The following is a 72,089-nucleotide window of genomic DNA, read 5'->3' as shown; positions in this document are numbered from 1 at the left end:
ATGTCTCTCAGACTGTTTTTGTCTGATGTTTATTCATGACTAGATTTGAGTAACTTTTTTCAAGGATACCATAGAAATGATTCTGTATTCTAAGTTCATCATATCAGAAGGCATAAGGTATTGATTTACTCCTCAAAGATTCATCCAGTATACTTAGCATTTACTCATGTTTCTTACCCAGCCCAATTGTTCAGTCTGATATCTGCAAAATGATAACTTTCTAATTCCTTTTTTCTTATATAAATTCCTATTTTTATTCATATTTTTTCCAGCTTTATCATGATGTAATTGACATGTAGCATTGTGTAAATTTAAGGTGTGCAATGATGATTTGATGCACATACATTGCTAAATGATTACTACTGTAAGGTTAGTTAATATATCAATTATCTCACATAGCTTTTTCGTGTGGTAAGAACATTTAAGATCTAGTCTGTTAGCCACTTTCAAGTATGTAATGCAGTATTCACTATAGTCACCATGCTCTACATTACATTGCCAGAAATTATTCATCCCCATTTCCCCCGCACCCCAGCCGTTAGGAATCATCCTCTCTTGTTTCTATGAGTTTGACTTTATTAGATTCCACATATAAGTGAAATCATACATTATTTGTCTTTCTCTGTCTGGTTTATTTCACTTAAGATAATGCCCTAAATTTCCATCCATGTTGCAAATGGAAGGATTTCCTTTTTTATATGATTAGTATTTCACTGTGTGTTTGTGTGTGTGTATAACATTTTCTTTATCATTGATCTGTTAATGGACACTTAGTTTGTTTCCATGCCCTAGCTATTGTGAATAATGGTGCAGTATATGGGAGTGTAGATATCGCTTCGATATACTGGTTTTATTTCCTTTGGATATATACCCAGAAGTGGAATTGCTCCGTCATATCCTAGTTATATTTTTAATTTTTTGAGGAAACTCCATTCTGTTTTTTAATAGTGGCGCACCAATTTACATTCCCACCAACTGTGCATAAGCATTTCCTTTTCTCCACATCCTTACTGACACTTGTTATCTCCCTTAAAAAAATAGTCATTAAAACAGATATGAGGTGGTATCTCATTGTGGTTTTGATTTGCATTTCCCTGATGATAAGTGATGTTGAGGATCTTTTCCTGTACCTATTGGACATTTGGACATCTTTGGAAAAAATGTCTTTTCAGATCCCCTCCCCATTTTTAAATCAGATCGTTTGCTTTTCTGCTACTGAGTTGTATATTTTGTCTGTAGGTTTCCATTTTGTTTTGCAACTGTTTCACTTGCTGTGCATAAGCTTTTGAGTTTAATGTAGTCCCACTTGATTATTGCTTTTGGTGTCATGTGTATATAAATTATAAATAGTTTCCAAGATCTATGTCAGGGAGTTTTTCCTCTTTTTTGGGAATTTTATGGTAGTACATGTTATGTTTAGTCTTTAGTCCCTTTCAAGTTAATTTTTGTGAGGGGTAGCAGGGAGTGGTCCAGTTTCACTTTTCTGCATGTAGTTCTCCAGTTTTCCCAGCTCTATTTGATGAAGACCGTCCTTTCCCTATTGAGTATTCTTGGCTCCATGGCAAATATTTTTTTTTAATTTTTTTTTTCAACGTTTATTTATTTTTGGGACAGAGAGAGACAGAGCATGAACGGGGGAGGGGCAGAGAGAGAGGGAGACACAGAATCGGAAACAGGCTCCAGGCTCTGAGCCATCAGCCCAGAGCCCAACGCGGGGCTCGAACTCACGGACTGTGAGATCGTGACCTGGCTGAAGTCGGACGCTTAACCGACTGCGCCACCCAGGCGCCCCATGGCAAATATTTTTAACTTAATATGCATGAGTTTGTTTCTGGGATTTTGATTCTGTTCCATTGATTTATGGTATTATGCCAATACCATAGTGTTTGATTACTATAGCTTTGTAATATAGTTTGAAATTAGGGTGTGTGATGCCTCCAGCTTTGTTTTTTTCCCTCAAGACTAATCTGGACATTTGGAGGTCTTTTGAGGTTCCATTCAAATTTTGGGATCATTTTATCCAATTCTGTAAAAAATGCCATTGGAATTTTGATAGGGGTTGCATTGAATCTTTAGATGGTTTGGGGCAATATGGGTATCTTAACAATATTAATTATTCTGATCCTTGAACACAGGATATCTTTCCATTTATTTGTGTCCTCAGTTTCTTTCATCAATGTCTTAATAGTTTTCAGTGTACAGATATTTCACTTCCTTGGTTAAGTATATTCCTAAGTATTATATTGTTTTTGACACTATTGTAAGTGACATTCATTTCTCTATTTCTTTTGCAGATATATTGTTGTTAGTGTACAGAAATGCTACTCATTTCCATATGTTGCTTTTATTTTTTTAATTTAACCATTGCAGTTGTTTATTGTAGAAATATTGAATAGTATAATAATCTCCATATATCCATCACCAATACCATTGTTAAAGTTTTTATTTACATTAAAGTTATTTAACATACAGTGTTATATTAGTTTCAGGTGTACAGTATAGTGATTCAACAATTCCTTACAACACCTGGTACTCATCAAAACATGTGCACTCCTTAATCCCCATCACCCGTTTCACCCATTCCGCCCACCCACCTCCCTTCTGGCAACCTAACTATCAATGTGTTCTCTATAGTTAAGAATCTGTTTCTTGGTTTGCCTCTCTTTCTCTTTTTTGTCCCTTTGCTTATTTGTTTTATTTCTTAGATTCCACATATGAGTGAAATCACATTGTATTTGTCTTGCTCTGAGTGACTTTCTCTAGCTCCATCCATACCATTGCAAATGTGAAGATTTCCTTTTTTTTAATGTTTATTGTGTATACATACCACCTCTTCTTTATCCATTCATCAACTGATGGACACTTGAGTTGTTTCCATAATTTGGCTATTGTAGATAATGCTGCTATAAACACTGGCATGCATAAATCCCTTTGAATTAGTATTTTTGTACTCTTTGAGTAACCACCTAGTGATGCTGGATTGTATGGTACTTATATTTTTGTCTTTTTGAGGAACTTCCATACTATTTTCCACAGTTGCTGCACCAGTTTGCAGTATCATCCTTGCCCACACCTGTTGTTTCTTGTGTTGTTGATTTTAGTCATTTGGATAGGTGTGATGTGACATCACATTATGGTTTTGATTTGTATTTCCCTGATGATGAGTGATGTTGAGCATTTTTTTCATGTGTCTGTTAGCCATCTTGATGTCTTCTTTGGAAAAATGTCTATTCGTGTCTTCTTCCCATTTTTTTAAAATAAAATAAAATTTATTGTCAAGTTGGCTAACATACAGTTATATAGTGTGCTCTTGATTTTGCGGGTAGATTCCTGTGATTCATCACTTACATACAACACCCAGTGCCCATCCCAACAAGTGCCCTCCTCAGTGCCCATCACCCATACTCCCCTCTCCCTTGACCCCACCCCCCTGCCATCAACCCTCAGATTATTCTCTGTATTTAAGAGTCTCTTATGGTTTGCTTCCTTCCTTCTGTATTTGTAACTACTTTTTCCCCTTCTCTTCCCCCATGGTCTTCTGTTAAATTTCTCAAGTTCCACATATGAGTGAAACATATGATATCTGTCTTTCTCTGCCTGACTTATTTCACTTAGCATAATACCCTCCAGTTCCATCCATGTTGCTGCAAATGGCAGGATTTCATTCTTTCTCATTGCCAAGTAGTATTCCATTGTATATATAAACCACATCTTCTTTATCCATTCACCAGTTGGTGGACATTTAGGCTCTTTCCATAATTTGGCTATTGTTGAAAGCGCTGCTATACACATTGTGGTACATATGCCCCTATGAATCAACACTCCTGTCTCCTTTGGATGAATTCCTAGTAGTGCTATTGCTGGGTTGAAGGGTAGTTTATTTTTAATTTTTTGAGGAGCCTCCACACTGTTTTCCAGAGTGGCTGCACCAGTTTGTATTCCCACCAACAGTGCAGGAGGGTTCCCATTTCTCCACATCCTTGCCAGAATCTGTTGTTTCCTGAGTTGTTAATTTAGCCACTCTGACTGGTGTGAGGTGTATCTCAGTGTGGCTTTGATTTGTATTTCCCTGATGATGAGTGATGTTGAGCATCTTTTCATGGTTCTGCTGGCCATCTGGATGTCTTCTTTGGAAAAAAATGTCTATTCATATCTTCTGCCCATTTCTTCACTGGATTATTTGTTTTGCAGGTGTTGAGTTTGGTAAGTTCTTTATAGATTTTTGATACTAACCCTTTATATGTCATTTGCAAATATCTTCTTCTATTCTGTCAGTTGTCTTTTAGTTTTGTTGATTGTTTCCTTTGCTGTGCAGAAGCTTTTTATCTTGATGAGGTCCCAATAGTTCATTTTTGCTTTTAATTCCCTTGCCTTTGGAGATGGGTCAAGCAAGAAATTGCTGCCACTGAGGTCAAAGAGGTTGTTGCCTGTTTTCTCCTCTAGGGTTTTGACGGTTTCCTGTCTCACATTTAGGTCTTTCATCCATTTTGAGTTTGTTTTTGTGTATGTGTAAGAAAGTGGCCTAGTTTCATTCTTCTACATGTTGCTGTCCAGTTCTCCACAGCACCATTTGCTAAAGAGCCTGTATTTTTTTTTCCATTGGATACTCTTTCCTGCTTTGTCAAAGATTAGTCAGCCACACATTTGTGGGTCCATTTCTGGGTTCTCTATACTATTCTAGTGATCTATGTGTCTGTTTTTGTGCCAATACCATGCTGTCTTGATGATTACAGCTTTGTAGTAGAGGCTAAAGTCCGGGATTGTGATGCTTCCCGCTTTGGTTTTCTTTTTCAACATAACTTTGTCTATTCAGGGTCTTTTGTGTTTCCATACAAATTTTAGGATTGTTTGTTCTAGCTTTGAGAAGAATGCTGGTGTCATTTTGGTTGGGATTGCATTGAATGTGTAGATTGCTTTGGGTAGTATTGACATTTTAACAATATTTTTTCTTCCAATCCATGAGCATGGAATGTTTTTCCATTTCTTTGTGGAATTTCCTTCATAAGTCTTCTATAGTTTTCAGCATACAGGTCTTTTACATCTTTGGTTAAGTTTATTCCTAGGTATTTTATGATTCTTGGTGCAATTGTGAATGGGATCCATTTCTTGATTTCTTTTCCTGTTGCTTCATCATTGGTGTATAGAAATGCAACCAATTTCTGTACATTGAGTTTGTATCCTGCGACTTTGCTGAATTCATGTATCAACTATAGCAGATTTTTGGTGGAATCTATTGGGTTTTCCATGTAGAGTATCATGTCATCTGTGAAAAGTGAAAGTATGACTTCTTCTTTGCCACTTTTGATGCTTTTATTTCATTTTGTTGTCTGATTGCTGAGGCTAGGACTTCCAACACTATGTTAAACAACAGTGGTGAGAGTGGACATCCCTGTCGTGTTCCTGATCTCAGGGGGGAAAGCGCTCAATTTTTCCCCATTGAGGATGATATTAGCTGTGGGCTTTTCATACATGACTTTTATGATGTTTAGATATGTTCCTTCTATCCTGACTTTCTTGAGGTTTTTATTAAGAAAGGATGCTATATTTTGTCAAATGCTTTTTCTCCATCTATTGACAGGATCTTATCCTTTCTTTTATTAATGTGATGTATCACATGGGTTGGTTTGCGAATACTGAAACAACCCTGCAGCCCAGGAATGACTCTGATCATGGCGAATGACTTGATCATGGTGGATAATTCTTTTAATATATGTTGAATGTGATTTGCTAGTATCTTGTTGAGATTTTTTGCATCCATGTTCCTCAGAGGTATTGGCCTGTAATTCTCCTTTTTTGTGGGGTCCCTGTCTGGTTTGGGAATCAAAGTAATGCTGGCTTCTTTGAGTGAATCCAGAAGCTTTCCTTCAGTTTCTATTTTTTGGAACAGCTTAAGAAGGATAGGTATTAACTCTGTTTTAAATGTCTGGTAGAATTCCCCTGGGAAGCCATCTGGCCCAGGACTCTTATTTGTTGGGAGATTTAGGATGACTGATTCAATTTCTTCACTAGGTATGGGTCTGTTCAAATTTTCCATTTCTTCCTTTTTGAGTTTTGGTAGTGTGTGGATGTTTAGGAATTTGTCCATTTCTTCCAGGTTGTCCAGTTTGTTGGCATATAATTTTTCATAGTATTCTCTGATAATTGTTTGTTATTCTGTGGTGCTGGTTGTGATCTCTCCTGTTTCATTCGTGATTCTATCTATTTGGGTCCTTTCTCTTTTCTTTTTGAGAAGTCTGGCTAGGGGATTATCCAATTTTGTTTAGTTTTTCAAAAAACCAGCTCTTAGTTTCATTGATCTGTTCTACTGTTTTTTGTTTTTTTGTGTTTTTTTTGGATTCTATATTGTTTATTTCTGTTCTAATATTTGTTATTTATATTCCTCTGCTGGCCTTGGGGTTAATTTGCTGTTCCGCTTCTAGTTCCTTTAGGTGTGCTGTCAGATTTTGTATTTGGGACTCTTCTTGTTTCTTGAGATAGGCCTGGATTGCAATGTGTTTTTCTCTTAGGACTGCCTTTTCTGCATCCCAAAGGATTTGGACTGTCATTTTTTCATTTTCATTTGCTTCTATATATATTGAAATTTCTTCTTTAATTGTCTGGTTGACCCATTCTTTCTTTAGCAGGATGTTCTTTAACTTCAATGCATTTGGAGGTTTTCCAAACTTTTTCTTGTGGCTAATTTCAAGTTTCATAGCATTGTGATCTGAGAATATGCATGTTATGATCTCAATTCTTTTACATTTATTGAGGGCTATTTTGTGACCCAGTATGTGATCTGTCACGGAGAATGTTCCACAGGCACTCAAGAAGAATGTGTATTCGGCCGCTCTTGGATGAAAAGTTCTGAATATACCTGTCAAATCCCTCTGGTCCAGTGTATTATTCAGGGCCACTGTTTTTTATTGATTTTATGCCTAGATGATCTGTCCGTTGCTGTAAATGGAGGATTAAAGTCACCTTATTAAATCTTATCAATAAGATTGCTTATGTTTGTGATTAATTGATTTATATATTTGGGTGCTTTCAAATTGGGTGCATAAACATTTATAATTGTTAGTTCTTCTTGGTGGATAGACCCTGTAATTACGATATAATGCCCTTCTTCATCTCTTGTTACAGACTTTATTTTAAAATCTAGTTTGTCTGATATAAGTATTGCTACTCCAGATTTCTTTTGACTTCCAGTAGCATGATAGATAGTTCTCCATCTCCTCATTTTCAATCTGAAGGTGTCCTCAGGGCTAAAATGAGACTTTTGTAGACAGCACATAGATGGATCTTGTTTTTTTAACCATTCTGATATCCTATGTCTTTTAATTGGAGCATTTAGTCCATTTACATTCAGCATTATTATTGAAAGATATGAATTTAATGTCATTGTGTTATCTGTAGGTTTCGTGCTTGTGGTGATGTCTCTGGTCCTTTGTAGTCTTTGCAGCATTCCACTCACAGAGTCCCCCTTGGGATCTCTTGCAGGGTTGGTTTAGTGGTCATGAACTCCTTCAGTTTTTGTTTGGGAAAGACTTTATCTCTCCTTCTATTCTGAATGCCAACCTTGCTGAATAAAGGATTCTTGGCTGCATATTTTTCCTATTCATCACATTAAATATTTCCTGCCACTCCCTATATCCTGCCAAGTTTCAGTGGACAGGTCTGCCATTACCCTTATGTATCTATGCTTGTAGGTTAAGTCCCGTTTGTCCCTAGCTGCTTTCAGAACTCTCTCTTATCTTTGTATTTTGCCAGTTTCACTATAATATGTCGTGGAGAAGACCTATTCCTGTTCCATCTGAAGGGAGTTCTCTGTGCCTCCTGGATTTGGATGTATGCTTCCTTCCCCAGATTGTGGAAGTTCTCAGCTATGATTTGTCCCCTTTCTCTCTTCTTCTTCTGGAACTCCTATGATACAGATATTATTATGTTTCATTGAATCACTAGTTCTCTAGTTCTCCCCTGTTGGTCTAGTATTTTTTTTATCTCTTTTTCTCAGCTTCATCATTTTCCATAATTTTATCTTCTATTTCACTTAATCTCCCTTCTGCCTCTTCCATCATCACTGTCACCGCATCTAGTTTATTTTGCACCTCATTTACAACATTTCTTAATTCGTCATGACTATTTTTTAGTTCCTTGATCTCTGTAGCAATAGATTCTCTGCTGTCTTCTATGCTTTTTTCAAGCCCAGTGATTAATCTTATGACTATTATTCTAAATTTTTGATCAGATATATTGTTTATATCTGTTTTGAACAATTCTTTACCTGTCATTTCTTCCTGGAATTTCTTTTGAGGAGAATTCTTCTGTTTCATCATTTTAGATAGTTTTCTGCCCCTTATGTGTTTTAAGACCTTGTTATGTGTCCTACACCTGCGAGCACTACTATATTAAAGAGGGGTCATCCACTGTCCAGGGCCTGGCCCTTCAGGAGGTGTTTTTGGAGTGTGTTAACTGGTCTCTGTTGCTGTGACTCTGGTTGCTTTATCTCCCTACTTGTAGTGGTGGTTTGGATCCTCCACCAGGTGTGTTTTGATTTGCTCATTGTAGTAACCCTGGGGGGAAAATTTCTTTTAAAGGGGGTGGTGGTGGTGGAAGTTTATTTTTACTTTTGTTCTCTGCGCCTCAGGAGACATTTCTAGAAACACACTGCTACTATCGATATCAAAGGGGGTACTGCTTGTGTTCTCGTCTAGGATTTTTATGGTTTCAGGTCTCACATTTAGGTCTTTCATCCATTTTGAATTTATTTTTGTGAATGGTGTAAGGAAGTGGTTCAGTTTCATTCTTCTGCATGTTGCTGTCCAGTTTTCCCAGCATCATTTGTTGAAGAGATTTTTTTCTCATTGCATATTCTTTCCTCCATTGTCAAAGATGAATTGACCATATACCTGTGGGTTCATTTCTGAGTTTTCTATTCTGTTCCATTGATCTATGTGTCTATTTTTATTCCAGTACCATACTGTTTTACTACAGACTTGTAATATATCTTGAAATCTGGGGTTGTGATACCTCCAGTTTTGTTCTTCTTTTTCAAGATTGCTTTGGCTATTTGGGGTCTTTTGTGGTTCCATACAAATGATAGGATTGTTTGTTCTAGCTCTGTGAAAAATGCTGTTGTATTTTGATAGGGATGGCATTAAACATGTAGATTGCTTTGGGTAGTATAGACATTTTAACAATATTTGTTTTTCTAGTCAATGAACATGGAATGTCTTTCCATTTCTTTGTGTCATCTTTCTTTCATAGTGTTTTGTAGTTTTCAGAGTATAGGTCTTTCACTTCTTTGGTTAAGTTTATTCCTAGATTATCTTACGGGTTTAGGTGCAGTTGTAAATGGGATTGATTCCTTGATTTCTCTTTCTGCTGCTTCATTATTGGTGTATTGATTTTGTATCCTGTAACTTAATTGAATTTGTTTATCAGTTCTAGAAGGTTTTTGTGGAGTCTTTTGGATTCTCTCTCTATAGTATTATGTCATTTTCAAATAGCGAAGGTTTTACTTTTTCCTTGCTAATTTATATCCCTTTTATCTCTTCTTGTTGTCTGATTGCTGTGGCTAGGACTTCCAGTTAATAAAAGTTGTGAGAGTGGATGCCCTTGTTTTGTTACTGACCATAGAGGAAAAGCTGTTTTTCCCCATTTAGGATGATATTATCTGTGGGTTTTTCACATATGGGCTTTATTATGTTGAGGTATGTTTCCTCTAAACCTACTTTGTTGAGGGTTTTTATCAGTAAAGGACATACTTTGTCAAATGCATCTATTGAAAGGATCATATGGTTCTTTTCCTTTCTTTCATTAATGTGGTGTATCATGTTGATTGATTTGTGCATATTGAATCACCCTTGCAACCCAGTAATAAATACCACTTGATTGTGGTGAATGATTTTTTTAACATAGTGTTGGATTTGGTTTCCTAGTATTTTATTGAACTTTTTTTGCATCAATCTTCATCAGACAGATTGACCTGTAGTTCTTTTTTTGTGATGTTTTTATTATCTGGTTTTGGTATCAGAGAAATGCTGGCCTCATAGAATGAATTTGAAAGTTTTCCTTCCTTTTCTATTTTGTGGAATAGTTTGAAAAGAATAGGGATTAACTATTAGTTAAATGTTTGGTAGAATGCCCTTGTGAAGCCATCTGGCCCTGAACGTTTGTTTGTTGTGAGGTTTTTTGATTGCTGACTCAGTTTCTTTGCTGGCTATTGGTCTGGTCTATTTCTTCCTGTTTCAGTTTTGGTAGTTTATATGTTTCTAGGAATTTATCCAATTTTTTCTAGTTGTCCAGGTTGTTGACATGCAATTTTTTTATAATATTCTCTGATAATAGTTTGTATTTCTGTGGTGTTGGTTGTTATTTCTCCTCTGTCACTTGTAGTTTTATTTAGGTTTCTATTTTCTTTTGGATAAATCTGGCTAGAGGTTTATTAATTTTATTAGTTTTTTTTCAAAGAACTGGCATGTGATTTCATTAATCGGTTCTATTGTTTACTTATTTTGTTTTGTTTCTATATCCTGTATTTCTGCTCTAATCTTTATTATTTCCTTCCTTCTGCTGGCTTTAGGCTTCCCTTATTGTTCTTTTCCTAGATGCTTTAGGCATGAGGTTAGTTTGTTTACTTGATATTTTTCTTGCTTCTTGAGGTAGGCCTGTATTGCTATATAATTCTTTCAGAAAAAAGCATCCCAAAAAGCATCCTGTTGTGTTTTTATTTTAATTTGCTTGCATTTTTAAATTTCTTCCTTGACTTCCTGGTTGACCCATTCATTTTTGGTAGCATGTTATTGAACCTCCGTGTATTTGTGCTCTTTTCATGTTTTTCTTGTGGTTGATTTCTAGTTTCATAGTATTGTAGTCCAAAAAGATATATGGCATGACTTCAGTTTTTTTTTTAATTTGTTGAGACTTGTTTTGTGGCTTAATGTGTGATTTATTCTGGAGAATGTCCCATGTGTACTTGAAAGGAATGTGTATTCTGCTGTTTTAGGATGGAATTTTCTCAATATACCTGTTGAGTCCATCTGGTCCAATGTGTCATTCAAAGCCATTGTTTCCTTGTTTATTTTCTGTTTTGATGTTTTGTCCATTGATGTATATGGGCTGTTATAGTTCTCTGCTATTATTGTATTATTATCAATTAGTTCCTTTATGTTTGTTATTGTTTTATGTTTTTGGATGTTCTCGCTTACCATTGTTATACCTTTTTGTTATAATGTCCCCTTTATTATTATATAGTGTTATTCTTTGTCTCTTGTTAGTCTTTGGCTTAAAATATAGTTTGTCTGGGGCGCCTGAGTGGCGCAGTCGGTTAAGCGTCCGACTTCAGCCAGGTCACGATCTCGCGGTCCGTGAGTTCGAGCCCCGCGTCAGGCTCTGGGCTGATGGCTCAGAGCCTGGAGCCTGTTTCCCATTCTGTGTCTCCCTCTCTCTCTGCCCCTCCCCGTTCATGCTCTGTCTCTCTCTGTCCCAAAAATAAATAAACGTTGAAAAAAAATTAAAAAAAATATATATAGTTTGTCTGATATAAGTATTGTTACTCTGGCTTTCTCTTGACAACCATTTGCATGGTAAATATTTCTCCATCCTCTCACTTTCAATTTGCAGGTGTCTTTAGGTCTAAAATGAGTCTCTTGTAGGCAGCATATAGGTGGGTCTTTTTTTTTTTTTTTAAATCCATTCTGACATTCTTTGTCTTTTGATTGGAGCATTTAGTGCATTTACATTCAGAGTGATTATTGTTAGATATGGATTTAGTGCCATTGTACTACTTGTTGTTTATAGAGATTTTCTCTGTTTCTTTCTAGTCTTTGTTTTATGTTTGGTGATTTTCTTTAGTGATATAATTGGATTTCTTTATTTATTGATTTGCATACACTGAACCACCCTTGCACCCCAGGATAAGTCCCATTTGATCATGGTATATAACCCTCTGAAGTGAGTCTCTTCTAGGCAACACATGCTTGCATCTTATTTTTTATCCATTCAGTCACCCTCTGCCTTTTGATTGGAGAATTTAATCCATTTACATTTAAAGTAATTATTAATAGGGAAGCACTTACTAATGCCATCTTATTGTTTCCAACTGTTTTATAGTTTACTTATTCTTTTATTCTTTTCTTGTTTTCTTTATGGATTGGCGATTTTCCATAGTGGTATATTTTGATTCCCTTCTCTTTACCTTTGGTGTATCTAGGTTTTTGTTTGGTAGTTATCATGAGGCTTACATAAAACATAGCTTGGATGTAACAGTCTATTTTATGCTGATAACAACTTCAATCACATACAAAAGCTCTGACCTTTTACTCCCCCTCACATTTTTTGTTTTGATGTTTTACAATTTACCTCTTTTATATTGTGTATCCATTACCAAATTATTGTAGCTGTATGTTAGTTTTAATGCTTTGTGCCTTTAATCTTTATACTAAAGTGGTTTACACACCACCATATTAAAGTATTAGAATATTCTGATTTTGACTATATGCTTATCTTTGCTAGCGTGTGTTTTATTTTCATGTGGTTTCATGTTACTAACTAGAGTACTTTATTTCGGCTTGAAGAAATCTTTTCAGCATTTCTTATAAGGCAGGTCTAATGGTAATAAACTTTCTTAGCTTTTGCCTGTTTGATTAGATTTTTGTTTTATTTCTTAAGGGCAACTTTGTCAGGAAAAGTAGGATTGGTTGGTATATATATATATTTTTCAAATCTTTTAATGTGTCATCCTACTCTCCTCTGGCCTGCAAGGTTTCTCCTAAGAAATCAATTGATAGCCTAATAAGAGTTTCATTTTATGTGAAGAGGGTTTTTTTTCCCTCTTGCTACTTTTAAAATTCTTTCTTTGTCTTTGACTTTAGATAGTTTTATTATAATGTTTCTTGGAGAAGATCATCTTGGATTGAAAATTTGGTAAGATTTATGAATTTTATAAACTTGGATGTTTAAATCTCTCCCCAGACTTGAGTAGTTCTCAGCTATTATTTTTTTAAATAAGTTTTCTGCCCCCTTCTCCCTCTCTCCTCTTTCTGGGACTCTGAGTGCATACACTGCTTCTCTTAATTGTATCTTATAGTTCACATAGGATTTGTTTGCTATTTTTCATTATTTTTTTCTTTGTTCTCCTCTGACTAGAAAAATTCAAATGGCCTGTCTTCCACTCTACAGATTCTTTCTTCTGGTTGATCTAATTTGCCATTTAAATTCTTATTGCATTTTTCATTTTATGCATTGTATTTTTCAGCTCCAGAAGTTCTTTTTGGTTCTTTATAATTTCCATTTCTCTTTTAAACTTATCATTTTGTTCATACATTGTTTTCCTGATTTTGTTAAATTGTCTTTCTGTGTTTTCTTGTAGTTCATCAAGTTTTCTTATAACAACTATTTTGAATTCTTTGTCAAGAAAATTTCATATTTCCATTTTTTTGTCTAGTTACTAGGAAATTATTGTGTTCCTTTGGTGGTCTCATGTTTCTTTCATTTTTCATGTTCTTTGAAATCTTTTCTTAAGTAAATTCTACTTGAACTCATGACACTGAGATCAAGAGTCACATGTTGTAGTGACTGAGCCATACAGGCACCCCTCATATTCCTTGAAATCTTGCATTGCTGTTTTCACATTAAAGAAATACTCATATCTCAAGTATTTACTGGTTAGATTTACATAAGAAATACTTTCCTTTTGCCCTGTTAGGGATTCTGAGCTTTGCTCAGACCTTTTCTGTGGATATGTCTACTCCACACTTCTTGTTCCCTTTTGTGGAGGAAATCTTAAAATTATATGCCTTCTATTGATCCTGCACTGTCAGGTTTGGTACTGACAGACTCCCTTTTGCTGTCCCTGCGTTGCTGCTGAGTGCCTAAGTCTGTGGTTTCTCCTAATTCTGCAGAATCAAGCTGGTTTTCTACGCATACTCAGTAGCCCTCTTCAGAGTCTCTCTCACCACTTTTTGGGGCATGCTCAAGGAACGGACCACAATGTACTGGTGTGTGTAGGTGAGGCACTTGAATCACTGGGAGGTGCCCATGAACCAGTTGAGATCCACAGGCAAGCATCTACCACAGTCACAGGTGGGATTCCTGATGGAGCCTGCATTGCAGTTAATAGGATCCACATCCCTTTGTGCCCCTGGTTGCTATTCTACCAGCCACTCCCTGTCTCCCAGCCACACTGCATACCTCAATATTCTGGATGGGATGAGAAAAAAATGTGGGTCTGGTTTTCAGCATTCTACATAGGTGGTGAAACTGGGTACTCACATGTTCCCTCATGGGAGAAATCAGGACAGACAAAATCCATCTTGGCATTGAGCTGTGCTGCTTTGGTGGAAAGGTAATGCAGGTAAAGTGAAACTGTCCCTTTTATTCTCTTCTATGATTCCAGTCTTGGCTTTTTTGTTGTTGGTGTTCCAATGGTATGCTAGTTTTTATGCTGGATTCCTGGACTTCCACAAATTGAATGCTGTCTTGTCCATTGGTAATTGGCTAAATTGTGTTATTTGGGAGCAAGATAGAAAAGAAAACTCTTACCATGTTAATGACATCACTACCTCTCGATGACTTTCTTGATTTTTTAAATGTTTGTTTATTTATTTTGAGAGAGAGAGAGAGAGAGAGAATATCCCAATCAGACTGCATGCTGTCAGTGCAGAGCTTATTCAGAAGTTACTTGGGAACTCAGCCAGGTGATCAAGGTTAACATCAACAGTGATAAGTCATGTTGATGGTATGTAAAGAGTGGCACTTTACCTTGCGGTCTTCCTCCCCAAAACATAGAACACCAGTATAATCATAAGAAGAACATCAGAAAATCCTAGTTACAGGACATTCTACAAAATTCATCCCCAGTGTTCCTTCAAACTGTCACTGAGTACAAAGTCTAAGAAACTCATACCCAAGAGGAGACATAATAACTAAAAGTATTGTGGTATCCTGGAACACACAAAAAAAGAACGTTATATTAAAAAGTTAAAAAAATGAATATATAAACTTCAGTTACTAATAACACATCAGTATTAATTCATCAGTTGTGACAAGCACACCATACTAATGTAAGATGTAAGTCATAGAGGAGACTAAGTGTGGTACACCTATAGAAAATATCTCTACTATTTTTTTAAAGTTTATTTATTTATTTTGAGAGAGAAAGAGAGAGAGCACTTGTGCGCAAGCAGGGGACCAGCAAAGAGAGGGAGAGAAAGAATCTCAAGCGGGCTCTGCACTGTCAGCGAGGAGCCTGATGTGTGGCTCAAACTCATGAACTGTGAGATTATGACCTGAGCTGATTCTGATGCTTAACTAACTGAGCCACCCAGGAGCCCTTCTCTCCTATTTTAAAATAAACTTTTGCTAAATCTAAAACTATTCTAAAATAAAGTTTATTTTTAAAAATTTTCTGAGAAAATTAACTACAAGTCTGGGGAGGTCAAAATGGCTAGATTTCCAGGGCACAGAACCAGACAGGAGGGAGCTGTGCATGTGCACACACACACACACACACACGCACTGCACAAGTAGTCCCTGTTCAGGCCAACCAGAGTGGAAAGCCTCATAATTTGTGGGGTATTGGGTAAAGTACTTAGGCAAGTTTTGCCTCACTAGAGAGGCAAATTTAGCTCTATACCAAATGATGTTTTGGCCCTAATAAACTTTATTAGAAATGTCATTTGAAAATATCCTCTTCCATTCAGTAGGTTGTCTTTTAGTTTTGTTGATTGTTTTCTTTGCTGTGCAGAAGCTCTTTATTAAAAAGATGTTTTAAAATATATTTTAGTTAGTTAACATGTAGTGCAATATTGGTTTCAGAAGTAGAATTCAGTGATTCATCACTCACATACAACACCCAGTGCTTTATTTTTTATTGTTTCCCTTGCCTTGGGAGAATGTATGTATAAAGAAGTTGCAGTGGCTAATGTCAGAGAAGTTACTGCCAGTTCTTTCTTCTAGGGTTTTTATGGTTTCTGGCCTCACATTGTGGTCTTTAATCCATTTTGAGTTTATTTTTGTGTATGGTGTAAGAAAGTGGCCCAGTTTCATTGATTTGCATGTTGCTGTCCAGTTCTCCCAGCACCATTTGTTGAAGAGACTATCTTTCCCATTGGAAAATCTTTCCTGCTTTGTCGAAGATTAATTGACCATATAGCTGTGGGTTCATTTCTGGATTTTCTTTTCTTTTCTATTGATATATTTGTCTATTTTATACTGTTTTGATTACTAAAGCTTTGTAGTATAACTTGAAACCTGGTATTGTGATGTCTCCAGCTTTTTCTTTTTCAAGATTTCTTTGGCTATTCAGGGTCTTTTGTGGTTCCATACCAATTTTAGGATGGTTTGTTTTTGACTCCAAGATTTCTGCTGAAAAGCCTGCTCATAACCGTATTGGGAATCCCTTATATGTAAAGTTTCTTTTGAGATTTTCTTTGATTTGACTTTTGACTATTTATCACGTGTCTCTGTGTGGTTCTCTTCATTTTATCCTACTTGGAATTTATTGAGCTTCTTGGATTTGTGGATCCATGTTGTTCCTCAAATTTGGGAAGTGTTTTATATTATTTTTTAAAATAATCTCTCTGCCCCATTCTTTCTTTCTTCTTCTGGGACTCCAATAGTAGAACATAAATTGGTCTACTTGATAGAGTCCCAAAAGTTCCTTAGGGTCTATTCATTTTTCCTTAATATTTTTCTTTTCCTCCTGAGATTCAATAATTTCAAATGTCTTCAAGTTTCCTAGTTCTTCTGCCTGTTTCAGTCTGCTATTGAATTTCTCAATTCAGCTATCTGTATTTTTCAGCAATAGATATTCTTTTTGGTTCTTCCTGTTATTTTATTTATTTATGTTATTTTATTTATTTTATTAATTTATTTTTTAACTAGGCTCTGTGCCCAACATGGGGCTTGAACTCATGACCCTGAGATCAAGAGTCACAGGCTTTACCACCTAAGCCAGCAGTACCCACCCCCCATGTAATTTAAAATGTCAACTTCCCAATAAAGCTCACCCCAACTTCTCTTTGGAGTGTTAGATATTCTATCATATTCCTCCACCCATAATCTCTTGCCACAGGTATCTGTGTGTCTGCAACTTTCACAAGCAATACTTGCTGTTTTCCAAAGCTTTTTCCAGGCTGAGATTCATGCTATTCCACTTTTGCCCCACCTGAGCTCCTAATCCAAAGAAACAGACCAATCCCTCAGCCAGCCCCCAGACTGGTTAGAATGTCACAAGTAAAATCTGGTTTGCTTCCTTCATTTTGATGGAGGAAATTGGGAACTGGGATTTTGTTTCCTTTAGACCACCCTACACTGCATCACACCGTAGAGGTGTTGAGACAAAAGTGAGCAAGGATGCCATGAAATTTCCTATTTTGAATGTGGCTTTTTGTTGATTGGGCATTTGCTTGATTGCTGTAGTCCATTGTTTTCCAGGGCTTCTATAAAATTATTTCAGGGGCACCTGGGTGGCTGCCTGTTGAGTATCTGACTCTTGGTTTAGGCTCAGATCATGATCTCCCAATTCGTGGGTTCAAGCTCCATGTCCAGCTCCGAGCTGACAGCATGGAGCCTGCTTGGTATTCTTTCCCTCTCTCTCTATGCCCCTTCCCCACTCGCTTACTCTCTCTCAAAAAAAAAGTTGTTTTTTTCAAAAAGTTTTTATTTATTTATTTTTAATTAAAAATGTTTTATTTATTTTTGAGAGAGAGAGAGAGAGAGAGAGAGAGAGCAAGTGGGGGAGAGGCACAGAGAGAGGAACATACAGAATCTGAATAAGGTTCCAGGCTCTGAACTGTCAGCAAAAAGCTTGATGTGGGGCTTGAACTTGTGAACTGTGAGATCATGGCCTGAGTGGAAGTCAGACGCTTAACCAACTGAGCCACCCAGGATCCCCTCAAAAATTTTTTTAAATGTTTATTCCTTTTTGAGAGAGAGAGAGAGACAGAGAGAGAATGAGCGGGGGAGGGGCAGAGAAAGAGGGAAACAGAGGATCTGAAACAGGCTCTGTGCAGACAGCAGACAGTCCATTGTGGGGCTGGAACTCATGAACTGTGAGATCATGACCTGAGTTGAAGTCAGATGCTCAACCAACTGAGCCACTCAAGCACCCCTCTCTCAAAATTAATAAACTAAAAAAAAATTATTTTAGCCAATGTACAGTTTTAAAAAATGTTTTCATGGGCAAAGAAGGCCTGGGGCTTCCTAGTCTGCCATCTTGCAAATCTCACTTCACTGTGGCCAGTATTATAGTCCCATTTATTTCAATGCTCACTAGTAGTTTGGATATGTGAACAAATTGGATATGTGAACACAGGCTTCAGGCCTTCCTCATGGTTTCTCAGCAGGAATCAAAATGAGGTGTGTTTTAATAGCACAAAATTACATTCAACCTATGTGTACTTGTACTACATCAAGATGGAAGCATTTACCTGCTATATTAATGCAATTAAAAGAAATGTAAAGCGATAGATTTTGTTTTGCAAAGCCATGGGTTAGCAATTCTGAAACTACTTTCTGTACATTCTGTCTCCCCACAAGATGCTTATTAGTAATTGTATAGTGGAGAAATCTGAAAGGCACTACCTTAACCAAATGATCAAAGTTGACAGTGCCTTAATGGGACAATGTGCCTCCTGATATAGGTGCATTAGAATTTTTTGTAGTATTCCTGCTAAAAATAATCTAAATTTAACACCAAGAAAACATTAGTGAAATCCAATTTGTCAATATTATGAAAATATAAAGAAATCATCAGGAAAACACTAACAATTTGTTGCCTCTCATTTAAAGTAAGGCCTGTCAGTGTGGTTTCTTTTCTCTTTTTTTTCCAGCCACATTGAGCTGTCCTGCAAGGGTACAGATGCACCGTGGGCAAAGGCCGTTATACAACCAGAACTGTATTTAACCAAAGCAAGAGAGCAGCCAGCAAGTTACAGGTGTACACAAGCGAGTATACAGGCTGATCATGTTAAGAAGGGAGAAGAGGGATGGCAGGTATAGAGCTATGATCAGTGCATCCGGCGTGGGACTGGGGAGACTTTCAACGTTTATTTATTTTTGGGACAGAGAGAGACAGAGCGTGAACGGGGAAGGGGCAGAGAGAGAGGGAGACACAGAATCGGAAACAGGCTCCAGGCTCCGAGCCATCAGCCCAGAGCCCGACGCGGGGCTCGAACTCACGGACCGCGAGATCGTGACCTGGCTGAAGTCGGACGCTTAACCGACTGCGCCACCCAGGCGCCCCTGGGGAGACTTTCAAAATCTGGGTAGGCGCTTATGAAACTACACAACTTCCCTGGTCCCGCAGACAGGTGCCTCTCTGGAGACTGCGGCCGCCCGGGGTCAGCCAGGCTCCAAGCCCCACGCACCTCCTGCCGCCCAGGACTACGCCTCCCGGCGGCCTCTGCGCCCGGCGCCCAGGACTACACTTCCCGGCGGCCCCCACTTCGGAAGCGGTTTCGTCCAGACCTGCCTTCCCGCCGCTGATTGGCTGCTACCGTCCACCGCCCGCGCGGCTGCTCTCGGAGGTGGTGTCGGTCCGCTTGTCCTGACGCCAGGTGTGGGGTGCAGGTTCCGGTTACAGTGGGTGTTGGCGGGCGGCTGACGGTGACTGTGCGCGTGTCTGGGAGCGGGAGGGGACGTACGAGGGGGCGATACGCAGAGGGGCGGGGCGTCCGGAGGTCAAGTGGGCACCGGCGGGCGTGCCTTGCTGGTGTGCCCGCCCTCCCGCTCCGTGAGCTGTGCCCGCTCTTTCCTTGCGCGGTGCTAAGGGCGGGGGCGGGGGAGGTCGGAACGTGCGGGAACCTGCGCGTATCTGAGCGTCTGCTGTATTAGGGGCTCTTAGTGTTCCTCGGAGTGCTTCTTCCAACTCATGGTGTTGATTTGTTACTATTGGTGATTTCCTCTACTTGCATTTTTATTGCATTCTTAGTCTTCCTCATTCGAATATACTGGACATACGATTGCACGAGTTGATGAATTTTTGCAACCCTAATACGCCTTGGCAATCAGCACTGAGACAGGGTGAAAAAAATAAAAGGATATTGCCAGCATTCCAGTTATCATACCCCCCTGCCCCGTTACTGTCAATAACCCTTTACAAAGAATTCCCTTGTCAAACCTTTGTAAAGGTTTCCTTTGAGATTGCCTTGGCTATTCACAGATCTTTGCACTTCTATAAGAATATTAGAATTGATTTGCTAATTTCATTAAAAAATTACTTTTTTAAAAATTGGGGTTGCTTTGAATCTACAAAGTTTTTTGAAAGAATTTACATCTACTCATAAGTACTCTAATCAATGAACATGGGATATATATATCGTTCAATAATATTCTGTTTTTTTTAATCTAGAGGTCTTAAGACTATTTTGATTTGTAACTAGCTATTTGATTTATTCTTATACTATTGAAAGTTACATCAGTTAAAATTTTGTGTTTCTGTTTAGTTGTTCTTGATTTATGGAAATTTATGGATTCTTTTTAAGTTGACCTTTTATCAATCTTGATAAAATCACTCAATTCTAGTAGCTTATCTATAGATTCTTTTAAGATTTTTTAATGTACACAATCATGTCATTTGTGACTAATGAGTTTAATTTCTTCCTTTTTAGTACTTATGCGTTTTATTTCTTTTTTCTTGCCCTGTTGTACTGGATCAGACCTCTAGTTGAAAGTCTTCTTTTTCGTAATTTTAAGGGGAATGCATTCAGATTTTTAGCTTTAATTGTGATTTTTGAGGGAGCATTTTAAGATTTGCTTTATCAGGTTAATGATAGTGTTCCCTTTGATTTCTGGTTTACTCAGTTTTTATCAAAATGTTGGATTTTGTCAGAATTTCTGCATGTATCCAGGGGATCATGTAATTTTCTCTTTTTTCTATTAATGAGGTGAGGTACACTGATTTTTAAGTAATATTATTACTATTTTAAGGTATTATTATTATTATTTAAAGTAAGTTCATGCTCAACATGGGGCTTGAACTCAGGACCTGAGTTCACGATCAGGAGTCACATGCTCCACTGACTGAACCAGCCTGGCACTCAAAGTACATTGATTTTCAAGTGTCAGACATCTCTTACATTTTTCACATAAGCTCCACTTGGGTATGATATATAGGTATGATTTTTATATATTACTGCTACTTTCTTTGAGATTTTGCAGCTTTGTTCATGGGAGAGATTGGTCTGTAGTTGCCATTTCTTCCTTGTTAGGTTTTGATATTAAGATTACACTTACCACTTAGAAAGAATTTAAGATTGGTGTCACTTCTTTCTTAAATGTTTGGAGGAAGTCATCAGTTAAGTCATCTGGGCCTTAGTTTTCTTTGTGGGAATTTTAAAAGACTGATTTCTTTAATATGTCACTGAATATTCCTATTTTCTACTTGTGGTAGCTTTGATAAGTTGCATTTATTGAGAAACTTACACATTTCATTCAAATACATTTTTTACATGCATTAAGGTTGTTAATAATATATATGTTTTTAAGTATCTGTAGGATTATTATCCCTGTTATCATCTCTGTTTCTCTTATTTTGTTGTTGTTGGTTGGCCTGTTAGGGGCTTATAAATGTTTTTCACTCTTTGTAAAGCAGCAACATTTTGATTTTGTTGCCTTTGCTTTCTGTTTCACTGATAGCCTCCCTTGTCTTTATTATAATTAATTTTTCTTTAGGTTTGGTTTGCTCTTCCTTTTCTAGTTTTCTGAGATGAACACTTAAACGCTTCGTTTTTAGCCTTCTTTTCCTTAAGAAGGCTGTAGATTTTCTTTAAGACTTTAAGGCTATAACTTTTTCTCTGTGCACTACTTTCAGCACATCACACAAGTTTTGATCTGTCATACATCAGTATTTTTCAGTTAATTATACTAATTTGTAGTTTGATTTCTTCTTCGATTCATGGATATTTGTAAATATATTGTTCAACATTCAGGTAGTTGGGGATTTTCTGGTGGCTTTTTGTTAGACTTTTAGCTTTGTTCTGTGAGGTCAGTATCATTTGAATGATTTCCTTGTTGAAAATTATGTAGCCTTTCTTTACAGCACAGGATATAGCCAATTTTGGAAAAATTTCCAGTGTGTTTGAAAAGAATGTGAATTCTGTCATTTGATTGTAGAATTCTATATGTCACAATAACTTTGTTAGTTATATCAGTCAGATATTCTTTAACCAATACTGATTTTTTCCTACTTGTTATGTTAACTGTAGAGAGGGATGTGTTAAAGCTCTCACTATCTTTGCATTTTTGTCTTACTGGTTTGCTTGTCTGTTTTTGCCTTCTATATTTTGAAGTTGTGTTATTGAGTAGATAGAGGCGTAGAATTTTGATTTTCCTGTTGTGCTGACATCTATAATAAAGATGAAATATTCCTGTTTAAGGCAAGAATAACTAATAGACTTAAAGCCTATTTTGTTTGATATTACTGTAGTTCTACCTGCTGTCCTTTGGTTAGTATTCACATGCTATGTCTTTTTCTATTCTTTTACTTTCAGTCTTTTTCTACCTCATATTTGAAGGGTGTCTTTTGTAAACAGCATGGAGTTGTATTTTGTTATTAAATATGCTCCAACAAGTTTAGTCTTTTCTTAGTTTGTGTTAGTTTACGTTAAATGTAATTACTTACACAGTTGGGTTTATGTCTGTTTTGTTGTTACTTGTTTTTTCCACTTAGTACATGTTTTTAAGTTTATTTATTTTGAGAGAAAGAAAGAGTGAGCAGTGGAGGCACAAAGAGAGAGGGAAAATCAGAAGCAGGTTCTGTGCTGCCAGGGCAGGAACCTGATATGGGGCTTGAGCTTATGTGAGATCATGACCTGAGCCAAAATCCAGAGTCAGACGCTTAACTGACTGAGCCATCCAGGTGCCCCTAGTTCATCTTTATGTTCTCTTTTGTCTTATTTTGGGTTAATTGAATTTTGTGTCTTTCCATTTTTTCCTTCCATCATACATTCATGTATGTTTGTTTTAGTGTTCTTGCACTAGAGATTGCAAAATGCATCATTGATGCTTTATAGCATAATACAAATTATTATTTTTACAATTTCCCAGTGGTGCTAGAATTTTAGAACTTTTAAAACTGCATTTGCCAATTTCATCCTGTCTCTCCATCCCCTCCAGTATTTCTTGGTAATGGATTTTAATTCTACATGTACCTTTTTTTAATTAAAAATTTTTTATTTTAGAGAGAGAGTGCATGCGTGGAGGACAGGGTAAGAGGGAGAGAGAGAATCTTAAGCAGGCTCCACACTCAGCACAGAGCCCAACATGGGGTCTGACCCTGGGATCATCACCTGAACTGAAATGAAGAGTCAGATGCTCAACCAACTGAGCCACCCAGGCGTCCCGATTCTATACGTATTTAAATATGAATTTTTTTTCCTGGTTAATGTTCATTGAAATTTACCCCTATACTTATTCATCTTTTATGTTTTTATTCATTCTCATGTTTTCAGTGAGGATTCTTTCCCTTCTGCCAGGTGAACCCATAAAACTTTTCTTCATATGGGTTTGGATTAGGAGTTGACAGAATATAGGAAGCTCTCAGCACTAATACATGATAATAGGGCCTTTATAGTAGGCAGTTTAGCAATTTTTGTGTAAAAATTTGAACTACACACCCTACAACTTGACTCATGGATATTATCATACAGATTTGTTTGTGCATGTGAAATAAAATATAAAATAGATAGTGATGGTTTATAAATAATCTAAATATTGATTATTAGGCAGCTAGTTAAAACATTGTGGGTCATGGGATGCCTGGGTGGCTCAGTTGGTTAAGAATCCAGGTTTGGCTCAGGTCATGATCTCACAGTTTGTGAGTTCAAGCCCCATGTCAGGCTCTGTGCTGACAGCTTGGAGCCTGGAACGTGCTTCGGATTCTGTATCTCCCTCTTTCTGCTCCTCCCCTGCTTGTGTTCTGTCTCTCTCTCAGAAATAAACAGTTTAAAAAATTGTGGGTCATTCTTAAGATGGATTATTTTTTTTAAGTTTAGTTTTTTTAAAAAAAATTTTTTAATGTTTATTTATTTTTGAGAGAGACAGAGACAGAATGCAAGTGTGTTAGGGGCAGAGAGAGAGGGAGACACAGAATCGGAAGCAGGCTCCAGGCTCTGAGCCGTCTGCACAGAGCCCATTGTGGGGCTCGAACTCGAGCCGTGAGATCATGACGCCAGCTGAAGTCGGACGCTCAAGCGACTGAACCACCAGGCACCCCTTAAGTTTAGTTTTGAGAGAGAGAGAGAAAATGGACGAGTGGGGGAAGGGGAGAGAGAGAGAGAGAGAGAGAGAGAGAGAGAGAGAGAGAGAGAGAGAGAGAGAGAGAGAGAAAAAATATCCTGAGCAGGCTCTTTGCTATTAGCATAGAGCCTGACGCAAGCCTCAAACTCACGAACTAGGGCATCATGACCTGAGCTGAAGTGAGAGACGCTTAACCGACTGAGCCACCCAGGTACCCCAAGATGGATTATTTAATATCTCAAGAATAAAGGAGCTCTTAATGCATTACTATAAAATGATCTCTAAAGTATATGGTTAATTAAAAATAAGGCAAAAGGAGGTACTTCCACATATTGTAATGAGACATAGGACAGTCTGACCAACCTGTTAGTGAAAACAATGGTAAGTTATAGGTACTATATAAAAATAATCACTGAGAGATTTTAAAGAGAGTTCAAAACAAAAGTCTAGAAACTTGAATGTTCAAGAAGCCTCCTTTAGTAGGTTAGAATGGAGACATTTTATTATAGCACCTGAATAGTATTGTTCTTCTTGCTGTAGCAGCGTCTGCAGTCTCTGGGCTCTTGTTACCATGCCTGTGGGCGGTGGGGATGGGGAGAACAGGGCATTGTGATACACAGTTTGACTTCTCTGAGGAAAGCCTGTGTGTCCTGCCTTCTTTGTATTCAGCTCTGCCCTCTCAGGACAGTCACTGAGAGGACAGATCATTCTTGGAATTCTGAAAACTGTGGCTCATGTGAGTTGGAATTATCACTTTCTGTATTTATATCGGGTCCTATGTTTTTATTGTCTGTCATGAAAGTTGCTCCTGGGATGTCCTCCAGGAATCTGCTCCCAGACCCACTCTTGTGAGTGCCTTCCCTAAGTCCTCTCCTCCCAGCCGGTTCTTGAGTGTACCATGAACAGTCTTAGACCTTTCTCACGTGGTTAGTTTTCAGTCAGGAATGCGGATGGAGCACATTTTCCCAAGGGAAATATTAAAGATGCCTGTCACAAAACCATGGCTTAATAAGGCTGTGACAAACCACATCCTTGTCGATACAAAGTTTTGATCTGTTTCAGGGAGGTTTTAAATTAGACATAATGGTATAACTAGATAATAACTTTCCATCTATGAATTCCTTCAGAGTTTGGGCAAACCTAAGTGTCTAAAATATAAAATATAAGAATGGTCAAGTCAGTTATAAGATACACGATTTGTCTTATATAGCAGGAGAAAAATGCTTGTGATCTCCCGACATAACGATGAAATAGTCCTTAGACTGTTTCTTTCTTAAATTATTATATCACATGCAAATTGTGCTTTCAAAGAGAGAAATATGATCTGAGGTACACATAGGATGGATGGAGGCCACAAGTTTTTCTTAGTCAAGCTGCGTATTTTCTGCTACTTCACTTACTGGGGAAACTCCATTTTACAGTATTTGTTCACTTCAAGCCCTTCCGTCTGAAGGTGGCTTGTTTCTCCAATGAGCGGGAGGGAGGGTAGCGGCTCCCGACCTGCTAGACGTGTGCTGTAGCCCCAGCCTGAGTCTCCTCCTTTCTCTGATGACTCTCCATTTCCCTTTCCATGTTGAAAAATTGCCTTTAACTTCATCAGTGATGGATATATTGACTTTTTTCAGGGGTTGGCAGTATTCAAGGACGTGGCGATAGACTTCACCCAGGGAGAGTGGAACTACCTGGGTGCTGCACAAAAGGACTTACCCAGAGACGTGATGTTGGAAAACTACCACAACCTGGTCTCTGTCGGTAAGGACGTTTACTTGCAGATCATTCGGTATTTGCCTTGTGGAATTTCTGCCTCTTTCCATGTGGATTTCTGGATTGTCTGAATTCTGTTTCCTGCTACTGAGGGAATAATCTGCACTCTCTGGTTTTGGGGAAGACGTCTCTGTCACACACTGTTCTTCAGGAGACCTTCACCCTCCTTGTTATTCTTGTTATTATCTTCTTCAATGACCACAGCTGGACTTGAATTCTGCCATACCTGTAGGTTGATCCTATTTCTTTTCCTTTCTTGAAGTAGGACTTTCCAGATCTAAGCCAGATGTGATCTCCTTATTGGAGCAAGAGAAGCAGCCTTGGATGGTTACAAAGGCCATGACAGGTGGACCTTGCCCAGGTGAGTGAGAGCTCATTGACAGAGAGAGGCCTTGGCAGCCCAGGTGGCCTTGCCCTGCGGCAGTTACCACCTTTGATATTTTTATTGGGAAGTGCCCTTCCAAGGACTGAGGCCTGACAAGGGAGAGAAGGCCTGAGTCATAGAAAAGTAGCTTTGTTTCTCTCCCTTCTCAGAAACGTAGGTGCCCCCCTTCCCCATGACCAGCAATCTTTTCCTTATATGTGCAATCTAATTCTTTTCCAGCTTCCCCTTGTCATTTAAACTTGTGTAAGTATTGTCACTTCTGAACAATATTTCTTAAAAACCCCTATTTTACCTTTTTTTCAATGACTTGATCCCTCTTTGAGAAGTTTCTCCTTTTTTCAGTAATTCATGCTTTATTCATTCACTCTTATCCAAAATGTATTGATGTTTAATTTATGCAAGCCTCATTTCAGAACTTGAGGGAATTACAGTGAGTAAATTATTATTATTTTTTTATTGATGTATAGTTGACACACACCATTACGTTAGTTTCAGGTGTACAGTGTAGTGATTTGACACATCTGTCCCTTATGCTGTGCTCACCATAAGTGCAGCTGCTGTCTGTCCCCACATTACTGTGTTCTCTATGCTGTGCCTCTCATCCTGTAACTTACTCATTCCATCACTGGAAGTCTATGCCGCCCATGTTCCTCCCTGCCCCCCAGCAACCACCAGTTCTCTACATTTATGGGTCTGGTCTGCTATGTTTCTATGTTTTGTTTTTTTATTCATTTGTTTCTTACTTTCCATGTATAAGCGATATTATATGGTATTTTTTTTTCCTTCTGACTTATTCTGCTTAATATACCGTCTAGGTTCATCTATGTTGTTGCAGATGGCAAAATTTCACTCTTGGTGTGGCTGAGTAATATTCCATTGTATGTTCACCACATCTTCTTTATCCGTTCCTCTATGGATGGACACTTGGGTTGCTTTCATATCTTGGCTATTGTAAATAATGATGCAGTAAACATGAAGGGTGCATGTATCTTTTCGAATTAGTGTGTTCATTTTCTTTGGGTAAATACCCAGCAGTGTAATAACTAGATTGTATGGTAGTTCTGTTTTTAATTTTTGGAGGAATCTTCATACTGTTTTCCACAGTGGCTACACCAATTTACTTTCCTGCCAACAGTGCATAAGGGCTCCTTTCTTCCACATCTTCACTAACACTGTTATTTCTTGTCTTTTTAACACAAGCCATTCTGACAGGGGTAAGGTGATATCTCATTGTGGTTTTGATTTGCATTTTCCTGATGATTGGTGATGTTGAGCATCTTTTCATGTATCTTTTGGCCATCTGTATGTCTTTGGAAAAATATCTATTCAGGTCCTTTGCCCATTTTTTTTAATTTTTAAATTTAGGTTTGTTTTTGTTTTTTTGGTGTTGAGTTGTATATGTTCTTTGCATTTTTTTGGATATTAACTCTTATCAGATATACCATTTGCAAATATCTTCTCCCATTCAGTAGGCTGCCTTTTCATTTTGTTGATGGTTTTCTTTGCTGTGTAAAAGCTTTTTATTAAAAAAAATTTTTTTAAAGCATTCATTTTTTTGAGAGACAGAGTGTGAGTGGGGGAGGGGCAGAGAGAGAGAGAGAGAGAGAGAGAGAGAGAGACAGAGACAGAGACACAGAATCCAAAGCAGGCTCCAGGCTCTGAGCTGTCAGCACAGAGCTCGACGTGGGGCTCGAACTCATGGACTGCGAGATCATGACCTGAGCCAAAGTTGGATGCTTAAGTGACTGAGCCACCCAGGCGCCCCAAAAGCTTTTTATTTTGGTTTCATTTTGCCTTTGTTTCCCTTGTCTTAGGAGACATAGCTAAAAAAATGTTGCTAAGGCTGATGTCAAACAGATTACTGCCTATATTTTCTTCTAGGAATTTTATAGTTTCAGGTCTCACATTTAGATCTTTAATCCATTTGAATTTATTTTTGTATATGGTGTATCAAAGTGGTCCAGTTTCATTCTTTGGATTGTAGCTGTCCAGTTTTCCCCCCACCATTTATTGAAGAGACTGTCTTTTCCTCATTGTATATTCTTACCTACTTTGTTGTAGATTAATTGACCATAAAAGTGTGGGTTTATTTTTAAGCTTCTGTTCTGTTTTATGTATCTATTTTTGTGCTAGTACCATACTGTTTTGATTAATATCTCTTTGTAGTGTATCTTGCAATATGTGGTTCTGATACTTCCAATTTTGTTCTTCTTTTTCAGTATTCCTGTGGCTATTTGGATTTCTTTGGGGGTTCCGTAAAATTTTTGTATTATTTGTTCTATATCTGTGAGTAATACTTTTGGTATTTTGATGGGGTCTTGGTATTTGATTGCTTTGAATCTGTAGATTGCTTTGAGTAGCATGGACATTTTAACAATATTAATTCTTCCAATCCATGAGCATGGAATGTCTTTCCATTTATTGTGATCTTTAGTTTCTTTCATCAGTGTTATTTTAGTTTTCAGAGTACAGGTACCTCACCTCTTTGGTAAAGTTTTGTTCCTAGGTATTTTATTCTTTTTGGTGTAATTGTAAATAGAATTGTTTTCTTAATTTCTGTTTCTTCTACTTCATTATTAATAGAATGTATAGAAATGCAAGGAATTTCTGTATATTAATTTTGTACCCTGCAACTTTACTGGATTCATTTGTTATTTCTAATAATTTCTTGATAGAGTCTTCAGGGTTTTCTATATATAGTATTATGTCATCTGTAAATAAGGACAGTTTAACTTCTTCCTTACCAATTTGGATACTTTTAATTTTTCCTTTTCTGATTGCTATGGCTAGGATTTCCAATACTATGTTGAGTAAAAGTGGTGGGAGTGGACATCCTTATCTTATTCCTCATGTTAGAAGAAAAGCTCTCAGTTTTTTTACCACTGAGTATAATGTCAGCTCTGGGTTCATCATATATTGCCTTTATGTTGAGGTATGTTCCCTCTAACGCACTTTGCTGAGAGTTATCATGAACAGATGTTGAATTTTGTCAAATACTTTTTCTGCATTTGTCAACATGGTCATATTATTTTTATTCTTTATTTTGATAACGTGTTATATCATGTTGATCGATTTGTGTTTTATTGAAATGTCTTTGCACCCCTGGATAAAATTCCACTTGACCATGGTGAATGATCCTTTTAATCTATTGTAGAATGCAATCTGCTAATATTTTTTTATTTTGTATTTAAGTTCATCAGGGATGTTAGCCTGTAGTTTTCGTTTTTGTGATATCTTTGTCCAGTTTTGATATCAGGATAATATGGCCTTGTAGAATTTATTTGGAAGCTTTCCTTCCTTTTCTATTTCTTGGAATAGTTTGAGGAGAATAGGTATTAACTCTTCTTTAAGTGTTTGGTAGAATTCACCTGTGGAGTCATCTGATCCTAGACTTTTGTTTGTTGAGAGGTTTTTTTGTTTGTTTTTTACTAATTTAATTTTGTTACTAGTAATCTGTCCAGATTGTGTATTTTTTCTTGGTTCAGTTTTGGAAGATTGTATGTTTCCAGGACTTTATACATTTCTTCTAGGTTGTCCAATTTGTTGGCTTAGTGGTAGTCTCTTGTAAGTCCTTTGTATTCCTGTGGTGTTATTTTTCCTCTTTCATTTCTAATTTTATTTATTTGGGTCCTCTCTTTTTTTTTCTTGGTAGTCTAGCTAAAGGTTTATCATATTTATTTTCTTTTCGAAGCACTAACTTTTGGTTTCATTGAGCTTTTGTATTGTTATTAGTCTATTTATTTTTGCTCTGGTTTTTATTTCCTTCTACTAACTTGAGCTTTGTTTTTCTTTTTATGGTCACTGTAAGTGTAAATTTAGATTGTTTTTCAGAGATTTTCTTGTTTATTGGTGTAGGCCTGTATAACTATAAAAGTTCCCTGTTAAAACTGCTTTCACAAAAAGATTTTGGACTGTTGTGTTTTCATTTTCACTTGTCTTCATGTCTTTTTTCATCTCCTCTGATTGCTTAGTTGACCCATTGGTTGTTTAGTAGCATGTTATTTAGATTCCATGTGTTTGTGTTTTTTTCCAGTGGGTTTTTTTGTTGTTGTTGTTAATTTATTTCTAGTTTCATACCTTTATGGCTGGAAAACATGCTTGATATGATTTCAGTCTTCTTAAATTTATTTGGACTTGTTTTGTGGCCTAATGTGATCTGTTCTGGAGAATGTTCCATGTGCATTGGAATGTATACATATTTTACAGATCCTTCCCTGTTCCATTGGATCATATATAACTACCCACAGATAATATGCTTTATTGTTTTGGTATATATATACACACACACACACATACTTAGAGAGTGTCAAACTGTATACAGTATATTGTTCAGTAGGCGATGTTTTCACTTAACCTTTGTCTTACTTCTATTTCCATATTGTATTAATTATTGTGACTTTATATATTTTATGTATGCATATGTATTATGAATATAATACATATGTATATGTGGGATATCTTTATTCTTGGTAGAGTAAATCCACTCTGTTATTTTAGCAAAGTTTTCCATTTTCTTTCCCTTATAATTCTTTCTTCCTCTTTATTATATTAACAGTTATCTCTTTAAATTTTGAAAAATTTATTACAGTGAAACGTCAGTGTAGTTTGAGTAATAGTAGTACTAGTGAATATTCTTTTACCATTTTTTAATATGGGATTTTGGTACAGATCTTTATCTCAAAAAGTTTTAAAGATTTTGTGCGTGTGTGTGTGTGTGTGTGTGTAAAGTTTTAGTCCATCTGCAGTTTAATCCTATATTTGGCATGAAGTAGTAATTTTTCATCATCATTTATTTGATTATTCTACTCTTCATCATCTGGAAGTTTATTCTCTAACATGGTAAGATCTCATAAAAAACTTTGTGTCTCCTTCTGGGCTGTCTTCCTTTTGATACCTTAAATCCTGTGTCACTACTAATTTAAATTACTCAAGGAAATGTAATAAAATAGCCAGTCAGCTCTGAGGTTGCAGTTAAGATATGTGTTCTTATATTGAAAATGGACTACTTATCTTCATTTTGTGTGCTTCTCCACCTATGTTCAGTGATTTTGCTGCAGGCATAGTATAAGCAGGAGGTTGGATTGAACCAGAGTTGGAGATCGATTCAAAAATTATAATGATAGGTTAGAGAATCAGAGCTGAGTAAGCAAAAATGAGAACCAAAGTGTTGGATTGTGAAAAAATATTGCTGCTTACTGAGTGGTAGTTTATATGAGAGAGGAGTTTAAATAATATTCATTTCATATTTCTCTTAACTGCCAAACTCTTCTTCCATAGTTATAACAGTTAATATAGATACTACATATATATTTTTTTAATGTTTATTTTTAAGAGAGAGAGAGAGAGAGAGACAGAGTGCAAGTTGGTGAGGCAGAGAGAGACGGAGACACAGAATCTGAAGCAGGCTCCAGACTCGGAGCTGTCAGCACAGAGCCCGATGAAGGGCTCGAATTCACAAGTGGTGAGATCATGACCTGAGAAGAAGTCAGATTCTTAATTGATTGAGCAACCCAGGTGCCCCTAATAGATACTTCTTATTGAGGACTTATATTATGCCAAGGAGCTGTAGTCTTCTTAATCCTCACAGTTCCATGAGAATAGTTATTCTTTATCAAATGAGAGTTTGGGGACTCAGGTTAGTTAAGTAACAAACTAAGACATAAAAGTAATGGACTTGAAAGTATTTTAATAGTGTGCTGGTCATTTCCACATGGAACTCATCAGTGGTGTATCATTTTCTCTAAATCTACCCATTCTACTTTGTCACTGCTGGAACCTCACTGAATTCTTCCTTACTTCTGTCAGAGACATTATAAAACAAGCATATAGTAGTTGGGAAGTTCCTGTAAATAGACTATATAGTATTCATGGACTTCTATTTATCCTTCATTTTTGTAGACTTAGCATTTTACTTTTTTTTTTTTTTTAATTCCTCTCCCTGGACTCTTGTCCTCAATATTTGAGAATGTTTTCATCCATTTACTTCCTTAGAACATGATTTTCCCTTATCTAGTTTCTGCCATAGAAGTTTAATTTTTGATGGAAGAGGAATGTATTATATGTATACTTTACTGTTATTTTTCAGATTTACAGTGCATGTGTGATACTAAGGAGTTATTTCCAAAAAAGAGCACTTTTGATAAAGAATCATTTCAGTGGTATATAATGGAAAGATTAAAAAACCACTTTGATGGATCCAATTTCAGAGGCCTATCTGAAATACAACAGAGAAGTGAGAAGGAATATTTCCGATAAGAGAAATATGAAAAAAATGCCTACATTCAGCCAGCACCCAGCAGCACATATTTATAAGGCTTTTCATAAGAATTCTCAAGAGCTGTATAAGAGAATTTATACTAACAAGAGACCTTATGAATGTAAGGAATGTAGGAAAGCTTTTAGTTGTGGGTCACCACTTACTCGACATTAGAGAATTCATACTGGAGAGAAACCCTATGAATGTATGGAATGTGGGAAGGCCTTTGGTCATGGCCCACAACTTAATTGACATCAGAAAATTCATACTGGTGAGAAACTCTATAAATGTAGGGAATGTGGGAAGGCCTTTATTCAGCTATCATCCCTTATTCGACATCTAAGAATTCATACTGGCGAGAAGCCATATGAATGTAAGGACTGTGAGAAGGTTTTTAGTTGTGGCTCAGAACTTACTCAACATCAGAGAACTCATGCTGGTGAGAAGCCCTATGAGTGTATGGACTGCGGGAAGTCCTTCAGTCACGGTTCACACCTTGTACAACATAGGAGAATTCATACTGGAGAAAAGCCTTATAAATGTAAGGAATGTGGGGAGACTTTTAGACATATCTCACAACTTGCTCGACATCAGAAAATTCATACTGGTGAGAAACCCTGTAAATGCAGGGAATGTGGGAAGGCTTTTATTCAGCTATCACATCTTGTTCGACATCTAAGAATTCATACTGGTGAGAAACCTTATGAATGTAAGGATTGTGAAAAGACTTTTAGTTGTGGCTCAGAACGTACTCAGCATCAGAGAACTCATACTGGTGAGAAACCTTATGAGTGTAAGGACTGTGGGAAGGCCTTCAGTCATGGTTCACACCTTGTTCAACATCAGAGAATTCATAGTGGTGAAAAACCTTATAAATGTAAGGAATGTGGTGAGGCCTTTTTTCAACAATCACATCTTACTCGACATCAGAGAATTCACGCTGGTGAGAAATGCTGTGTATGTGAAGAGTGTGATAAGGCCTTCATCTGGAGCTCCAAACTTGCTCAACATCAGAGACTTCATATTGGAGAAAAAAAAAAAAAGATTATGAATGTAAGCAGTGTCAAAGGTCTCCCTTGGTGGCTCACAGGTTTTCAACAGATTATTTATATTTAGAGTAATCCTATGAATATAAGTAATTTAGAAAAGTTTTTATTCAGAGCTCCTACTTTACTCAACATCAGAAAATGCATACTGTGAGAAATACTACGAATGTAAGAAATGTGAAAAGGCCATTAGTCTTAGCTCAGAACTTAAATATTACAGAATTTACATTGGAGAAAAAAAACATCTTATGAATGTAAGCAATGTGGGAACACCTTTAACCAGAGCTCAAACTTTTGCATCAGAGTTTGTATACCAGCCAGAACAGACAAGTGAAGAATGTGGGAAGGCTGGTAGTTGTTCACCTACTGGCAAGAATTTTTTTTAAGCTTATTTATTTTTTGAGAGAGAGAAAGAGAGCAAGTGGGGGAAGGGCTGAGAGAGAGAGGGAGAAAGAATCCCAAGCAGGCTCTGTACTGTCAGCACAGAGCCCAACGTGGGGCTCAATCCCATGGACCATGAGATCATGGCCTGAGCCAAAACCAAGAGTTGGATGCTTAACCAAATGAGCCAGGTGCCCCAAGGTGCCCCAAGAAAGTTTTGTGTAAGCTATGTAGGAAAGTCTTTCTTCATAGTTCAGACCTATTAAATATCACATAATTTATAATGGTGAGAAACCTAGGAATGTTAGGAATACAGAAAACCTTTCATTAGGATTCACAACTAATTGAGTATCAGCAAGTTTATAAGTTGATATAGGGAAACTTACGTGCAATGCATCAGTTATGTTACAATAAATTTATTAGAAGAAAATCCTATAGATATTAATCTCATTTGCTTCTTATTTATATCTAGGCATCAGAAAATTTATTTTGGGTCAATAATTGAATGTAGAAAATCCATCACAGTTTAGACTGAGAGAACAAGTCTAAATTCGAGATACAAACTTGAGAGAACTCTTCATAGAATATTTTTTTAAAGAGAGAAGCAAACCATAAAATAAAAACTATAGAGAATAAACTGAGGGTTGATGGAGGGAGGTGGGTGAAGGATGGACTAGATAGGTAATGGGTACTAAGGAGAGCACTTGTGGGGAGCCCTGGGTGTTGTACATATGTAGTGATGAATCACTAAATTCCACTGAAATCAATATTATACTATATGTTAACTAGAATTTATATAAGAACTTGAAACAAAATTTTTAACCCCACATTACATATTGTAGTTCTACCACTCTTTTACTACCGGGACAATGAGTAGGTAAATTAATATCCCTGTTCCTCTTTACTTGTTTTTAAATTGGAGGGAATTAAATATTTCATCTCATATGTTGTCTGACAATCCCCAGTAAGTGTTGACAGTATCACTATCACTGGTAGAATCATTATTAAAATGAATGGAGAATACTTTGTTTAATAACATACGAAAGCTTTGATCTCTTACTGCATGTAAAAAACTTATCTTCAGAATGTAATAAATATGAACAGCCCATTATTCAGATCCTTTTTGCTGTGTCTGCAAGTTCATACTGGGAAAATAATAATCTCATGATGTAGTGAATGTGTAATTAAGAGTACAGCTTTTAAACCAAATGTTTTATGAAGTAACCTCTATAACAAATCCTTAAAAGCAAAAGTTGTATAATTTTTATTTTCTGCAGTAGTTATGGATGTTGAAAATTTTGAAGCTCTTAGAAACTTAGTAACATCTGTATGCTTAATTATTTTAAAAATAAAACCAAAATAGACTCTTAAGGGGAATAACAATGAACCACTGATATATCAAGATACAGAATGTGGTCAAAGCTGTTTTCAGTAGTTCATGCATCATATTAAAAAGTCAAGGACAGTTATTTAGCATTTTCATACTGTATCTTTTTTTTTTTTAATTTTTTTTTCAACGTTTATTTATTTTTTGGGGACACAGAGAGACAGAGCATGAACGGGGGAGGGGCAGAGAGAGAGGGAGACACAGAATCGGAAACAGGCTCCAGACTCTGAGCCATCAGCCCAGAACCTGACGTGGGGCTCGAACTCCCGGACCACGAGATCGTGACCTGGCTGAAGTCGGACGCCCAACCGACTGCGCCACCCAGGCGCCCCCTTTCGTACTGTATCTTAAACACTTTGAATAGGGAATTAATATTTGTTGAGTAAGTAATTATATGTTTAACTCAAGAAAAGGGAAAAAATTAAAAACCCTGAAATGAATAGATAGAAGGGTCTAATAAAATTAAAATAGATTAATGAAAAAGAAAGCAATAGGGGTACCTGGATGGCTAAGTCAGTTGCGTGACCAACTCTTGATTTTGGCTCAGGTCATGATCTCAGGGTTGTGGGATTGAGCCCTGTGTCTGGCTCCATGCTCAGCACTTAAGATATTCTCTCTCTCTCTCTCTCTCTCTCTCTCTCTCTCTCTCTCTTTCTCCCCCCCTCCTCTGCTTATGCATGTTCTCTCTAAAATTAAAAAAAAAAGTAGTTTAAAATAAGGAAAGGAAAAAAAAAGCAATAGACAAAACCTATTTGAATTTGCTAGACTAGACTTTATCATGTCACATCAGAAAACACTGGTCATAACTCAGTCCAACACTATGAGTGAGAAAGGAGCGATCATGATAGATGTCATAAAGATATTTTTTACTGTAATAATAATTTATTACAATAAATTCCAAAATCTAGAGAGAAGGCATAATTTTCTAGATAAATATGTGACTGAAATTGATTCGAGAAGATAAAATATCTGAAGACACTAATTAATGGAAGAATAAATAGTAATGGAACTTTGTTTTTAGATGTTACTAGATAATTTTACAGGTGACACCTTGAGGAAACCTAGCCACTCATTCTACAAGACTCACATCCTGCTAAAAATGCTAGAGCAATGCTTCTCAAACAGATGACCTCTATCCTCAGGGAGGGTTGACAATGTCTGACAATTTTTGGTGCTGCTGGCGTCTAGTGTGTACAGGGCAGGTTGCTGCTAACCCTACAATGCACAGGACCGCACCCCACCCCAGTGCAAAGGATTGCCAGGTTGAGCATGTCAACATTACTGCTATCAAGAAAAGCTGTGTTCTAGGATGGCACCCTAAGAACAAATGCCAGATCAGTATCGTTTGCATAGCTTTCATTTCAGCTTCTCACTCTTAGTTTGTAGAAGGTTTTGGAATATTTTGAACATCATTTATTGAAAGTATTTTTCAGTCTTTGGTATCATTTTGTGTATATTTTCCTGTGTGTACATACATGTGTACATGTACATGCATCTATATTCCATTTAACCACATACCTTTTTCTTTGTGGTTTCTTATATTCCTGTCTGTCTTAGAAGTATTCCCCACACCAAGGTTGAACAAATGAATATCCTAATAGTTTGTTGTTTTCTGTGTAGATTTTAAAAGACTTTAAGGCTAATATGTCAAACAACCATATAGCTACTACATAGCATTAACATTTTAACAGTTTTATTTCTTAATTTTTAATATTTTTTTTGTTTTTATATTTATTTTTGAGAGAGGAGAGAGGAACAGAGAGAGAGGGAGGCAGAGGATCTGAAGCGGGCTCTGTGCTGACAGCAGAGAGCCCAATGAGGGGTTTGAACTCACAAACCATGAGGTCATGACCTGAGCCGAAGTTGTACGCTTAACCGAATGAGCCACCCAGGCGCCCCTCTTATTTTTCTTTTTCTGTTCTTTACTGTCACTTTTCTAATTTCACTCCTACAACTCTTGTTAGAAATAGCCATCACCATTAATTTTACATATTTTCTTCCTGCATATGTACATACATGCCTGTAACCACTGTGCTGCATGTTCTGTGGGGTTGTTGTTTATTGTCTTTTTAAAAATGTTTATTTATTTTGAGAGAGAGAGAGTGAGTGTGAGTGGGGAAGGGGCAGAAAAAGGGAGAGAGAATCCCAAGCAGGCTCTGTACTGTCAGCACAGAGCCTGCTTTGGGGCTCGATTCCATGAACTCTGAGATCATGACCTGAGCCAAAATCAAGAGTGGACACCCAACCACCTGAGCCACCCAGGTGCCCCTATTCACCCTTATAGCATCATAGTTCCACCATGGCATATTTAGATTTTATATTATTTTTATTTTCTTATTGAGATTCAGCGTAGTTGTGGAATCTATAGGGATTCATATCTTTCAATTCTGTAGAAAACTAAGTCACATATTCCTTTTCCTCTCTCATTTATTTTCTTTGGGAATTCCAGTTAAACATATATTGGGCCTTCTCAGTCTCTCCTCTGTGGTTTTTTTCTTCATTTTTAAATCTATCCCTACCCCTTTTATGTATTCTCTATAATTTTTAAGTATGTTTTGCAGTTTATTAATTCCTTATATAGCTATTTGTGGAATGTAATATTATGAGTTATTTTTATAGAAATTTTTATCTGGTTGTTTTCTAAATGTAAATGTACTTGGTCATTTTGATTCTGTCTTTCTGTTTCTCATGTTTTTAATGAACTCTTCCTTTTTAACATCATTTCACATTAAAATAATTTTTTTTAATGCTTATTTATTTTTGAGAGAGAGAGAGACAGAGTGTGAGTGGGAAAGGGGCAGAGAGAGAGGGAGACACAGAATCCAAAGCAAGCTCCAAGCTCAGAACTGTCAGCACAGAGCCCAATGTGGGGCTCAACCCCATGAACCGTGAGATCATGACCTGAACTGAAGTCAGACATCCAACCAACTGAGCCACCCAGGCAGCCCTCATTTTATGTTCTATCTGTTGATACTTCTAATATTGGAAGTCTTCATGGTTCTGCTTCTCATGTATTTTTAGTTTTGGTTTTGTTTACTCTCACTTATGTAATCTTCTTTCCTAGTGTGGTTTTGTTTTGTTTTACCCTATATACCTTAGAATTTGCCTACAGGTTTTTTAAAAAAAATCTAAGTCGATTGTATACTCCAGAAAGGATTTACTTTTTTTGTTTCCTGCCGTGTCTTGAAGACATTAGCAGTAGACTCTTTTTTTTTAATATAAAATTCTTTTTTTTAACGTTCATTTATTTTGAGAGAGACAAAGACTGCACAAGTAAGGGAGGGGCAGAGAGACAGGGGGAGAGAGAGAATCCCAAGCAGGCTCCACATTGCTAGCTCAGAGCTCGATGTGGGGTTTGAACTCACAAAGCCATGAGATCATGGCTTGAGCCAAAACCAAGAGTCAGATGCTTAACTGCCTGAGCCACCCAGGTGCTCCAGCAGTGGACTAATTTTTAAGTTAGAAAACATGCCTTACAGTTTTCCAGACCTTGCAAATACTGTTAGGTTCTTAAACCTATGTGAGGGCCTGCATGTGACCACAGATACCCAGGGGAGATTTTCTTCCCTATACTTAGAACCAATGTGAAAGCAAACATTGTTTATTTCTGTCTTAATCCTGCTTCTCTCTTTCCCTAAGGGTAAAACCATTTGAGTTTTTTAGTTTTATGTTTTTATTATCTACCAACTCACCATAAGTGTGCCCCAGGCCTTTTCTGTTGTCCCATACAGACAGATATGTGTCTTTTATGATAGAAACTCTAGACCCCGGGGCGCCTGGGTGGCGCAGTCGGTTAAGCGTCCGACTTCAGCCAGGTCACGATCTCGCGGTCCGTGAGTTCGAGCCCCGCATCGGGCTCTGGGCTGATGGCTCGGAGCCTGGAGCCTGTTTCCGATTCTGTGTCTCCCTCTCTCTCTGCCCCTCCCCCGTTCACGCTCTGTCTCTCTCTGTCCCAAAAATAAATAAACGTAGAAAAAAAAAAAATTTAAAAAAAAAAAAAAAAAAAAAAAAGAAACTCTAGACCCCCAGGATTGGTAGATGCCCTTTGGGGATTCCAACAGCTATTGTACACATTCATGTTATTCCCATCTTCAAAGGATTTCCCTCAATTCTTACCAGTTCATCATATCTTTTAATGGACTCTTTTATCTGTAGAAATTTTCTATGAGGACCTTTTCAGCTTACATGGTCCTTCATAATGTCAAATGAAAGCTACCCCATTCTTTATCCTATTTTGTGGGTTTTCTTCCTGTAGCACTTGTCACGTGTGTGTGTATGTATCCCCACATGGGGGTGGAGGTTGCCCTTAATAAGAATGTAAGTTCTAAGAGAGCAGTAACATGCCATTCTTCAAATTGCTATTCCACAACTCTAGTGAAGCTCCTGTCCTGTAGCACAGTAAGCTTTGTCTAGATAGAGATAGGAGATAATGCAGAAAAGCACAATAATTGGTGAGAGAAAAGGGGCTTCACTACCAAATACACAAATCTATTCATGTTTGCAGTGATGATCCAAAAGAGGCGATAAGTCACAATCTAAATGTTTCCTTGTCACACTTTAAGGGCTTAAAAATTTTTTTTAAAGTTTATTTTTGAGAGAGACAGAGTGTGAGTGGGGAAGGAGCAGAGAGAGAGGGAGACACAGAATCTGAAGCAGGCTCCACGCTCTGAGCTGTCAGCACAGAGCTCGATGTGGGGCTCGAACCCATGAACCGCAAGATCATGACCCTAGCTGAAGTCGGACGCCCACTGACCGAGCCACCCAGGTGCCCCTAAGGACTTTTTTAAAAAATTTATTTTTGAGAGAGAAAGAGTGTGAGCTGGCGGGGGGGGGGGGGGGGGCGGCGGGGTTGGTCCAGAGAGAGAGGGAGGCACAGAATCTGAAGCAGCCTCCAGAGCCCGATACGGGGCTTGAACTCCCTAACCATGAGGTCATGACCTGGGCCAGAATTGGATGCTCAACCAACTGAGCCACCCAGGTGCCCCTCCTTGTCGCACTTTAATAAGATCCTGGTTTCTCATTTTAAAAAAGCTGCTAAATTTTTTCTTAAGAAATAAGTCAGAGGGAGCAAATTAGATAAAATGGCTTGAGTTACATACCTCCCAAAGAGCCTATTTACTATCAAAATCTCCATCTCTTGTTCTAGCCCCCCAGTACATCTTTGCCATTTCTAAACTCAACATTTTTAATGTTTTAATGGAGTTTAATCAAATTCTATAATAATTCAGTTGCCCCATTTATGATGCATGTTACTTCTTGAGTTGGTTGTCTTGCTTCACAAAAAAAATGCCTTCCAGGGGCGCCTGGGTGGCGCAGTCGGTTAAGCGTCCGACTTCAGCCAGGTCACGATCTCGCGGTCCGTGAGTTCGAGCCCCGCGTCGGGCTCTGGGCTGATGGCTCAGAGCCTGGAGCCTGTTTCCGATTCTGTGTCTCCCTCTCTCTCTGCCCCTACCCCGTTCATGCTCTGTCTCTCTCTGTCCCAAAAATAAATAAACGTTGAAAAAAAAATTAAAAAAAAAATGCCTTCCATTTCTCCTTCTAATTCTTTGCCTCATGATCTTCAAGCCTCTGTCCCAGGCCACAGATATTGAAAAGTGGTCTTTTTGTTTTAGTCATCCACTGCACACCCCAGCTTTGATTTCCTTTAGTTCCACAGCACAAATGAAATAATTTTCTACCAGACTCTGTGCCTATTACAGAGTCAGACTCTGATGATCTTTTTCATTTCTCTGTATCTTCTCATGTGTGAAGTAGAAGGAGGTATAGATATCCTGCCATCTCACAATCTTTTACATTTAGCAGTTGTCTCTGTAGCACCTACCATATGCATGTTTTCCTTTTGGAGATGAGAAGAGATTGGATATAGACATGAAAACAACGTCAATGATTATAAGACAGTGCTGTTTATTATGTGTGCCCCTTTCCAAAATATTTAAAAATTGAGTTTCTTTTCCCTCTTATTTTGAGTTGGAATAGTGACGATTGTAGAATGGATTGTTTCCTCTAAAATTCATATGTCGAAGTCCTAACCCCCAGTGTGACAACATTTGGAAATAGGACCTTTAAAGAGGTGATTAATGTTAAATGAAGTAATAAGGGTTGGGACCTAATCCAGTATGACTAGTGTCCTTATAAGATGAAGAGAGAACATGAATATGCACACACAGAAAAAAGGACATGCAAAGACACAGCGAGAAAGTGGCCATTTGGAAGCAAGGAGGGAGGTGTCTAAGCCTATAGACACCTTGATCCTGAATTTTCAGCCTCCATAACTATGAGAAAATAAACTTCTGTTGTTGAAGCCACCTGGTCAGTGGTATTAGTTATGGTAGCTCTGGCAGACTGATACAATGACTTTTCAGGATATCTGTGAAAGGTAAAGGAAACAATTGATCCAGATAGTTGTCAGTTCTTTAAAAAATCTGGTAAAGCTAGGCTGTTTGTCCTCAAGTACACCTAAAGTAGGTTAACACAAAAGAAAACAATTGGAGAAAGATTTCCGAGTTTATTATACCACATCCTATTTCCTGGGGAAATTGGAAAATAAGGATGGGTGACACGAAGTGTAAAACTTGAAGCATAGGCACTTCTGGCTGAGAATATTTCTGTTTTCATTGGAGGGCATATTTTTTTAGGCCATGGCTTATACATGTCTGTTCTCTGGTAATGAACACACCATTGCAGGGCATGCTCTTCTGAAAGATCTGTTGTTTGGAACAAGAGTGCACAGTGCTGCACGTCTACGAAAGCTTTTTCCAGGACTGGGATCATTTGTTGAACTGCACACAGTGACTTTCCTAGTATAGGAAGCAGAACTATTGAGTTTTGGCAGGACAAGTATTTTCAAGTTTCTCTCAATTATCTAGGTTGCAACATATTCTCTTTGAAGCTTTGTGTTGACATAGTGCCCCTAGTACTCCATAAACCAGGGTTGTTGATAGTTTTTGAATTTGAATTATTTTTTTATCTTCCCTGTGTGCCAGGTCAGAAGTTGATTGCTGGGAGCCCCTTTACTACTTTATTATAGCATTTTACTGTTCCAAAACAAAGTTAAAATGAACAGTCCTCACAATATAGTTATACAGGGCCTAATTTAAGAATAATTACTCAAAATCAACTCAAAATGGATTAAGGAATTGAATGTAAGACCTGAAACTATAAAATTCATAGAAGAAAGCATGGGGTGTAACCTCTTGACATCAGTATTAGCAATGAGTTTTTAGATTTGTCAGCAAATCAAATTTTGGTAACAAACCAAAATAAACAAGTGGAACATTGAACTAAAAAGGTGCTCAGCAAAGGGAACCATCAACAAAATGAGGTCAACTTGTGGAGTAAGAAAATATTTGCAAACCACATGTCTGCATATCCAATAAGGGATTAATATCAAAATATACAAGGAACTCATACAATTCAATAGCGAACCCCCCCCCACTGATAACCCAATTAAAAAATGGGCTAATGACCTGAATAGACATATTCCCAAAGAAGACATACAAATGGCCAACAATACATAAAAAGATGCTCAACATCACTAATAATAAAGGAAATGCAAATCAAAACACAATGAGATATCATACCTGTAAGGTGATTACTATTAGAAAACTCAAGGGATAAATGCTGCCATGGATGTGGAGAAATAGCAACCCTGTGCACTGTTGGTGGGAATGTAAACTGGTGCAGCCACTATGGAAAACAGTACAGAGGTTTCTAAAAAAATTAAAAGTAGAACTACCGTATGATCCAGCAATCTCACTATTGGGTATATATTCCAATGGTTACAGAATCATTATCTTGAACTGATACTTGTATCCCCATGTTCATTGCAGCATTATTCACAATACCCAACATATGGATGCCACCTGTGTTGATCAATGGATGAACAGAACAAGAAAATGGGAAAGCCATATATGCAATGGAATATTATTCAGTCTTATAAAAGAAGGAAATCCTGTCATTTGCAACAACATGAATAAACCTCAAGGGCATTATACTAAGTGAAATAAGCCAGACAGAGAAAGAGAAATGCTGCATGGTATCACTTACATGTAGAATCTTTAGGAAAAAGAAAAAAGCCAAACTCATAGAAAGTAGAAAAGAGATTGTCAGGGGCTGCAAGTAGAGGAAAAAGGCAGGGGAGGGTCAGAGAGGGAGACACAGAATCCAAAGTGGGCTCCAGGCTCTGAGCTGACAGACAGCTGACAGCTGACGTGGGGCTTGAATCCATGAACTGCAAGACGATGACCTGAGCCAAAGTCGGACACTCAACTGAGCCACCCAGTCACTCCCCAAAAATTTTTAAATTTATATTTGAGAGGGGGGTAGGGGCATAGACACACACACACACACACACACACACACACACACACACACACACACACACACACACAGAATCAGAAGCAGGATCCAGGCTCTGAGCTGTCAGTATAGAGCCCAAGTAGGGCTCCAACTCCTGAATTACAAGATTGTGATCTGAGCTGAAGTTGGACATTTAACTGACTGAGCCGCCCAAGTGCCCCTAAGACTTTCATTATTTTTGATGCTGTTAATAGATTTTCTTTTTGTAATTTCCTTTTCAGATTATCTGTGTTTGTGTATAGAAATGGCAACCGATTTTTGTGTGCTGTCTTTGTATCCTGGTACAATGCCGAATTCATTAGATCTAACAACGTGTGTGTGTGTGTGTGTGTGTGTGTGTGTGTGTGTGTGTGTGTGTGTGGTGTGTGTAGTCTTGAGGACTTTTTTATGTATAAGAATATTTGCTCTTCCTTTCTGATTTGGATGCCTTTTATATCTTTTTCTTGTCTAATTTCTCTGGCTGGAACTACATACTATGTACTCCACTACTATGTTGAGTAGATCTAAGGAGAGTTGGCACCCTTGCCTTATTCTGATCCTCGAAGAAAAGCGTTCAGGGGGCACCTGGGTGGCACAGTTGGTTAAGCATCTGACTCTTGGTTTTGGCTCAGGTCATGATATCATGGTTTTGTGAGATTGCGTCCCATGTTGGGCTCTGTGCTGGCAGTGCAGAGCCTGCTTGGGATTCTCTCTCCCTCTCTTTCTGCCCCTCCTCCACTTGCGCTGTCTCTGTCTCTCTCAAATAATAAACTTAAAAAAATCTTTTAAAAAAAGAAAAGAAGAAAAGCTTTCATACTTTTACCCTTATTATGTTTGCTGTGGTTTTTGTAAAAAAATTTTTTTTAACGTTTATTTATTTTTGAGACAGAGAGAGACAGAGCATGAATGGGGGAGGGTCAGAGAGAGAGGGAGACACAGAATCTGAAACAGGCCCTGGGCTCTGAGCTGTCAGCACAGAGCCCGACGCGGGGCTCGAACTCACAGACTGTGAGATCATGACCTGAGCTGAAGTCGGACGCTCAACCGACTGAACCACCCAGGCGCCCCTGCTGTGGTTTTTCATGTATGACTTCTATTATGTGGAGGTAGTTTCCTTCTATTCCTATTTTTCTGAGTGCTTTTATCATGAAGGGGTATCGAATTTGTCAAATGCTTTTTCTGCAACAATGAGATCATGTGGCTTTTTTATTTTAGTATTTTATTGTTGTGAAGACTTAAAAAATTTTCCAGTATAATTAACATACACTGTTACATTAGTTTCAGATGTACAAAATACTGATTCAGCAATTCTATATATTACTCAGTGCTCATCATGATAAGTATACTCTTAATCACCTTCGGCTATATCACTCTTCCCCCCATCACCTCCCCTCTGGTAACCATCACTTATCTATATTTAAGAGTCTGTTTTGGGGGTGCCTAGGTGGCTCAGTTGGTTGGGCGTCCGACTTTGGCTCAGGTCATGATCTCACCGTTTGTGAGTTTGGGCCCCGCATTGGGCTCTGTGCTGACAGCTCAGAGCCTGGAGCCTGCTTTGGATTCTATGTCTCCCTCTCTCTCTGTACCTCCCCTGCTCACATTCTGTCTCTCTCTCTCTCAAAAATAAATAAACATTAAAAAAAAAAGAGTCTGTTTTTCTGTTTGTCTATTTACTTTGTTCATTTTGTTTGTTTCTTAGGTTACACATATGAGTGAAATGTGGTATTTGTCTTTCTCTGACGGACTTATTTCGCTTAGCATTTTACCCTCTAGATCCACCCATGTTGCAAATGGCAAGATTTCATTCTTTTTTTATGCTTAATGTTCCATTGTATATATATCACATCTTCTTTATCCATTCATCTATGGATAGACACCCGGGTTGCTTCCATAATTTGGCTATTGTAAATAATGTTGCAACAAACATAGGAGTGAATATATCTTTTTGAATTAGCACTTCCATTTTCTCTGGGGTATTCTAATTTTCAAGGAACCTCCATACTGTTTTCCACAGTAGCTGTGCCAGATTGCGTTCCCACCAACAATGCACCAAGCGTTCCTTTTTCCCCACATCCTTGCCAACGCTTGTTTCTTGTGTTTTTAATTTTAGCCATTCTGACAGAGGTGAAATGATATCTCACTGTGGTTTTGATTTGCATTTCCCTGATTACTGATGCTGATCATCTTTTCAATGTCTGTTGGCCATTTGTATGTCTTTGGAGAAATGTCTGTCCATGTCTTTTGCACATTTTTTCCCCATTTTGTAATAGGCTTTTGTGTGTGTGTGTGTGTGTGTGTGTGTGTGTGTGTGTGTGTGTGTTTTGGTGTTGAGTTATATAATTTCTTTATATATTTTGGATACTAACCATTTAATAGGTCATTTCAGATATCTTCTCCCATTCTGTAGGTTGCCTTTTAGTTTCATTGATTTTTTACTTTGCTGTGTGGAAGCTTTCCTTTCTTTCTTTTTTTATTTTGAGAGAGACAGAGTGCGAGCAGGGGAGGGCAGAGAGAAGGAGAGAGAGAGAGAGAATCCCAGGCAGGCTTCATACTGTCTGTGGAGAGCCTGATGTGGGGCTTGAACTCATGAAGTGAACCATGAGATCATGACCTGAGTCAAAATCAAGAGTCAAACGTTCAACCGACTGAGCCACCCAGGAGCCCCGGAAGCTTTTAATTTTGATGTAATACCAATGGTTTCTTTTTGCTTTTGTTTCCCGTGCTTCAGGAGACCTATCTAGAAAAATGTTGCTTCAGTTGATGTCAGAGAAATAACTGCCTGTGCTCTCCTCTAGGATTTTTATGGTTTTCGGTTTCACATTTAGGTCCTTACTCCATCTTGATTTTAATAATGTGCATGGTGTAAGAAAATGGTCCAGTTTTATTCTTTTGCATGTAGCTGTACAGTTTTCCCACCACCATTTATTGAAGAGACTATCTCATTTCATATTCTTGCCTCCTTTATTGAAGATTAATTGACCACATGATTGTGGGTTTATTTGTGGGCTTTCTATTGTGTTTCATTGATCTATGTACCTGTGTTGGTGCGAGTATCATACCGTTCTGATTGCCACAGCTTTGTAGCATATCTTGAAATCTGGGATTGTAGTACACCCGGTTTTGTTCTTTTTTAAAGATTGCTATGGCTATTTGGGGTCTTTTGCGGTTCTGTTCAAGTTTTAGGATGTTTGTTGTAGTTTTGTGAAAAATGCTGTTGGTATTTTTTTTTTTAACATTTATTTATTATTGAGAGACAGAGAGACACAGAGCATACGCAGGGGAGGGGCAGAGAGAGGGGGAGACACAGAATCCGAAGCAGGCTCCAGGCTCTGAGCTGTCAGCACAGAGCCTGACGCAGGGCTCGGACTCACGAACTGAGATCATGACCTGAGCCGAAGTCGGTTGCTCAACCAACTGAGCCACCCAGGCGCCCCAGCTGTTGGTATTTTGACAGGAATTGCATCAAATGTGTAGAATGCTTTGGGTGTTATAGACATTTTAACAATATTTGCATTTCCAGTCGAGCATGGAATTTCTTCCCATTTTTTGGTGTCATCTTCACTTTCTTTCATCAATGTTTTACGTTTTCAGAGTACAGGTCTTTAATCTCCTTTGTTAAGTTTATTCCTAGGTATTTTATTATTTTGGGTTCTATTGTAAGTGAGATTATTTTCTTAGTTTTTCTTTCTCCTTCATTTTTAATGTATAGAAATACAACAGATTTTTGTATATTGATTTTGTATCCTACGATTTTACTGAATTAATTTGTCTGTTCTAGTAGATTTTTGGTGAAGTCTTTCAGGTTTTTTATATATACTGTTATGTCACCAGCAAATAGTGACACTTTTACTTCTTCCTTGTCTACTTGGATGACTTTTATTTATTTTTTATTTTTATTTTTTATCTGATTGCTGTGGCTAGGACTTCCAGTACTATATTGAATAAAGGTGGTGATAGGCACCTGGGTGGCACAGTCGGTTAAGCGTCTGACTTCAGCTCAGGCCATGATCTCTTGGTTTGTGGGCTTGAGCCCCATGTTGGGCTCTGTGCTGACAGCTCAGAGCCTGGAGCCTGTTTCAGATTCAGTGTCTCCCTCTCTCTCTGCCCGCCCCGCCCCACTCTCTCTCTCTCTCTTTCTCTCTCTCTCAAAAATAAGTAAACATTAAAAAAAATTTTTTTGGGGCGCCTGGGTGGCGCAGTCGGTTAAGCATCCGACTTCAGCCAGGTCACGATCTCGCGGTCCGTGAGTTTGAGCCCCGCGTCGGGCTCTGGGCTGATGGCTCGGAGCCTGGAGCCTGTTTCCGATTCTGTGTCTCCCTCTCTCTCTGCCCCTCGCCCATTCATGCTCTGTCTCTCTCTGTCCCAAAAATAAATAAACGTTGAAAAAAAAATAAAAAAAATAAATAAAATAAAATAAATTTTTTTTAAGTGGTGAGAGTGGACATCTTTGTCTCATTCCTGACCTTAGGGGAAAAGCTCTTAGTGTTTTGCCATTGCGTATGCTGTTAGATTTGGGTTTTCCATTTATGGCCTATATCATATTGAGGTATGTTCCCTCTAAACCTACCTTAATGAGAGTTTTTATCCTTTCTCTTATTTACGTGATGTATCATGGTGATTGATTCACAATTATTGAACCACATTTGTATGCCGGGAATAAATCCCGCTTGATTATGGTGAATGATTTTTTAAAATGTAGCATTGGATTTGGTTTGCTAATGTTTTGTTGAGGTCTTTTGCATCTATGTTCATCAGCGATATTATCCTATAGTTCTCTTTTTTTGTAGTGTCTTTATCTGGTTTTGGTAACAGGATAATGTTTTATTCATAGAATGAATTTAGAAGCTTTCCTTCCTCTATTGTTTCTTAGAACATTTTGATATATTTGGATTCTTTCTATTTAGTTTTTGGCATGTCTGTTGCTGGTTTTTGATTTGTGGTTACCATCAGGTATGTATATTACATCGTATGCATGTCCAATCTGTATAAAGTTGATGGTTGTGTAAGTTTGAACCCATTCTAAAAGCACTATATTTTCCCCCTACCCTCCCCACCTGCCCCATGTTTCAGGTATATGGTACATTCTTTACATCCTTTTATTTTGCGAATCCCTTGACTGATTTTTATAGATATACTGAATTTTACTGCTTTTGTGCTTCTTACTTTTCTTACTTTGTTTATGGTGTTTCCTTTCCCCTCAAAGAGTCTCCTTTAATATTTCTTATAGGGCTGGTTTTGTGGTGATGAATTCCTTTAACTTTTGTTTGGGGAACTCTTTATCTCTTCTTCTATTCTGATTGATAGCCTTGCTGGATAGAGTATTCTTGGTTATAGGATTTTCTTTCAGCGCTTTGTATCATGCCCCTCCATTCTGGTCTGCAAAGTTTCTGCTGAAAATTCAGCTGATAGCCTTATGGGGTTTCCCTTTTTTGTAACTGTTTTTTTCTTTTCTCTTGCTACTTTTAAAGTTCTCTCTTTATCACTACTTTTTGCCATTAAAAAATTTTTTTTTAATGTTTATTTTTGAGACAGAGAGAGACAGAGCATGAGTGGGGGAGGGGCAAAGATAGAGGGAGACACAGAATCCGAAGTAGGCTCCAGGCTCTGAGCTGTCAGCACAGACACATGGGGCTCCAACTCACCAACCGCAAGATCATGACCTGAGCCGAAGTCAGACGCTCAACCGACTGCACCACCCAGGCGCCCCTACTTTTTGCCATTTTAATTACTATGTGTCTTGTTATGGACCTCCCTGTGTTGATTTTGTTGGGGGCTCTGCGACTCCAGGATCTGGATTTCTGTTTTCAGTTCTACAGATTCGGGACGTTTTTAGCTTTTATTTCTTTAGATAGATTTTTGTACCGTTTTCTCTCTCTCTTCTGGGATCCCTACAATGTGAATATTATTACCTTTGAAGGTGTCAGTAAGTTCCCTAAGTCTGTTTTCATTTTTTATTACATTTTTCTTTCTTTCCTGTTCAGCTTGATTGCTTTCCATCACTCTGTCCTCCAGGTTACTAATCTGTTCTTCTGCTTCCTCTAGTCTACTATTCATTCCCTCTAGTGTATTTTCAATTTCAGTTATTGAGTTCTTTATCTCTGATTTTTAAAAAATGTTTTCTGGGGCGCCTGGGTGGCTCAGTCAGTTGAGCGTCTGACTTCAGCTCAGGTCGTGATCTCACGGTTGGTGGGTTCAAGTCCCATGTCGGGCTCTGTACTGACAGCTCAGAGCCTGGAGCTGTTTCAGATTCTGTGTCTCACTCTCTCTCTCTGCCTTCCCCCCCACCATCACCCCCTCAAAAATAAATAAACATAAAGAAATTTTAAATTGTTTTCTGTCTCTTTGTTGAGGATCTCATTGAGATCTTCCATTCTTTTCTCAGGTCCAATAAGTAACTTCATGACCATTACTTTAAATTCTCTATCAGGCATATTACTTATCGCCATTTTGTTTAGCTCCCCTGCTGTCAATTTGGGACATATTCCTCAATCTCTTCATTTTATGTAACTCTCTCTGTCAGGAAAGTTGGCTATGACTCCTGATCTTGAAAGTCATGGCTTTATGAAGAAGAGGTCTTGTAGTGTCCTGCAGTACAAAGTCCATTTTTCATCAGAACCTGATGTTTCAGGGGTGTCTCCTGTGTGTATTGTGTTAATCTTACTGTTGTGGCTGAGCTACGTTTGCCTTCTGTCCAGTCATCTGAAAGGCTCTCTTTGCCTGTTGAGGGCAGGGCTTGGTCCTTGTGTTGTTAGTGGGCCAGTCTGTGGCTGACTTGGGCTTGAGTTGAGTAAGACCAGGGGTTTTCCAGAATTGCAGTAGCACAGAGCTGCAGGGTGATCTCTCAGTGTTGTCCTCTGAGAAGTTTTCTTTGGTGGGCAGGGCCTGCAGCCAGACCTGATGTCTGTCCCCAGCTCACTGCTGGGTTTTCAGTCGGACTGGTGTGTGTGGTTATTATCCCTTCTCTTCACAGCAAGCAGCACTGTGGAGTGGTTCTGGCTTCTGTCAGTCCTGCTTGCACAATGCCAGACTCGTGACATCGCTTTGGATGGACTCCTGTCAACGTATATTAGAGGTGGCAGGTCTGCAGGAGAATGCAGGGGCAGGGTGTACAGTGCCAACAAGGTCCATGCAGGCTTGCTTCGGTAGAGGATCTGCAGTTACCTGCAAAAACTCCTGTTGAGGCCAGGATGGAGGTGGAGCACAGGGGCCCGAAGAGCACAGGGCAGCGCTTGTTGTTAGCAAGCTATGTGGATAGTCTTCACACTGTGCTGGTTCCTGTAGCTGTGCCCACAGGTGTCTGTCTCTGCTGGAGGGCAAGGGAGGGTAATGGCGCCCACCAGGTCTTTTATCTTAGAGAAGTCTCCTAAAGATCACTGCCCCTTCAGCACATGCTCTTATATTAATAAGCATCTCCCTCCCACTAGCCTAGGCACTTTTCATACTGATGCCTGTATATTCTATCTCAGAGGGGCTGTTTGTTGTGGTGTCTCTTTAAGGGTGGCAACTCAGTTTCCTTTCATTCTGTGGCTCTCCTACACCTAAGCCCACTGATTTTTAAAGTTCCAGATATTAAGCCCCATAGATAGTAAGAAGTCACAGTTAGGCATCTCTGGTTTTCAAAGCCAAAGGTTATGGGGATGCATCTTCCCAGTGCAGGTCTCCCATGTCTGTGGTTTCTGGTATGGGGTCTGCTCCTCTCCATTCTCTGTGCCTGCAGTGTCCCTCGTGTGGATAGTCCCACAGGCCACTTTGTCTCTTGACCACATCTCTGCCTTTCCTACTTTCTTCAATGTGGCTTCTTCTCTACATTTAGCTGTGGAGTCTGTTTTGCCAGTCTTTGGGTCATTTTTTGGATTATTTACACTGATGTATGTGTTATCCAGGTGTATCCATGGGACAGAGTGAGCCTAGAATCCTCCTACTTCACCATCTTGCCTGGAAGTCGAAGACTTGTGTTATTACTAAAATTTTGATCCAAAAGCATGATCTCTATATTGATTTTTACTGTCTGGAACTGATTATAGAGACAGATTTATACACCTTTCCTCTTTTGATAGATGTGCTGATGTATGCTTTCAGACTGGCATAATTTTTTTCTTTTTCTTTAAATTCCAGTTAGCTAACATAAAGTGTCGTATTAGATTCTGGTGTACATACAGTATAGTGATTCAGCACTTCAATACAACACCCGGTGCTCATCACAAGTACACTCCTTAATCCCTATCACCTGTTTAACCCATCCCCTGCCCTCCTCCCCACTGGTAACCATGCTTGTTCTCTATAGTTAAGAGTCTGTTTCTTATTTTGCCTGTCTTTTTTTCCCTCTGCTGATTTGTTTTGTTTCTTAAATTCTACATATGAATGAAATCATATGGTATTTTTCTTTCTCTGACTGACTTATTTCACTTAGCTTAATACTCTCTAGCTCCATCCATGTCATTGTAAATGGCAAGATTTCATTCTTTGGTATGGCTAATATTCCATTCTGTATATATACAATGGGTCTTCTTTATCTGTTCATCAATTGATGGACACTTGGGCTGTTTCCATAATTTGGCTATTGTGGATAATGCTGCTATAAACTTTGGGATGCATGTATCCCTTAGAATCAGTATTTTTGTATCCTTTGGGTAAATACCTAGTAGTGCAATTTCTGGATTATAGGGTAGTTCTGTTTTACTTTTTGAGAAAACTGCATACTGTTTTCCACAGTAGCTGCTCCAGTTTGTATTCCCACCAACAGTGTAAGAGGGTTCCCCTTTCTCCACATTCTTGCCAACACCTGTTGTTTCTTGTGTTGTTAATTTTAGCCATTCTGGCTGGGGTGAGGTGCTTTCTAATTGTTGATTTGATTTTTATGTCCCTCTTTTAAGACAAAGAGACATAAATCTTTCAGTTATTTAAAAATTTTAAATTCAGGTAATGAAATAATGAGAGCAAGTACAGATATTTAGGACCAAAGTAATAAAAAAGAGGGTCCCTAGGCATATGACTAATATAAATAAGGATATACATATTAACAAGAGGCCATATAAACATTTGAGATAAATAATAATTACATGGTGCTGAGATAAGAATTTGAGGGAAAATAATTTAGGAACTTATATTTTGGGGTACAATTTGAAATGGTTTCAAATGTTAGATATAAATTAAAATTATAGACATTACTGTGTAGAGATAAATTCCCAGGGTTACCCTGACATATGAACTTTCTAATATTTATAGTAATATTATAAATTTAAAAATGTGGATTTTCTAATACCAGATAAGTTGGGGCTATTGATGTTTTTCAACATTTATTGGTTCTTAGGATGTTTCCACTGCTTGAATTTTCTTCAGTTGTGTAAATTCTGATCCAAGAAAACATTTTATACACAGTTCTTCCATTTATTGGGTTAATTAGCATTATGAATTCTCAGATGTTGAATAAAGCTTTAACTCCTAGTGAAGGCCTTCCCACAATTCTTGCAGCCATACTGTTTCTCACCTGTGTACATTTTCTTATGTACAGTGAAGTTTGAGTGATAACTAAAGGCTTTCCCACATTCTTTACAATCATAGGGCTTCTTACCAGTGTGAAATCTCTGATGTTGAGAAGGGTTTGAGCTACAACTAAAGGTGTTTCCACAATCCTTACATTCATAAGGTTTCTCATCAGTATGAATTCTCTCGTGTTGAATAAGGCTTGATCTTCTAGTAGAGGCCTTTCCACACTATTTACATTCATAAGTTTTTTCACCAGTATGAATTATCTGATGCTGAACAAGTTTTGAGTTCTTATTAAAAGCCTTCCCACATTTATTACATTCACAGGGTTTCTCACTAACTTGAGTTCTCTGATGTTTGGTAAGATAGAAACTCCAAGAAAATGTCTTTCTACATTCCTCACATTCATATGTTTTCTTACCAGTATGAATTTTCTGATGTTGGGAAAGATATGAGCTAGTTCTAAAAGCCTTTCCACATTCCTTAAATTCATAAGGTTTCTCACTAGTATGAATTCTTTGATGTGGAGAAAAGTGTGAGATCCGACTAAAAGCCTTGCCACACTGTCTACATTCATAAGGTTTCTCACCAGTATGAATTATCATAAAAGATCAGAGCCAAAGTGAAAAGATTTTCCACATTTCTTACATTCATGAGATTTTTCACCAATGTATATTTTCTGACGTTTATTAAATGCTGAGCTGTAACTTAAAGGTCTTCCCACATTCCTTACATACATAGGGTTTCTCACCAGTATCAACCTCTGGTGTAGAGTAAGTTGTGAGCTACCACTAAAAGGCGTCCCACATTCATTACATTCATATGATTTCTCTTCGTTTTCAATTTATTTTGTGTGTAGAGTAAGAGGTACATGCTGATTAAAAGTAGGTACAACTTCATGTGCGATTATTAGTTGGCTGAAATACACCTCCTGTTGTGACTCTTGCCTTTTAAATTGATCTCCCAAACATCTCTGACACTGGAGCTTGGCATTCTAATTCTTTCCTTTAGTCCAACTGAAATGTTTTTACATTACTAATTTCTTTCCTTAAGGATGGTTTCTTGGTCAGAGACTTTGATGCTTTATTTGAAATAAAATAAATATCAAACATTTGCTTTTTTTTCTATTCAGGGAGAAGTAAAAGTTCTATAGTAGCAGAAGTACAGGTAAACCAAAAATGTTTTCAAATGAAGTTCTAATAGTCAATGGGTAAGACACTACTAAAATATAGCTATGAATTTCAGAAAATGAAAAAGAGATGGACGAAAGTCCAAATAAAAAGATGAGGAAAATGGCTAACGAAAAAGATATTATTAATGATTCTCAAGAGAATATATGTCTCAGAATTATTTGGGAAGCTTGGTAAATATATATTGTCCTGGGTGATCATCCAAATTGAAGGAAGGAAGGTTAATTATATTTCTATACGTATTCTATCTATATAATCTACATTATATAATTCTACACTATGTAATCTAAAAGGGGAGAAATATTGTATCTCATAAGATAATGTGAGAATTAAGTATAATAAGATGATCTTTTTGAGGTAAAAGGAGTACAGAGAGCTTGCTAAGTAATATATTGGAAATTATCTGAAAGTAGGGTAAAAGAAGATAGAAATCTTGATTGGTTATAACCTAAAGAAAAACGTCAAACAAGTCAGGTATGAATTGAGTTAGAGAAGACTTATGTGGCTGTGCTGAAATATGTTGTGGGAATCTCAATGAAAATACTATTTGGGAAGTCCATGAAACATAAACTTACTGGAGGGAATATTGCTCAGCAAAGGTTACAGTGGTGACAGACTGAGGGGTAAAGTCAGCTCTAAGTTCAGATAAATGGAAAAAGAATAGAATGGGTAACAACGTGGTCTTGTGGTAAAAAATAGAAGACTAGGTTACATTTGTACCCCAACAATGAAATACCAGCTTAAATTTTGGGACAAATCACCATATCACTCTAAGCCCTTGTGCAATGAAGGATTAACCTCTTTTTTTTTAAAATTTTTTTAATGCTTTATTTATTTTTGAGACAGAGAGAGACAGAGCATGAACGGGGGAGGGTCAGAGAGAGGGAGACACAGAATCTGAAACAGGCTCCAGGCTCTGAGCTGTCAGCACAGAGCCTGACGCGGGGCTCGAACTCACGGACTGCGAGATCATGACCTGAGCCGAAGTCGGCCGCTTAACCGACTGAGCCACCCAGGCGCCCCAGGATTAACCTCTTTTAAAGAAAGGTTTGGTCACTGACCAGGTTCTGGTAGGTAACCTCTAAAGCCTTGGCATACACTGTGATAAGATTGTCTTTGTTTACTTAGAGGCCTTCTGTGGGCCACACAAGATAATCTATGCTAATAATATGATTTATGATGCAAGCCTTGGGCCATACACTGTCAACTTGGGTCTGAAGGGGCTGGAGACTGAGGGCAGCCACATGGCAATTAGCAACACCTACATGACCAAAACCGAGTAAAAACCTTGGACACAAAATCTCAGGTGAGCCTGACTGGCAATACTCCATGTGTGCTGTTATTCATTGTTGTTGGGAAATGTTAAGTGCTGTCCACATGACTCCACCAAAAGAGGACAATTAGGAGCTCATTCGTGACCTCTCCTGGATCCCCTGCTATGTACCACTTCCCTGATTGAATCTTAAATTGTGATAAATGGTGAATGTGAGTACAATAACTTTTCTGAAATCTGAGTTATTCCAGTGACTCATTGAATCTGAGGTGGTCTTGGGGATCTATGACTGGTGTCAGAAGTGGTGTCAGAATGGTGTCAGAATGCTTTTTCAAGCATTGAGTCTAGTTCACTGAAACATGGCAAAAGCACTGTTTGGAAAAAGGAAGGACAAGAGTGTCCATAGGGGCAGGGGGTTAAACTTAGATTCCTGGGTGACCATCTAGTTACTATGGTATAAAACTGCAATTGTGCTGCAATCAGTTACTTAAGGTAAAAGTTACCAGTGGAATTTAGAAATGATAGATTCAACTCCTGAAGCGTTGGCTCACTGGATACATAAGAAAAAAACAAAATAAAAATAAACAAGCTCTAGGGATGCCTGGGCGACTCAGTTGGTTAAGCATCTGACTCTCGATTTCAGCTCAGGTCATGATCTCACAGTTCATGAGTTTGAGCCTCCACATTGGGTTCTGTGCTGACAGCATGGAGCCTGGTTGGGATTCTCCCTCCCTCCCTCCCTCCCTCCCTCCCTCCCTCCTTCTCTCTCTGTGTCCCTCCCTCCGTCCCTCCCTCCCTCCCTCCCCACTTGGGCTCTCTCTCTCCCTCAAAAATAAATAAACAATAAAAAAGAAACAAGATAAATACACAATTCATTGGTTATTGTTATCTGCAATCTGGGCTAAGCTTGTATTTCATCCATTCTGATGTACAGTCACAGGGCTGCTACCAAAGGAAAAAATTATGCTGAAATAATAGATAGCTAAGATCATTACAGTGAGTTATAGGAGAGTGAGGAAAGGTAAAAATTAAGAGTCAAGGGACTCATATCAGGGTATAAATCTTTAAACAATTTTTAAGAAATAAGGATAAAGCAGAAAAATGACAGACGCAAAACAAAAGTCTTAATGCAGCAGTATTGTAGGTGGGGTGGATTAGCAGAAGACTGTGCTGTCTCTCAACACTGAAGGACACTTAACAAATCTGCTGCATTTATCCTGTTTCAAAAGAACCTAAAAAACTGCAAGGCAAAGATAACAGTGGGAAACCTGTCTTTGAATTGCCTGCGAACATCAAACTAATCAGTATGGGAGTCTGGGTGGCTCAGTCAGTTGAGCATCGACTTTGGCTTATGTCATGATCTCTCGGTCTGTGAGTTCGAGCCCCGCATCGTGCTCTGTGCTGACAGCTCAGAGCCTGGAGCCTGCTTCGGATTCTGTGTCTCCCTCTCTCGCTGCCCCTCCCCCGCTCATGCTCTGTCTCTCTCTGTCTCTCTCTCTCTCTCTCTCTCTCTCTCAAAAATAAATAAACATTAAAAAAAAAAAGAGAGAATTGACAAAAGGGCCAAGGAAATGCAAAGACACATGAAAATGTCTGGGTTCAATGGCCAGTGGATGAAGAAGAAACTTTTCTGAGACTCTGATATGGGAACCCAATGTGACATTATTGAAAATCTTTACATTAGGTGAAGTCCCTTTGGGGATATTTAGACTGAGAAAATATTAGGATGAAATAGTTAATAGAATTAATTTGAAAGTTTGGATGAAAATTTGAATGAACAAAATTTATGTTAAGTGGTTATAACTCCTCTACCTGAATGTATGACAAGAATGGACATTATATTTGTCTAGGAATACTTCCCTTACCTAGTGTAAAAGAGAAGGTATATAAGGACTGTTTAGCCAGTATTGAGTAGACATTCTAAATGGAAACGAACAGAAGTGCCAAAGCTGAAACAGGTTGTTAATTTGAAATAGATAACCTGGTGGACAAAAAGAGATTACCACTTTGATGCCCTGTTAGAAGCTGGAGTGGTGGTACTAACAGATTCTTTCTAAAGCTCTGTGTGGATTATAGACTATGCCTTATTTTAAAGCCATTGAGAACCACCCAGTAGCAAGCAGTCAGGTTTTGTATGAAAACATTTCCAGATATTGTAATACAAGACACATCACTTGAGAGACTCTTACTAGCTTGCTGTACTAAAACTTACCCTATGACTAAAGAAAATAAAACTCTTGAATCCTGAAATATTCATAATGCCTTTGAGCAATTTGATTATGACCTATACTGATTTTTTAAAGTGTTTCTTGTGCTATCAGCTCATGAAGATTGTTGGATCTATTTTTGTAAATTGTCATTATTCAAAAAAATTTCTGCTTCTACCCTTTTTTTTGGGGGGGGCTCCAAATACTTGTATTTTAGGCTGCTTGAAGTTATCTCATGGCTCACTAATGCTCTTTTTTTTAAATAGAATTTTTCTCTTTCATATTAGATAAGTTTCCATTTCTTTGCTTTCAGGTTCACTAATGTTTTCATCTACAGTGTCTAATCTGCCATTAACTTCATCAATTGTATTTTTCAACTCAAACATTTTAGTTTACAATTCTGGAAATTGAATTCGAGTACCTAAAAAGGTATTGTATGTCTGTCTCTACTTAAGTTTTGAACATTTGGAATATAGTTATCATTTGCTTAATATTTTCTGCTAATACTAATATTATCATTTCTGGGTTAATTTTGATTAAAAAAATTCTCATCATTGTGCTCCCCCTCCCACCCCCGCTTCTTTCCATGTGTAGTAGTCTTTGATTGAACACTACACATTGTGTTTTTTTTTTTTTCAACGTTTATTTATTTTTGACAGAGAGAGACAGAGCATGAACGGGGGAGGGGCAGAGAGAGAGGGAGACACAGAATCGGAAACAGGCTCCAGGCTCTGAGCCATCAGCCCAGAACCTGACGCGGGGCTCGAACTCACGGACCGCGAGATCGTGACCTGGCTGAAGTCGGACGCTTAACCGACTGCGCCACCCAGGCGCCCCGTACACATTGTGTTTTACCTTGATCGCTGGATTTTGTATTCCTCTAAATATTCTTGAGCTTTGTTCTGGGATTAATTAAGTTACTTGAAAATAGTTTGATCCTTTCAGGTCTTCTTTTTATGATTTGTTAGGAGAATCCAGAACATTACTACTGTTTTTACTGACCAGCCCCATCCCCACTATTAAAGCAAGACATTGCTGAATAGCCTAACCGATACATCATGAATTGTGAGCTCTTTCAATCTGACTGGTGGGAGCAGGTATTGTTCCTTGCCTTGTGTGAGTGCTGCACATGGTTCCCTTCAAAAGTTTGAATGGTTTTTGTTTTGTTTTGCTAGCGTCCAGTAATTTCCCATGTGTGATTAGTACTCTGCTGAATACTAATAGGTGACCTCTGAAGATCTTAGAATTCCCTCATTCTAGGTCTCTTTCTTCTTTAGTACTCCCCTGGACAGTTGTTGCCTTGATTACCCCTGAGTGTCAGCGATATCGCCTCGACTCAAGGAGTCTGTCAAGCTCTATCTCACTTATTTTCTGTGCGGTGTACTATAATCTGTCGTAAGGCAGTAAAATGGGGGGGAATAATAGGGTTTTGCTTCCTGTCCCTCACCTCATGAATCACTGTTCTTCATTGCCTGATATACAGGAATATTCCTGAAAAATCATCTTCCTCCCTCCCTTTTTCTTCCTTTCCTTCTTTTCTCTTCCTTTCTTCCTTCCCTCCTTTCTTTCATTTAATGTTTGTTTATTTTTTTACTTCCTATAATTTATTTTTTTTTTAATAATTTACATCCAAGTTAGTCAGCACATGGTGCAGCAATGATTTCAGGAGTAGATTCCTTAAGCCCCTTACTCATTTAGCCCATCCCACCTCCTACAGACCCTCCAGCAACCCTCTGTTCTCTATATTTAGAAGTCTCTTATGTTTTGTCCCCCTCCCTGTTTTTATATTATTTTTGCTTCGCTTCCCTTATGTTCATCTGTTTTGTCTCTTAAAGTTCTTATATGAGGGTAGTCATATGATATTTGTCTTTCTCTGACTAATTTCACTTAGCATAATACCCTCTAGTTCCATCCATGTGTTGCAAATAGCAAGATTTCATTCTTTTTGATTGCCAAGTAATACTCAATTGTATATATATACCACATCTTCTTTATCCATTCATCCATCAGTGGACATTTGGGCTCTTTCCATACTTTGGCTATTATTGATAGTGCTGCTATAAACATTGGGGTGCATGTGCCCCTTTGAAACAGCATACCTGTATCCCTTGGGTAAACACCTAGTAGTACAATTGCTGGGTCATAGGATAGTTTTATTTTTAATTTTTTGAGGAACCTTCGTACTGTTTCCAGAGTGGCTTTTATTTCTAATTTTTTGAGGAGCCGCCATACTGTTTCCAGAGTGGCTGCATCAGTTTGTATTCCCACCAGCAGTGCAAAAGATATCCTCCTCCTCCACATCGTCGCCAACATCTATTGTTGCCTGTTGTCGCCAACATCTGTTAATGTTAGCTAGTCTGACAGGTGTGAGGTGGTATCTCATTGTGGTTTTGATTTGTATTTCCCTGAATATGAGTGATGTTGAGCATTTTTTCATGTGTCGGTTGGCCATCTGGATGTCTTCTTTGGAGAAGTGTCTATTCATGTCTTTTGCTCATTTATTCATTGGATTATTTACTTTTTGGGTGTTGAGTTTGATAAGTTCTCTATAAATTTTGGATATTAACCCTTTATCTGATGTGTCGTTTGCAATTATCTTCTCCCATTCCGTTGATTGCCTTTTAGTTTTGCTGATTGTTTCCTTTGCTGTGCAGAAGCCTTTTATTTTGTTGAGGTCCCAATAGTTCATTTTTGCTTTTGTTTCCCTTGCCTCCAGAGATGTGTTGAGTAAGGGTTGCTGCGGCCATGATCAAAGAGGTTTTGCCTGTTTTCTCCTCGAGGATTTTGATGGCTTCCTGTCTTACATTTAGGTCTTCCATCCATTTTGAGTTTATTTTTGTGCATGGTATAAGAAAGTGGTCCAGGTTCATTCTTTTGCATGTCGCTGTCCAGTTTTCCCAGCACCACTTGCTGAAGAGACTGACCTTATTCCATTGGATATTCTTTCCTACTTTGTCAAAGATTAGTTGGCCGTACATCTGTGGGTCCATTTCTGGGTTCTTTATTCTGTTCCATTGATCTGAGTGTCTGTTCTTGTTCCAGTACCGTACTGTCTTGATGATGACAACTTTGTAGTATAGCTTGAAGTCTGGGATTGTGATGCCTCCAGCTTTGGTTTTCTTTTTCAAGATTGCTTTGGCTATTCGGGGTCTTTTCTGGTTCCATACCAGTTTTAGGATTATTTGTTCTAGCTCTGAGGAATGCTGGTGTTATTTTGATAGGTATTGCATTGAATATGTAGATTGCTTTGGGTAGGATTGACATTTTAATAATATTTGTTCTTCCAATCCATGAGCATGGGATATTTTCCCACTTTTTTTGTCTTCTTCAATTTCTTTCATAAGCTTTCTATAGTTTTCAGTGTATAGATTTTTCACCTGTTTGGTTAGGTTTATTCCTAGGTATTTTATGGTTTTTGGTCATCTCATTTCTTAACAACTATTTAAAGGTTTCTACCCCGCCAGGACTACTAGTTCTCCCCTTTCTCATAAAAATCACTCTTTCACAATTTTCTGTTGTCACCATAACTTTCTCTTTGGTAGGAGCCCTGAGGTAAACAGCTATAGCTTGGACCAGCAGATTTTGAGTTTGGCCCACACTTTTCTTATTTTCATTTTAACTTTTCCCATCAGTAGCAGCTCTGAGACTAGAGGATGTAGCTTGGTCCTGCCACAATTTAAGGCTGACCCAGCATCAGGACCTATCTCAACATTCTTCTTTACTTTTGTTTTAACTGTTACAGGCCACGATAACCAAGGGACTGTATATTTGGCTTATTTCTTGTTACTTTGCATTTCTTTATGCATCCAGGGAGCCAACTCCTTCAGAGATAGATCCATCATTTCTAAATTCCACTGATAATTCGTCTCCTGTAACTGACTGCAGTACAGCTGTAGTTCCATACTATAGGCGAACCTATGGTCTCCCAGGAATCAAAAGTTTATCATTTTTCATCCTTCATCCTTTCTCTTCTCAAACAACACATTTCACTTTGTCAGGGTCATCCTAGTAATTCCAACTTCTGACACCAACTGCAGAGTTACAACACAGTCCAAAAGACTCTCTTCACTTCTGACACCATTTGTAAATTTTGTGGGGGTGGTCCTCAAAACCACCCTTAGTTTCAATAATTCACTAGAAGGACTTACAGAACCCACTCAAGGAGAGTTCTAATCTCAGGGCTTCTCTTTGTGGAATCACAAACAGCATTAACTCCTCTTGGCAACGTTTGTGACAATATGCACACAGTGTTGCCAACCAGGGAGGCCACCAGAGCCTTGCTGTCCAGAGCGTTTATTTGGATTCTATGTTCAGCTCTCCATGTGGCTAACCTGTGTACAGCTCTTCTGGAGGTCAAACTGATAATGCATGACTTAAAGTCCCCACAATAAACCACATTGTTAAACTTTTGGGTTAAACTTTTGGGCTAAACTTTTGGGCAGCTCCCAACCCAGAGACAGTCAGGTATGACAGTCCAAAGTCTTAGAACTACCTCCCCCCTCCCCACCAGAAGCCAATGGCAAAGACACACCTGTCTCTGGGCAAGGTTAAATTCTTTATTACACCACACTATTACCCTTGCTTAAAAAAATCTTCACAGCACTTAACACCATCTGATATGTTATGTATTCAATTGTTTATTATTTATTTCCTCTAATTAAAATGTATGCTTTCAGGGAATAGGACCTATGAATATTTTGTTCACTGCTGTGACCTGGAATACAATAGTTACCCAGTAAATACCTGTTGAATAAAAAATGTGCTCTCCTAAGCCTCCCTTTTTTCAATCTTCTCTCCCTTCTCTCCTCCCAATGCAAGACTGTATTCCCAATGCCCTCACTGCAGACAATTGCACTCACTTCAACTCTTACTTATTTCCACTTATTTCCTCCAGTCCTGGCCTCCTCTGGACTCTTAATGTGAAAATTATCCTGTGGTAAATTCTACCTTGTAGAAGTTATTTATGTACATATTCTCAGCCATTATTAAACTATGAAATCCTTAACATTTTACACATTTTTGGAAAGTCTTGCACCCAAGAGTTTGCCTTGTGCAATTTACAAGTTTATTATGTATAGGTTAAAACAATAAATTAATGAATGTGCAAACAAGTGAAACTGGTTAAACAGAAGCAAACATAGGCAGATCATTAAGTGAAGGCCAAAATAGAAATATAATATACACATACATACACACACACACACACACACACCCCACACATACACACACACACCACATGCACATCACACGCACAATTTTGTGATAAAGAGCATCACTTATATAAGTCTAAATTACAAAGAAATAAGCCAAGAAGAATTTAAATACAAAATGCACAATTACTTTCATGGGTGAGGAAGAAGTGTTAGATGATAAAAAAGGAGGTAAATTGGATTGGGTGTGTCAAGGGAGAGGAAGAACTAAAAGACACTCAATGCATCACTGTCTCCACAAGGCCTAAAAAAAGCCATCTTCCAGACTCAATGGTGTCACTTCCTCCCTATAGGTGGATCGCTACCTGATGCTCCCCTTCAACATTTCCAATATTCCCTCACTTACCTGAACACTGGCTTGTGGTTGGTGCTCTGTCATCTGTCCAGGCCTCCTGCCCTTGCTCCAGTAAGATTACAGCTGGATTAGAAATGGAAAGTCCTGCTCATGAGAAAAAAAGTTCTGGGATGTCCCAGAATTCATCCAGTCCTTTGGTCAAGAAAGAAATAGGATTATAAGAAGGACCAACCAGAGAAAAGCATATATCATGAAAAATGAATAAAATTATGTTTCCACCATAATCTATGATGTCACCTATTTCTATCTCACAAAATTCAAACTCTATGAACAGAAAGCAGAAATTCAGCTGGTTATTTGAAAGGTAATTAAATAACTCACAATGTAGGAAGCAGATTCCTAAGAGCAGATTTTGAAATTTAGAGGACAGATGTCCTTACCCACAGAGACCAGGTTACTGTAGTTTTCCAACATCGTGTCTCTGTATAAGCTCTCTGCACAGAGTTCAGACACTTCCATTCCTCTTGGGAGAAATGTACAGTCACATCGCTGAATACCACCACCCTCTGAAACAGACACATGGAGAGGCAGAAGGAAACAGAGGTGAGCACAGACAAGGAAGTAGTTCTGTATAAAAGGGGAGCTGTTGTGTGCCATCAACCTTGGGATGGAGAATTCTAAGGAAATGTGTGACTGAAGCAAATGGTCTTCACATTCTGAAACATTCCATTTTCTCCATGCAGAGTTTCACATATAAAATGGGCATTTCTGTGATTCTGTGATGGTTATGTACAAAAGCAAACTGTGTGGAATCTCATAATTAAAAGAAATAGCATATATGCTCACACTCAACACGTTTCCTGGAAGAGCAACTCTTTATTTATTTATTTATTTATTTATTTATTTATTTGTTTATTTATTTTAAGTAACCTACACCTAACGTAGGGCTCGAACTCAGGACCTCAAGATCAAGAGTTGCATGCTCTACTGACTGTGCCAGCCAGGTGTCCCTGGAAGAGCGAATCTTAATAAATGTTTCTTTTCCCTTCTCTCTTTAAGCCATAGAAAGGAGGAATCCTGAGATTCCTTACAAAATGAGTTATGAACTACATTAAGAGTAACATTTTATAATACCTGATATAAAGACAAAATCCTAAAACTTTCAGTTAGAAAAAGCAGCTCCAATGACAGGTGCAGGGGTAATATGAAAACGAGCTTCCCAACAAGGAGCTTCCTAGAAGGAGGGAGACGCGGGCGGAAGCAGTTCTTCCAGCACCCTAAGAAAAACCAACACTGACCTAAATTCTATGCCCAAACATCAACCTAGTGTGTATAAGAATAAAGACACTTCTAGCTATGACTGGAAAAAAAAAAAGAGCATCATTTTCAAATACATCTGCACTTTTTTTTTTAAAATAAAGCTTGTAGAGTACAAGCTGGAGGTAATGAGAATGTATGTGAAAACATAGGGCTCCCTTACTCTCCCCTAAAGGGGTTATTGAAGCAAAGTCCTAGTATAATATGCAAAAGTGACATCTAGATTTAAAAAAACTCACAGCAGTCAAACGTCAGTAAATCACTCCATTTTGGATCAGGGCACAAGGCTCTATAGGAAAGGTCTCAGGAGAGAAAAGATAAAACTAATTTTTTTTTTTATTTTGACACCTTCATTTTATTTTTATTTTTTTCATGCTTCTTTTTTTTTATATATGTAATTTATTGACAAATTGGTTTCCATACAACACCCAGTGCTCATCCCAAAAGGTGCCCTCCTCAATACCCATCACCCACCCTCCCCTCCCTCCCACCCCCCATCAACCCTCAGTTTGTTCTCAGTTTTTAACAGTCTCTTATGCTTTGGCTCTCTCCCACTCTAACCTCTTTTTTTTTTTTTTCCTTCCCCTCCCCCATGGGTTCCTGTTAAGTTTCTCAGGATCCACATAAGAGTGAAACCATATGGTATCTGTCTTTCTCTGTATGGCTTATTTCACTTAGCATCACACTCTCCAGTTCCATCCACGTTGCTACAAAAGGCCATATTTCATTTTTTCTCATTGCCACGTAGTATTCCATTGTGTATATAAACCACAATTTCTTTATCCATTCATCAGTTGATGGACATTTAGGCTCTTTCCATAATTTGGCTATTGTTGAAAGTGCTGCTATGAACATTGGGGTACAAGTGCCCCTATGCATCAGTACTCCTGTATCCCTTGGATAAATTCCTAGCAGTGCTATTGCTGGGTCATAGGGTAGGTCTATTTTTAATTTTCTGAGGAACCTCCACACTGCTTTCCAGAGCGGCTGCACCAATTTGCATTCCCACCAACAGTGCAAGAGGGTTCCCGTTTGTCCACATCCTCTCCAGCATCTATAGTCTCCTGATTTGTTCATTTTGGCCTCTCTGACTGGCATGAGGTGATACCTGAGTGTGGTTTTGATTTGTATTTCCCTGATGAGGAGCGACGCTGAACATCTTTTCATGTGCCTGTTGGCCATCCGGATGTCTTCTTTAGAGAAGTGTCTATTCATGTTTTCTGCCCATTTCTTCACTGGGTTATTTGTTTTTCGGGTGTGGACTTTGGTGAGCTCTTTATAGATTTTGGATACTAGCCCTTTGTCCGATATGTCATTTGCAAATATCTTTTCCCATTCCGTCGGTTGCCTTTTAGTTTTGTTGGTTGTTTCCTTTGCTGTGCAGAAGCTTTTTATCTTCATAAGGTCCCAGTAATTCACTTTTGCTTTTAATTCCCTTGCCTTTGGGGATGTGTTGAGTAAGAGATTGCTACGGCTGAGGTCAGAGAGGTCTTCTCCTGCTTTCTCCTCTAAGGTTTTGATGGTTTCCTGTCTCACATTTAGGTCCTTTATCCATTTTGAGTTTATTTTTGTGAATGGTGTGAGAAAGTGGTCTAGTTTCAACCTTCTGCATGTTGTTGTCCAGTTCTCCCAGCACCATTTGTTAAAGAGGCTGTCTTTTTTCCATTGGATGTTCCTTCCTGCTTTGTCAAAGATGAGTTGGCCATACGTTTGTGGGTCTAGTTCTGGGGTTTCTATTCTATTCCATTGGTCTATGTGTCTGTTTTTGTGCCAATACCATGCTGTCTTGATGATTACAGCTTTGTAGTAGAGGCTAAAGTCTGGGATTGTGATGCCTCCTGCTTTGGTCTTCTTCTTCAAAATTCCTTTGGCTATTCGGGGCCTTTTGTGGTTCCATATGAATTTTAGGATTGCTTGTTCTAGTTTCGAGAAGAATGCTGGTGCAATTTTGATTGGGATTGCATTGAATGTGTAGATAGCTTTGGGTAGTATTGACATTTTGACAATATTTATTTTTCCAATCCATGAGCAGGGAATGTATTTCCATTTCTTTAAATCTTCTTCAATTACCTTCATAAGCTTTCTATAGTTTTCAGCATACAGATCCTTTACATCTTTGGTTAGATTTATTCCTAGGTATTTTATGCTTCTTGGTGCAATTGTGAATGGGATCAGTTTCTTTATTTGTCTTTCTGTTGCTTCATTGTTAGTGTATAAGAATGCAACTGATTTCTGTACATTGATTTTGTATCCTGCAACTTTGCTGAATTCATGTATCAGTTCTAGCAGACTTTTGGTGGAGTCTATCGGATTTTCCATGTATAATATCATGTCATCTGCAAAAAGCGAAAGCTTGACTTCATCTTTGCCAATTTTGATGCCTTTGATTTCCTTTTGTTGTCTGATTGCTGATGCTAGAACTTCCAGCACTATGTTAAACAACAGCGGTGAGAGTGGGCATCCCTGTCGTGTTCCTGATCTCAGGGAAAAAGCTCTCAGTTTTTCCCCGTTGAGGATGATGTTAGCTGTGGGCTTTTCATAAATGGCTTTTATGATGTTTAAGTATGTTCCTTCTCTCCCGACTTTCTCCAGGGTTTTTATTAAGAAAGTGTGCTGGATTTTGTCAAAGGCCTTTTCTGCATCGATTGACAGGATCATATGGTTCTTCTCTTTTTTTGTTGTTAATGTGATGTATCACATTGATTGATTTGCGAATGTTGAACCAGCCCTGCATCCCAGGAATGAATCCCACTTGATCATGGTGAATAATTCTTTTTATATGCCGTTGAATTCGATTTGCTAGTATCTTATTGAGAATTTTTGCATCCATATTCATCAGGGATATTGGCCTGTAGTTCTCTTTTTTTACTGGGTCTCTGTCTGGTTTAGGAATCAAAGTAATACTGGCTTCATAGAATGAGTCTGGAAGTTTTCCTTCCCTTTCTATTTCTTGGAATAGCTTGAGAAGGATAGGTATTATCTCTGCTTTAAACGTCTGGTAGAACTCCCCTGGGAAGCCATCTGGTCCTGGACTCTTATTTGTTGGGAGATTTTTGATAACCGATTCAATTTCTTCGCTGGTTATGGGTCTGTTCAAGCTTTCTATTTCCTCCTGATTGAGTTTTGGAAGAGTGTGGGTGTTCAGGAATTTGTCCATTTCTTCCAGGTTGTCCAATTTGTTGGCATATAATTTTTCATAGTATTCCCTGATAATTGTTTGTATCTCTGAGGGATTGGTTGTAATAATTCCATTTTCATTCAAGATTTTATCTATTTGGGTCATCTCCCTTTTCTTTTTGAGAAGCCTGGCTAGAGGTTTGTCAATTTTGTTTATTTTTTCAAAAAACCAACTCTTGGTTTCGTTGATCTGCTCTACAGTTTTTTTTAGATTCTATATTTATTTCTGCTCTGATCTTTATTGTTTCTCTTCTTCTGCTGGGTTTAGGCTGCCTTTGCTGTTCTGCTTCTATTTCCTTTAGGTGTGCTGTTAGATTTTGTATTTGGGATTTTTCTTGTTTCTTGAGATAGGCCTGGATTGCAATGTATTTTCCTCTCAGGACTGCCTTGGCTGCGTCCCAAAGCATTTGGATTGTTGTATTTTCATTTTCGTTTGTTTCCATATATTTTTTAATTTCTTCTCTAATTGCCTGGTTGACCCACTCATTCGTTAGTAGGGTGTTCTTTAACCTCCATGCTTTTGGAGGTTTTCCAGACTTTTTTCTGTGGTTGATTTCAAGCTTCATAGCATTGTGGTCTGAAAGTATGCATGGTATAATTTCAATTCTTGTAAACTTATGAAGGGCTGTTTTGTGACCCAGTATATGATCTATCTTGGAGAATGTTCCATGCGCACTCGAGAAGAAAGTATATTCTGTTGCTTTGGGATGCAGAGTTCTAAATATATCTGTCAAGTCCATCTGATCCAATGTCTCATTCAGGGCCCTTGTTTCTTTACTGACCGTGTGTCTAGATGATCTATCCATTTCTGTAAGTGGGGTGTTAAAGTCCCCTGCAATTACCACATTCTTATCAATAAGGTTGCTTATGTTTATGAGTAATTGTTTTATATATTTGGGGGCTCCGGTATTCGGCGCATAGACATTTATAATTGTTAGCTCTTCCTGATGGATAGACCCTGTAACTATTATATAATGTCCTTCTTCATCTCTTGTTACAGCCTTTAATTTAAAGTCTAGTTTGTCTGATATAAGTATGGCTACTCCAGCTTTCTTTTGACTTCCAGTGGCATGATAAATAGTTCTCCATCCCCTCACTCTCAATCTGAAGGTGTCCTCAGGCCTAAAATGAGTCTCTTGTAGACAGCAAATAGATGGGTCTTGTTTTTTTATCCATTCTGATACCCTATGTCTTTTGGTTGGTGCATTTAATCCATTTACATTCAGTGTTATAGAAAGATACGGGTTTAGAGTCATTGTGATGTCTGTATGTTTTATGCTTGTAGTGATGTCTCTGGTACTTTGTCTCACAGGGTCCCCCTTAGGATCTCTTGTAGGGCTGGTTTAGTGGTGACAAATTCCTTCAGTTTTTGTTTGTTTGGGAAGACCTTTATCTCTCCTTCTATTCTAAATGACAGACTTGCTGGATAAAGGATTCTCGGCTGCATATTTTTTCTGTCTAGCACACTGAAAATCTCGTGCCAATTCTTTCTGGCCTGCCAAGTTTCAAAAGAGAGATCAGTCACGAGTCTTATAGGTCTCCCTTTATATGTGAGGGCACATTTACCCCTTGCTGCTTTCAGAATTTTCTCTTTATCCTTGTATTTTGCCAGTTTCACTATGATATGTCGTGCAGAAGATCGATTCAAGTTACGTCTGAGGGAGTTCTCTGTGCCTCTTGGATTTCAATGCCTTTTTCCTTCCCCAGTTCAGGGAAGTTCTCAGCTATAATTTCTTCAAGTACCCCTTCAGCACCTTTCCCTCTCTCTTCCTCCTCTGGGATACCAATTATGCGTATATTATTTCTTTTTAGTGTATCACTTAGTTCTCTAATTTTCCCCTCATACTCCTGGATTTTTTTATCTCTCTTTTTCTCAGCTTCCTCTTTTTCCATAACTTTATCTTCTAGTTCACCTATTCTCTCCTCTGCCTCTTCCATCCGAGCTGTGGTGGTTTCCATTTTGTTTTGCATTTCATTTAAAGTGTTTTTCAGCTCCTCGTGACTGTTCCTTAGTCCCTTGATCTCTGTAGCAAGAGATTCTCTGCTGTCCTCTATACCGTTTTCAAGCCCAGCGATTAATTTTATGACTATTATTCTAAAGTCACTTTCTGTTATATTATTTAAATCCTTTTTGATCAGCTCATTAGCTGTTGTTATTTCCTGGAGATTCTTCTGAGGGGAATTCTTCCGCTTGGTCATTTTTGGATAGTCCCTGGTGTGGTGAGGACCTGCAGGGCACTTCCCCTGTGCTGTGGTGTATAACTGGAGTTGGTGGGCGGGGCCGCGGTCCGACCTGATGTCTGCCCCCAGTCCACCGCTGGGGCCACAGTCAGACTGGTGTGTGCCTTCTCTTCCCCTCTCCTAGGGGCGGGATTCACTGTGGGGTGGCGTGGCCCGTCTGGGCTACTTGCACACTGCCAGGCTTGTGATGCTGGGGATCTGGCGTATTAGCTGGGGTGGGTAGGCAAGGTGCACAGGGGCAGGAGGGGCAGGCTTAGCTCGCTTGTCCTTAGGTGATCCACTTCAGGAGGGGCCCTGTGGCAGCGGGAGGGAGTCAGATCCGCTGCCGGAGGTTTGGCTCCGCAGAAGCACAGAGTTGGGTGTTTGCGCGGAGCGAGCAAGTTCCCTGGCAGGAACTGGTTCCCTTTGGGATTTTGGCTGGGGGATGGGCGGGGGAGATGGCGCTGGCGAGTGCCTTTGTTCCCCGCCAAGCTGAGCTCTGTCGTCCGGGGCTCAACAACTCTCCCTCCCGTTGTCCTCCAGCCCTCCCGTTCTCCGAGCAGAGCTGTTAGCTTATAACCTTCCAGATGTCAAGTCCCGCTTGCTGTGGGAACACACTCCGACTGGCCTCTCCGCTTTTGCCAGCCAGACTCGGGGGCTCTGCTTGGCCCGTGGGCCGCCCCTCCGCCCCGGCTCCCTCCCGCCAGTCTGTGGAGCGCGCACCGCCTCGCCGCCCTTCCTACCCTCTTCCCTGGGCCTCTCGTCTGCGCGTGGCTCCGGCGACTCCGTTCTGCTAATCCTCTGGCGGTTTTCTGGGTTATTTAGGCAGGTGTGGGTGGAATCTAAGTGATCTGCAGGACGCGGTGAGCCCAGCGTCCTCCTACGCCGCCATCTTCCAAGGAAAAAGCCAAGATAAAACTAATTATGTGGCCATATGGGAAACATTATTGATAGGCATATGACGGTATTGTTGGACTCTTAGTAAAATGAAATGATAAATGCGTGGAAGGATTTTTCACAAAACATGGCAATTAAACCCAGGAAAAAGTTCTACTTCAAACACTGAATTTCATGTGTCACTTGTCATAGCAGTTTAGCATCATTATTATGTGTATACGGCTGGGTTTAAGCAATAACTTACGGGGGGAAAGAGAAGTGGGGGTGTGGCATGGGAATTCTAAAACCCACATGGAATTCAGCAGGCAATATCTAATATTAAGAAGTACCAGGCTAAGAATGTTAATTAGGAATATAAAGGTAGATATCAGAAGCACCAGGTAAAAGCTGAGGTGCCACCCTTGGCAGGGAGACTGTGTCATGTAGCAGGGCTCTGTTTTTTTTTTTTTTAATGTTTATTTCTTTATTTTAAGAGAGAGTGTGTGCATTCAAGTGGGAGAGAGGCAGAGAGAGAAAAAGAGTCCCAAGTAGGCTCCACGCTGTCAGCACAGAGCCCAACTTAGGGCTTGATCCCAGGAACTGTGAGATCATGAGCTGAAATCAAGAGTCAGACACTTAGCTGACTGAGTCAGCCAGGTGTCCTGTGTTTTTGTTTTAATAGGCTCTAGTTTAGAAAATAGAATGTGCACATAATAGAGAAAAATTTAACAAATCACATATTCTTACACCACACTGTCCTATAAATAAAAAGTATTCCTTGTTTTGGTACTTGTTTAGTAAACACCATTTTTACTGGCTGTATAATATTACATCACATGACCAAATCTTAAAACTTTGACACCTATTGCTTTCCATCTCTAGAGTCTCAGGCAAAAAATGAAACAGAGAGTATTCCATTTTAACTATCTGTTATAAAAACTATAACTCATAAATAATTGGAGACTTCAGGAAGATGGCTGATAAAGTTGTCTTATAGCTTTATATTTTAATATATGGTTACATATAAGGAAAAGGGGGGCAGCTAGAGTGAACCTCATGGTGT

General features: G+C 38.4%; 1 protein-coding gene and 1 pseudogene across 1 annotated transcript; both read left to right on the top strand.

Annotated features, from left to right (window-relative positions):
* The first annotated feature begins 25,803 nt into the window (after positions 1 to 25,803).
* LOC124527231 (zinc finger protein 82-like) lies at positions 25,804 to 63,709 on the top strand. The gene is made up of 3 exons (XM_047100442.1): positions 25,804 to 25,971; positions 26,246 to 26,344; positions 63,435 to 63,709. Exons 1-3 carry the CDS (start codon positions 25,938 to 25,940, stop codon positions 63,566 to 63,568), a joined length of 267 nt encoding a protein of 88 aa, XP_046956398.1. The 5' UTR covers positions 25,804 to 25,937; the 3' UTR covers positions 63,569 to 63,709.
* LOC124527220 (zinc finger protein 420-like) lies at positions 32,372 to 34,108 on the top strand (annotated as a pseudogene).
* Positions 63,710 to 72,089: the final 8,380 nt, after the last annotated feature.

The sequence above is a fragment of the Lynx rufus genome, unplaced genomic scaffold (genome assembly GCF_022079265.1).
Source record: "Lynx rufus isolate CCGP_SWC_20201006 ecotype Redwood Valley unplaced genomic scaffold, mLynRuf1.p SCAF_10, whole genome shotgun sequence".
NCBI classification, from domain to species: domain Eukaryota; kingdom Metazoa; phylum Chordata; class Mammalia; order Carnivora; family Felidae; genus Lynx; species Lynx rufus.
This window is presented reverse-complemented; position numbering and strand designations above follow the sequence as displayed.

Bases quoted from the DNA above. Each gene is read 5' to 3' on its own strand.
- LOC124527231 (XM_047100442.1), top strand. From the start codon at position 25,938: ATGTTGGAAAACTACCACAACCTGGTCTCTGTCG. The intron at 25,972-26,245 runs GTAAGGACGTTT...CCTTTCTTGAAG, and splicing joins CCACAACCTGGTCTCTGTCG to TAGGACTTTCCAGATCTAAG. The intron at 26,345-63,434 runs GTGAGTGAGAGC...TCCTCCCTATAG, and splicing joins GACAGGTGGACCTTGCCCAG to GTGGATCGCTACCTGATGCT.